The 72,089-nt window shown below is 33.2% G+C and overlaps 1 protein-coding gene, 1 long non-coding RNA gene and 1 pseudogene across 2 annotated transcripts; 1 reads left to right on the forward strand and 2 right to left on the reverse strand.

Moving 5' to 3' along the window:
• The first annotated feature begins 16,013 nt into the window (after positions 1-16,013).
• On the forward strand, positions 16,014-17,171 carry LOC131047952 (pathogen-related protein-like; annotated as a pseudogene).
• Positions 17,172-24,549: 7,378 nt separating this feature from the next.
• LOC131047965 (uncharacterized) lies at positions 24,550-35,403 on the reverse strand. Its single transcript, XR_009106332.2, has 3 exons — positions 35,100-35,403; positions 34,786-34,903; positions 24,550-24,757 (listed from the first exon to the last, which is right to left on the reverse strand). It is a non-coding gene; the product is annotated as an uncharacterized LOC131047965 (long non-coding RNA).
• A 33,886-nt stretch (positions 35,404-69,289) lies between these two features.
• On the reverse strand, positions 69,290-69,913 carry LOC131874124 (uncharacterized). Its single transcript, XM_059217366.1, has one exon. It carries the CDS (start codon positions 69,911-69,913, stop codon positions 69,290-69,292), a length of 624 nt encoding a protein of 207 aa, XP_059073349.1.
• Positions 69,914-72,089: the final 2,176 nt, after the last annotated feature.

Genomic DNA, 72,089 nt, shown 5'->3' on the forward strand with positions numbered 1-72,089 from the left:
GGCTCAAGATTGCCTATTGCTTGTGGCCTAAAACAACTAGAGCCTAACACCTATCATAAGCATCACCCTTGACCCAATTGTCAATCGCCAACAACTCTTCAAGATTAAATCAATTTCATAAAAGCATTTCACTCAGTCAACCCTAAAGGGGGTTTACTATGGTTTAACTCAAGGGATGTAAAATCATTTAAGGATTATCTTATTAGATTATCGATCCAAGGGGGATTACCCGCCCCTTGGATTTTAACTTCCAAGTGTCCCTTATTACTCCCCGGCGATTTATAGGGATGATGCCACAGACGTCGTTGATGCAGCTTTATTAGGCGTTAAGTGCAGTAGTTCAACACGACGGTATTACCCGTAAGCATGACCCAGAGGCACCGTAAATACCGAACGCTGCTAGGTTTTGGTTTTCCGACTTCCTTTATTTAGTTTTTTAACTAAGAAACTATGAAAACATCATGCTTGAAACAATTATGAAATGAATGTACATAATTGAACATTGCAAAGTTTAATTAATTGAAATAACTACTTCGATGGCATTCATGTACCACTTGATAAAAATACTATCCTTCTACAACTAAACTATTTAATATTGAAATATAATTGCATGATAATGACAATTATGAACTCACATATTAAAATGTGTAACTTGCATGAAGATGATGAAAATGTAACTCGCTCATCAATAAATGTAATTAATGTATAAGTAATTCACATGAAGCAAGGATAGTGTAAGTTACATGCAAGGTTAAGCAATGTTTTACTTCTACCATGAGAATAATCACTTATAGAGTCACTGGTTCAAAAATAGCAATTAGTTTAGACATTTGACAATTTTGGTTCAAATCATGAATTAATTGTTTTTGATGAATTTAAAATGCCAACTAAGTGACCCAATGAATCTTAAATAGATTGAAAGATTTTAATTATAAAATTTGATATAATTTAATTTACAATTATAAATTTATTAAAGATAAATTAATTGTAAATTTACTAAAGATAATTTAATTATGAATTTACCTAAATTAAAAAGAAATTTACAAAATCCAATTGCCAAGAAATAAATTTATGTAGTGGCTTTTTAAGGCCAAGTGGGAGTGGGGGCCACGGGTGCCATCACCATTGCGGACCTGTGGGTGTAGGCCCACAATGATGAGGGGACCGCCGTGGTCCTCTCCACTCCCTTGCGACCACTACCGTAACAGTGACCGCAGGTTAGTGGAGGGTACCACTCCCAACGGTAGTAATAACTCTGCCCCCTGCATTGGCGCGTTAATCCATGCAACAACAAAAAAAAAATGAAATTTATTCTTCGGACTTCTTCGTACTATTTTACATATTTTTTTGCATAAGTTTTTAATTATATATATATATACAAAAAGAATGTTATTATAAAAATGAGAATAAGAATTTAATCACAGGGATGAAATAAAATAGAGAAATTTGTTTTCAGCAATATACAGATAACTAAATTATCACAGAGATAGGTAAATGCTTAAATTTTGATTTCACAGTGATCATATCCAACAATTTTGCCCTTATGTTGAGATAATCAAAACTTTCTTTGAGAGATTTTCAGGAAATTAATATTCACACAGAGAGAGATTTCTGGAATAAATAAATAACAGAACAATAATGAGAAGAATTCATGTTTGATATACTATTTCTCATAGCGAGATTTCTCAATACAAGTGATTTTATGCATGGTGAGAGAAATTGTCTACAAAGATAAAAGAATTTGAGTTTTTTCAAAAAAAAGAGATAGAGATGTTGAAAAACATGATTTATTTATTTTTATTTCCAGATTTGAGATTTTCTCTAGATTTAAAAAAAAAACCAGAAAAGTAGAATCTGATTTCTTTCTTTTAAATAGATTAAATAAATAGATTAACAAATAAAAGGCAAATCTGCATTTGTATTTTAAAAAGAAAAGAAACTTTTATCAATGCATTTCTTAAATGAAAAAAATAGATTTCCTTTCTAATTAATCTATCTAACAAATAAAAAAATTGATTTCTTTCAGAAAGCTATATTCAACTAAAGAATCTAAGAGGAGATATTTCCCTTGAAAATATAGAAAATTCTACATAAGGAATTAGCAAATGCAAAGAGGGAACCTGGAGAAGCCTTTTGATGTTGAATCCTCTCCAAATCTTCGAGCCTAGCCTTCCTTGATCCTTCCTTGCAAGCTTGGAAAAATTCCTTCAAAACAACCTTAACTATTCTCAAAATGAAAATATGACTACTAAAAACAAACTATTTGAAAAAAATTTCTTCAAAGAATAACCAACTCCCTCTTTTGAAAACTTGCATACAGTATATAGGAAAAATCCCTTAATTCCATTATCTAGAGAAATTAATTAAGAATGAGATTCTTTTTCCAATATTGGACCCATGCAAAATTGATTAATATCCTAGTGGGGGAGTTACATGCAAGGTATTAAAGAATGAAGATTCCTCTAGAAGCTTCTAATTTCTCCTACAACATGTGCCATAATTCAGTTTGAGTCATGTCCAATAGGTGTTTTGGATGTGGATCACAAATTTTTGACCCAACTCTTAATTTAAGAACATCTCTAACATTAGGCGATACTCTTGTATTATCGTGCCAGAATTTTTTGATCAAAGTTTTGACTTCACCAGTAAGTTTCATATTAGACCTTGGTAGTCTACTACTAAAAGTCCACAAATTGTTTGTCGGATCACTTTCAAAATTAACTCTCCTTTTTACATCTCTTGACAAATTTTTATGATGAATATTAAGATATCCACTTATGTTACTCATCATTTAATTAAAAGTTGTTTGGCTTACTAAAGCTATTGTTATTGCCCATCGTGCCACATTTTTATCTTTAAAACGACTTTTCTTTTTGATTGTATCAAAGGCGTCAGCAATAGTTGATACAACTTGTTTTAAAGACTCGTCCTTCTTCTTGGGTTTGACATAAAAGCCTAACTTCTTCATCACTTTTCACATTTTAGTCATTTTAATTAGTTGTACCATTTATTAAAAAAATGTCTAAACAATCTATTTGCATGTGTCCTAATCTATTTCCATGATCCAAGCCAGGAAGGTTGTCTAGTACATCACTTTTAATTTCAAAATTTCCATTCGTTTGATTATCATTCAAACATGTTTCATTTTCAATTGGTGTTTTCATGTCTACATCCACACTATTGGTTTCAGTTGCAGGTGGATTTTTAATTTAATTTGGAGTTTCAAATCCGGTTTCAATTTCAGTTTCAAGTTGAGATCTAGTTTCATTTGGGGTTTCAATTTGGATTTCAATTTTAGTTTTAACTTGAGTTCTAATTTCATTTGGGGTTTTATTTTCAATTTGCGTTTGATTTAATAAGTAACCTGAGCAGGTTCTATTAAATCACCAATTTCTTCATGAGAAAAAATATAGGGCTGTGAAGACATACATGTATCCAATAATGGATTAGAAGATGCACTTGAATTAAATGGTTCTATTGTGTTTCCTTTGTCAGCATTTATGGTCTCATTGATGTTCTTCTCTTCTGAAACGATTGTGGAAATTGAAGCTCCTTGTCTCATTCTTGATCTTCTCTCTTGTTGACGTATTGCCTCCTTCTCCCTATTTGTTTCAATCTCCTCAGCTGTCAGAACTTTCCTTTGCCTCTTCCTACGTTGATTTGATCCCATTGTCATTTCATCTCATTTGTTTATATATTGCATTCCGTTGCATATCACCCATCCATTCATTCATTCATATGTAGGCTTTACATGCAAAAGTGACCATAAAAGCTGGTCTTGGATACAATCATGACCGAGTACTCTGATACATCATCAATGCATCATGCCAAGTCTTAAAAACCTTGCATTCCTCATGATCATATCATCATCGCATTTAGGTGCATCTTGCATTAAGACCATTCATGTCATTTTTAACTTAATATTGCATATAGTTCATGTTTGGACATTAGTTTTCATTAACCATTTGCATCATTGCATCAATCATAAATAATTAGATTCATTCGTGGGATCAAATTGTCTTTTTGATTGTTTTAAAAACATTTACTAGACATTCATATAGGGTCGATTATCCATCATCATTTTATAATCCTTTATCATTTACATATTACATACCTTTGTTTATAGTGAAAAAGTGCATTTCATTTATTAACTAAGTATCCTATTATACTCATTTTAGGATTTATTTCACATTGCATTTCATTCATTCATTTATCCTATTATGCTCATTTTAGGATTCATTCACATTTCATTCATTTATCCTCTTTTTAATTGCATTAAGGTGCAGTTATTAAAAATATTAGTTATAGTATCATCACATTCTCATATTTAAGCATTTAGATTCATAAGTCCATTTGTTTACAAACCATTGGTTCATACCATTTCATATATCCATTTTACATATGCATTCATTTAGGCATTATCATATAAGCATTTGTACTTTACATTTTGTTTATCCATCTTACATTCATCTACACAAATCTAGATGCATATCCATACATAAAAATCATTCATCTAACCATTGCATTAACATCATCACATAAATCATCGCATCATTATATTACAAAATAGGAAACACCAAAAATCTTGTTCATAAATCATCATAAGCATATATCATCATCATGGCATCACATACATAAAACATTACATCAAAAATCAAATATATCATACACATATAAACCTGCATTCATATGTCAGTATCCAACATCATAAATCATCATAAAAACATGCATAAAAGAAACATCTCATCAAAATGCATACATATACACACATCCATCTAAGCAATCACTCATCATCCTGCATAAACATCCATAAACATCAAATGCATATCACCACAATATCGGATCTCCTCATAAATATCATCTCATATATCAGAGTACAATGAAGTCTACAAAATCGGCTACCAAGAGCCATCCAAGATACAGTCCAAAAAATAAGCAATGATACAAATACATATATGCATAAATGCTCTCTCAAATGTCGCTCTGGCCCGATGTTGTCCCAACACCTCTACCTGCTCCACCACTGGTGCCTGCACCACCTGATCCATCTCTTCGTGGAGGCCTCATCGAACCCCCACTCCCTCCTGCATCTCCTGATCTCTCCTGCCTCAATGGACCCATTACACCCCCACTGCTCAGCGCCCTCTGCGATCGCTCTGATCTAGCCTGCCGCATCTACGAATAGCTAAGAGCTCGCTGGCTAACTGGCACAACCTGCTCATATAAACCCCACCAGTAGTCTATCTCTGCCTGTGCTCATCGCATCTCCCTCATAACCTCCCCTGTAGGACCCTGTGCTCCTACTCCAACCCGCACTCTCTCCTGCAACTCCGACAATCTCTCCACTGCAGTATCTCTCTCCTGCAGCACCACCGTCAGCTCTGACTCTCGTGCAAATAGCTGCACATCCCTAGCTGCTACCTCCTCCTCTAAACTCTCTATCCAAGTCTGCAAATGAGCTATCATGTGATCCCACAGATCTCCAGTGGCTCCCTCCCCAGTGTCCATCGCTGCCTCCCCTGCACCACCCTCTCCAGTAGTCCCCTCTCCTCTATCCATCAGGATCTCTCACTCCATCCCTCTCCCACTCAGCTGAACTCTCCTCTGTACCAATGGTCCCTATGATATCTGTAGAGGTAGTCCACCTCTCCCTCTCCGCTGCCTCTGCAACCCTAACCCACCTCCTCCTCCACCTCCTCCATCTCCTCCTCCACCTCCTCCACCTCCTCCATCTCCTCTGATGCTACCTCCATCTCCTCCTCCTCCTCCTCCATCACCTCGACCTCTTGCCCTCCTTCATCCTCGTCCCCGTCCCCTCTCATCCTCAAATGCTGGGATCGACTCTGCTGGATCCGATATCCGTGGGATCGGGTGCGCCGCTCGGTACTGTGTGTACTCATTTGACACACCTACATCAACGACCCTCGGTCGTAGGTCCCATGGCCTCACCTGCAGTGTCTGAAACTCTGCCAGTGCCTGATCATAAGGTAGCACTGGACCCCATGCATACCTCTCCCGAATCACCCGTGCATACTCCCCTGATCTGCTCGGCAGTCCCTGCTGTCGTCCGAACTACCTCATCACTCGTCCCGACACCTGTCTCTCCACATGATATGCAGTCCTTCCAATGAGGAATCGGGTCATGAAGACATAAGGTAGTGCCTCTGCATCATCATCCCATGGCTCACACTCCAAGTATGGCCGCCATATCACTGCATCCAGGTCATCCAATGCCCGCCGCCACCACTCTAACTTCCCCAAGTGGGGCTGACTCATCATGCCACTGTACATAAACATGTACGGCTGATCCACCGCACGAAATCTAAGGCTCACCGGTCGGGTCACTGGTAGGTGCTCCCATGCCCAAATATGTAGCAGTGTCATACCCACTGCTAAGGAACCCTTCCCTCGGTACACTACCTCATGCAGCTCCTGATACATGTGCGCTAGCACGCACGACCCCCATGCAAATCGAGTCCCCTCGGTCATCATCATCTCAATAACCTGTCCCCATCCCACCACCAAACCATGTGACCGCCTGTCTGGACACAAAAGACCTCCCACAATCCCTGACAAAACTGCTGGAAGAGGCTCATATAGTGCTGCTATATCCTCCCATGCGATCGAGCCATCGTCAATATACACGTCCTCATCAAAAATCCTCTGACATGAAAGAGTCCCCCAGGATCTGTCATATATGACCAGCTCCCCTCGAATCGAAATCTGAAGGATGCGCCACACGTCCTCCAAGGTCACGGTCATCTCCCCCTGTGCCAAATGAAAGGTGCACGTCTCACTGTGCCACCGCTCTGCCAATGCTGTGATCAATCTGTGATTCATACAAATCACGGGCATGTGCATCACCTCATAAAGCCCAGTCGTTGCAATACAATCTATCTCCGCCTGAGTCAATCGGTCCTGCAACCCCTGTGTCGCCGGATGACACTCGCGTAACTGTAACACGCGCAGGTCCTCTGCACATAGACATTCATCAATCACCATCAGTTGTTTTGTTTTCAAACTTTCTTAAGTTTAAACCTAGACTATCATCAAATACTTTGATCAAGTATTTTCGGGTCTCAACAAGTAAGCAATCATGGCCACCTAGACTTCAACGGGCATTTATCCTAGCAAATGACCTAATTCTCATCAGGCTGCTATGGTTCAAAACAACTCCCACTTCACCTCACCATCCATCAATCATTGGCATCGGGAGATTTTTCTTCATCCAAACTGGGGCATCTCTTTATCCTACGACAAAAGCGTTATTTTACCAACAAAAGTGCTAGTTTCAACACAATAGCGCTACAACCATAACAACAGCGCTCAATAAGCTATACCATAGCGGTACAACTACAAAAGTGCTAAACAAACTACCCAATAGCGCTACTTAACAACAATACCACTCAATTCACCCCCCAATAGCGTTAAAACTTGCATACAGTAGCGCTAATTCAAAGCAATAGCGCTCAAACAAGGGCACAATAGCGCTAGTTTATGGAGCAAAAGCACCAAAACCAGAGTTCCAGCGCTCTTGCTCCGACTTGACTTGGACTCAGCTAAAAACCTATCAAAAATGCATGAAAATTAAGTTTTCGAATTTGCATACCGTTGGTCCGTAGTCCTTTGGGCGTTGGAACCGTCGCACTCGCTCGAATCTATGCTCGGTGATCAGAATCAGCATCATAGTTGCTCTCTGTTCCTCTAAACGTCACTATCAGAGCTCTGGTTTTCAAATGGTCGCGGTCACAAATGATCCTATTTTCACCCCTTTCACTCCATTTATACCCTTCACCGTCATCGTAACTTCTCCCCGCTCATCGCCGTGGTCCCCGTGAACTTCCCGAACCCCCCATTTCTCCATTTTTCCTTCGATTTCTTCTATTTTTCACCCGTATGCCTAACTTCTTCTCTTCTAACACCCTGCGAATTTTCATTCTTTTTCGAGAGATCGCCCGGTTTTTCAAAAATTTTCGGCCCATCTCTCGAGGGGGCATCCCACCCATTAAATTTACATTTTATGGGGCATTTCTTCATACCAGTTTTTCTTTCTTTGAAACAATGCGATAAACCGCACCGTCTCAAAGAGGGGCAAATGTAGTCACATAAATCTTTCCATTTTTATTAAATGAATATTTTGTATTTATTTGGTTAAAAATCCACTAGCCATCAGTTAATTAAATTAATATTTAATTAATTCATCTCCAAACATTCTTCTATTAATTAAATAAATTATTCAATTTATTTTAATTAATTCATTAAAATCAAATTCTAATTAATTAAATAAATAAAATCAATTTATTTAATTAAAATCCCTTTTTCCTCTTTTAAATAAATTAAATCAAACATTTATTTAAATCATTATCCCCCCCACTTGCATTTTCCTACAAATGCAACTTGCACACATTTATTGAAATAAATGAATTTTTATTTTAATAAAATCCTATTTTCCCTCACCCACCAAATCCACTTGCAAATCTAATCCTCTTCTAGATTCTTCTAATCGCTTCTAATTAGCCTAAACCATCTTCTAAACTTTGTCACATTCCTAAGCAAATGAGAGGTCACTTCTCAAACCTCAAAGTCTTTGATAACCATTAAAGGCTTTCAACCTTCAACCACTTAATTCCTCAAAGTCTTTGATAACTATTGAAGGCTTCCAACTTTCAACCACTTAATCCCCAAAGTCTCTAATAACCATTAATGGTTAACTCAAACCCTCCTACATGGTTAAAACATTTGTTTTGACTCAACCTTCATCCAACCCAAGGGTCTCATCAAGCCTTTAATGCTTTGACCATGATTATCTCTTAATCATTTGCACAAAGGTTTATCCTTGGATTAACTCTTAATCCAGTGGGTAATCCTAATTTAGGCTTGACCCTTACCTTCTAGATAACCATGAGGTCTCCTTAGGCATTTAATGCCTCCAACCCCTTCTCTCAACCCAACCCTATGTTGACACTTGTCACCATTTCGTTGGTGCAAATTGTGCACATGGATCCCCAACTTTCAAGCTTGGCCCTTGATTAAATCTTTCAATCCTAACCATCCATTGCTCCATTTTTCCTATAAATAGAGTTCATTCTTTCATAATCCAGATCCTGAAAACTTGTATGCATTTAAGCTATAGGAATTTTTAAAGAGCATTTTAGCATAATTATCTAATATCTTATCATTTTAGTTAAAATATATCATTTTAGCATAGTATTAGCTTTTCATTTCACATTTAGAGCTATACTATAATCTCAATCCTCCATAAGCATCCATAGTGCAAAAAGCTGCTGAGAGCTACACTATTTTGGAACTTGGAGAGGAGAGGAACAAGGGAGAAAGGAGCTAATACCATGCTAAGAGGCATTTGGAGATGTCTCATTATCTTTGTCTCTTTAGTTAGATATATTAGCATGTTTTTAGTGTCTCTCTTGGTATGCCTTTTTAGATTAGTTTTTGATTAACTAACACTAATGGTTTTGTGTCTTTTGTGTTATTTTATCATTAACTAACCTTGTGCCATTTAGGAGGGCATCAATAAGAATATAAGGAACCATAATAGGAAAATTGTACACAATTAATTTATGTCTATTATTTCAAAAAGATATAATGTGATGTTTGAAGACATTAAACAATAAAGAAAGGTATAATAAAGAAGCACATAAGGATACACATGTTACTTACATGGAAGAAATATGTAGAATAAATAGGTAGTGATTACTGCATCAAGGAGGTGAGAGCTGCAATAATTCAGAACTATCATAAAGTTGTAAAATCAGAAGTGCAAGAGTTTTAAATTTGACAAGTTTAAATTTAAAAAGGATTCAACTTATTGATGAAGCACAATTAAAAACCACTGACATACATACAAAAAAGTGACCATACAATGTCACAATCATGATTATGTTGTAAGCATAGCAAACTACACAATTAAGCTATCAAAGATAAGTTAATGACAAAGAAATGTTGTAAGTGTACACAAACAAATATTATACTTATCAAAAAAGTGGACTGGAAGGTCTAGCTAAATGTAGTTGATAAAAGCATGCAAACAAATTAAAATATATACTAATATAGAATTATATATGACAAAAGTGCATACCTCCATAATTGTACAACTATGTTTTGTGCAATTGGAGGAAGCTGGTAAAAAGAAAGATTATAAGGAGAAATAAAGAAACAATTAGAAGGAAACTATATTTTAAGCAAGATTAATGAAATGAAAAAATGTAAAATGAAAGAGGTAATAACTTAAGTTACCTTGTAAAGGAGAGAATGAAGAATGATTGTATCTGCATATGGTTGAGAGTTGTTGTACTACTATAGGTAGCTATGAAAAATAGTTATGTAAAAATTTAACAAAAAAAAAAAATTAACTGAAAATGTTAGGTTGAAAAGGCAAGAAGGAAGTAAAATTTGAATAGGGATTGAAATAGCTAAATTTTTTGTTGGAACAAATACCTAATTTCAAGCAACGATGATGAGAGTTAGCAAGTGTTGAGTACATTTGAAGTGTACTATTGTTTTGGTGTAGAAAACGAAGAGAAGGATCTAAAGGTAAAAGTGTAATAACTTGATTGAAAACAAACATGAGAATCTAAAGAATCATAATGGGAAAATTATATACAATTAATTTATGTGTATTATTGCAAAAAGTTATAATGTGAAGTTTGAAGAAATTAAACAATAAAGAAAGGTATAATAAAGAAGCAGAGAGGGAAACATGTTACTTACAAGCGACATAGGTACCACTGTGAGCACCATAATCAATAATAGAGACTATGATTGAGAGATTATTCAAAAGGTCAAAGTTTTGAAGAAAAGATATAGGGATAGTGATAAGACAGAGCTACCAAGACATAGGTATTTATTATGACCAAAATCCAATCTAAGAGAAAGAGAACAACATTAAGTAGAGTCTTCATAAGAAGACGCTAGAGGTTTGTATGTAAAGAGAAACAAAGCATGATATCTGTGGGTATGTTCTTTTGCAAAATATGGACGAAGTTAAATCTCCATTAGAAGAAAGGCCATGTTGGTTGTTATAACCTTTTCCCTCCAAGGTTATAAAAGGATTCTTAAGAACAAGATATAGAGCTTCAACAAGGAAATATCAGAGTTCTTGAACCCCTCCCGAGCAATCAAAACAAATCAAAGGACACAACTCAAACACATCTTGATAGTAGCCAAGATAGTGAAGAGAATCACAAAGGGATAGACACTCACAAAACCCTTCATACATGATGAATATGTTCATCAAATAAACATAGACTATCAAATATGAGCCAGGTCATAATGCAATCCAACAAAAAAAGAGAAGGCAATGTATAGGATATTCTTTACAAACAAATGCCATTCAAGATAGATGTTGCAATCAAAATAGAAGGCTCATGGCAAATCTGGAGAATGTTTAGTGATAGTACTAAGCTATTGTTCAAAGAGATATCTCTTACCAGCAATGCTATAGTCAAAACAAAGGTTATATTGATTAGGAGATCATCTTCAAGGAATGCAGTTCAAGGACAAAGGATTTTGAAAGAAAATTGTTTAAGCATGCATGCAAAATGTCGTTGAGTAAAGAATACATGTGTATTTTGAAAGCAGTCTGTTTAAAATGGCCAATTCATGCGTGAAATGAGAGAAATAATTGTAGTGTATATAATTTTTATTATTATTTTTTTAAATAAAAATTGATAAATAGTGTTATAATCTCTCAACTATGGATTATAGAGTCTTTGTTTTCTTGAGGTTCACATCACAATAGATTATATTTCTGAATAAGAACAATTACATTCTAATTATATACATCATTCCATCCATAACCAAAAATTTTATGGTTAAAATTTTCTTAATATCAATTTAAATATGTTTAACAATCATAAAAAATTTAGTCTCTTGACCATGGAAATTTGGAATTTGGAAGCATTGAACTAATATTTTTCTCCATGCAAGTGATTTTTTTATCTATCCAACTAAAAAGGATAGATTATGCTTTTAAAAAAATCCTTTGACTATGTTCTAGTTCAGCCATGAAACAAACCACATGTAAAAAATTAGATAGTTTACAAAATATTTGACAAAGGATTGAAGAAGCCAACTTGATAGTCCTACAACTTGCGGTAACATTTCATGTGTTGCTAAACCCTAAAATAGAGCATAAAAGCATGTTGATTACAATAACTTCTGTCGTATTATATATAAGTGTAATGATAGCTTTAATCTTCTTTTAAAACTTCTCCCTTTCACTTGATTATCGCCTCTATTTCTCATGCTTCTTGTTTCTCTCTAGTAGTTATTTTAGTTCTTTGTTCAACAAAATTTTCAAGGTATTGTCTTGGTTTTTTTAATCTTAAATTTTCTTTGTAATTCTGTCATGTATTTGTAAGCACTTTTTCTTTTTGTCTTACATTTGCTCTAATCTTTTATAATTTAGATTTTTCAAGCATTGATAGTATGGAACAATACTTATACTAGCTCGCAAATTGTGCTTTCAAAGTGGTATTGTATTTCTTGTAAGTAGAGATTTTAGTTAGAAGAGCTCTTTTTCAGGACACGAGGGCTTTTGTAAGTATCATAAGCTCAATTTTAAACTTTCAAATTGTAATTTGTTATATTTAATGACTATTCATTATTGTATTTATACTAGTATGGCATTTCTAGGGTGGATGGAAAGGGACTTTTGCAGACAAAAAATTGGATTCCAAAAAAAGGTTAAAATAGATTTGGGTTTACTTCCTAGTTTTGCCAGTGTGCCCACAATTTGTATTGGTGCATTTTAATTGTTGGGTTAACATAACCTAAAGAATTTTCAAAGAATTTGAACTATTTTTTTAATTTTTATTATCTCTATTGTGTCATTTATGTCATATTTTAAAACTTTTACATTATTATTTTTTTGTTGTATATTTTGTGAGTACATCTCTCTTATTGAATTGATTTCAATTCTTATAGGTAAAGGCACAAAACTGTGTCACATTTCAGGCTAACTTATCAACACAAGTGAATTTAAGTAATTCTAACTAAAAATTAATTTTAGTCAAACATATGGTCTATATAGATTCATTATAGCTAAGTTATATATGGGCCACAACTTTTCCAATTGGAAGTGTCTACTAAATGTATATTTTATGCTACTTTTGGTCTAATTACAAAAAGAAACAAAAAAAACTCAATGTTTCAACAACTCCTACTCTTATAGTCCAAGGGGTTGAGCTTAACTGGTTAAAACATTGGGTTCTCACTGTGGAGACCCATGTTCAATTCCCAATAGGGACATCTGAAGTGGAATTCTAAGTTGTGACTCTTGGCCTTCCATAGGATGGGGAACTTGGGGTCAATCTAATCAAACATAATAATAATAATAATAATTCAAAGATATGTAATGGAGATGGGGCCCCCTACTGTGTCCCCACTGGTTCATAGCTTCAGTCAAAAGCTATTCAGGCTTCGGCCAATTACCGATCAAAAAAAAAAAACTCCTACTCTTATAAATATATATTTTTTTTAAATGTAAAAATACATTTTTATAGATCTATAAGTGAATTTTCCAAAATATATATCTTTTATTATTTTAATTAGTTTTTATATTTTATATTTAATTTTTATTGAAAGTAGGTCATCAACACTAAAATATAAGGTTGATTATCTTGCCAATGAAAAATACTAAAATTTATATAACAAAATAAAAATAAAATATGATGCAGTAGAGAAAAAAATCTATGTCAAGATGATATAATTCTTTTGTAATTTGGATAAATAATTTTTTAAAAAGGTGGTGGGAATTGGAAAGAGTTATATTTCAACACACACAACTTTTCAAATTTATTGAAAAATATATATTTATAAAAAACAGTAAAAAATATATCCATACGCTAAAGTTTCAAGTTATAAATATAAGAAAAAAAAATCAAGAAAAAAGGTAAAATTTACTAAATAAAGTGTGGTGGCTTATGTAACTTCAATATCAACATTTTTTTAGCAACTAAATTATAGTGTTTACTTTATAAAAAAGTGTGGTGGCTTATGTAACTTCAATGTCAACATTTTTTCAGCAACTAAATTATAGTGTTTACTTTATAAAAAACTATGTTCAAATAATTTTTTAATTTTTTATTAAAATTACAAACATAAATTAGACATAAGAATATAAATTTTATTAGTTTACATCATTTCAAAATTGAAAACATATATTTCACTTTCTATTGATTTAATTCAAAAAGTTGAATCAACATTAACCATTTCTCTTATAAAAGTGTGACACAGCTTTGTACTTTTATCCTTATACATTTGCTTTAAATTTGATTGGAAACACTTTTCATTCCTTAATTTGTATATCTTAAATTTTTTATAGTATGAATAATATAATTGTTTTGTACTTATATTATTTTATTTTATGTTACAAAATGATTTAAACCTCGTCTTATTTTATATTGCTTTATTCTTGGTTAACATATCTTATTTTATATCATTTTTTTATACATTATTTACATCATGTTTTAGTCTATATTTTGGTTTTTATCTTTATATCTCACATTGTAGACTTTGTATGTCTCCGCATTTATTTTATATCTTGTTGAAGTTTTTAGTCTCTTTATAATTCATTGGTAGCACAACGTATCTTTATAATATTTTATATATTATTGTTGTGCATTATAATATTTTGATAAGGTTTTTTACTACTCCCTATTTAGAGCAATAGTTACAATATATTCATTAAGTTATCTTACTTGAAGTAACAAGTATTTATCTTTTTACTCTTATACTAAGAGTCATTTTTATACCCCTCTTCATTCTTTTTTTTCTACTCTTATACTAACAACCATTTCTATCCCCCTCTTTACTCTTTTTTTTCTTTTTTTCTTTTTTTAAATCTAATTTCCAATCCTCTTAATTTGAGCCACATGCCAACTCCCCAAACCCCTCTCCTCTACCTTCTTTTTAAACCAATTCTAGTTTGCAATTAATCATCTTATGTTTCTCTTAGCTCTTTTCTGTCTTGATGATAGATCACAAAGTGTGATCTGAAACGTCGTTACAAAAATCTTTCTCTGTTACCAAGGAACAAGAAGGAACACTATTAATTGCAATCACAGGCAAAGGTTCATGTAACAATTTGGGAATATATACATATTCCTCCCTAAGCGCTCTATATTTTGCATTAGCACTGAAAATCCAAAATTCAAGAGAACAAATTATGTTTGTATCAAAATTACAATTTGTAAGTATGCTCAAAGGTTACATTAGACATTTTTTAATATGAAATGTAAACTTTTACAAAAAAAATGGAAAACTCATAACTACAAACGTAGCCAACTAAAGCTATAGTAAACCTAATCTAGATGTCCCACCATTGAATTGTCATTTCAAAATAGCATAAACTAGATAGGGACAATGGCTTGAACTATATAGATTTTGACTTTCATGCATTTGAAATTATAATTTTTTACACATATGTTACATTATCTTATAGCATTTATTGAAACACATACAAAACTTGTATTAGAAATTATTATCTAAAAATCTATATCCTAATATTTTCAAAGAACTTTAAGTAGAGTAAACATTGATACAATGAAATAACTTTGCTTAATGATTTCTTTAATTTTATTTGTCAACCTTCAATTTTTCAATGTATTTCAATTGTTTTAATATATTGTTAAGCAATAAAATTATACTCCTTCCTAGTGCGTATCTATTTCAATATCATCTTTTCATTTCCCAACCCGATTCATTCAATGAATTACATTTTGTACTTCCAATTTATTCAATGAATTTCATGCTGTAGTGTAAAATGAAGTATGGAGCCTGATGAAAGTATTCAACTAATTGAGCGCATTTCCTTTCCCTCTCAAAAAAAATTGGCTTTATACCTACCAATTCGCATTTCTTTATAAGTTTCTAAATCCTTCTGTATTAACAAATCCACCTTTAGGAAATTTTATGATCATCTCATTCCATGAGACAACATCTCTGTGAGGCATTCTGTCAAACAACTCATGGACCTACTTATCTACCAGAGCATTTCCAACCATAAAATTTGACAAAAATCCACCTTCATATGCATGGAGAGTCTGAGCATAATACAGTATGGAGGCATGGGGCTCCTCCTCCTTACACTCTCGTCAACACCCTCTTTGAAATCACCAAAACCAAGGTGTCTTAGATCAACAAATTCTTTTTCTTTTGTGGTATTCAAGATTTCATAGTCTGTGATGAGATAAAATGTTTACAACTTTGTCCCAACTCAAAATAACTTATATGTTAGATCTAGCAAGTATCATTTTTAGATGCATTTGATCTCTTCTCGAAAGGTTTATTCTGATATGTTTATACCCTCTTAAGACTCTGATAATGGGATTAGTAACATTTACTACCATAAGAATTGAAATCAACTGATGTTTAAGCTAAGGTTATTAGAAATTGAGAATTTTGTTTTTTATACCCAAAAGGCTGGTTTAATAGATCTTCATGTATATGTTTATCAAGGTTTTGAAGATTTGTGCAGATATGGCCAGAGGGTCGCTGGAAGAAACTGTGGAGAACTTGGTGAAAACATGGGAGATGGACCTTCCGCATAAGACTCAACTTCAGGACTTCAAAACAATTGATCCCCATAATTTCTCACTCAGTGTAAACGGGAATACCCATTTTTCTTTTCTCACACACTTGCTGTCACATATGAATCAATGGAATTCTGATGTTTAGTAATGATTATGGTGAGATGATATTAGGTGGGTATGTTTTTCAGGTAGGTCTGCGCTGTCAGGAAAGGAGACACTAGAAGTGGGTAGTTACATGAATGCCTTATTGCAAACTTCTTTACCAGAGGAGTTTCAGTACTACAAGACATCCAAGGAAACATTTGAGTTCTCTCATGAAATATTTCGAGCTGCAATTTTTGTTAATATAAGTTTTATGGCAATTATTAATCTATAAGAGTGTGGTTATTAAAGGTGGATGAGACTCTGAGAATGAAGTTGAAGTATGTTATGACCCTACAGAACTGTGTGGAGGACTGCTTAGAGGATCTCTAGACTAAAATTATGGGGAATATAAGACTGGAATCGGGGGCTGCCCCTTCGCTTAATTTGTTTTCAGGTACTTTTGTTACTATTAAGTTGACGTTTGGTAGGTTGGCAATGGCATGATCAGATATGTCAGTGAGCCGGTGTGCCCAATATTTAATGTGAAGAAATAAATACTTATTTGTGTTGAAGGCTTTATTTTAATTGAGATAGACGACCTACTTTTTCACATCAGTAATTAAGATTTGTATAGTAATATGATACAATCGTCAATTTGTTTCATTTTCGTAATTTTAATTGACTGATTTTTATTTTGGTACATGGCATTTATCGACCCCAACACTCTTGCCTCATCATTTTCGTAATTTTAATTGACTGATTTTTATTTTGGTACATGGCATTTATCGACCCCAACACTGTGGCTTCATCATCTCCACGCCACCAGCACTTGCATACTTTTTTCGCCTGCCTCATCTCTGCTTTCTAACACCTCCATTGCAATTGCTTAAATATTGTTAGATCATTTTATATTTAAGGTTAGGAGAAACGATTTGGTAGTTGAGCATGTTTCAATTATTGTGATTAAAGTTGTTGATTTCATATTCTTATACTTGCTGATTTAATGTTTAATTTTTGTACAACATTGCATGATAGTTGTGACTTTAAAGTTGTTGTTGCTATGATGAGTACTAATAATTAAATGAAATATATCATTTGTTGTAAAAAACAACCAATTATGTGATGCCACCTTAGCTGCACAAGTATTGGGGTTCATTAGTCCCACTTTTTTTTTGGTTTATTTTGGACAGCTTAGTTATAAGCAAAACCTTAGTTATAAGCAGGGGACTTGCTAATTAAGCTGTTGTAAAAAATTGGGAGTGATTTGAAATTTCCACATAAGATTTGAAAAGCGTTAAATTTGGATGCACAACTACTGTATTCTCTCCTAAATTTGTCATTTTCCATCGTCTATCTGTTTTGGTTTCTGATCGATTTTGTATTTACTTTGATAGGATTTTGTAACATTTTTCCTCCAAACTCTGCCCATTTCTCCTTGCCGTTATTCTTGACAGCATAATACAATATGGCTTTTCTGCCGGTTCTTCTAAGTTTGGCGGTGTTGATGACTGAAAATCGAGCGGGTCTTGCTTGTACTGTCGATGTGCGTCGTTCTGTGTTGACTGTGCTTTTCTTTTAACTGTAAGTAGTCTTTCTCGGCATTTCGTTGCATCTTTGGGACGCAGCAAAACTTTGCAGAACTAATTTAGATGTGACTTTCTTGAATTCGACGTTGCTTTTACAGTTTTCTCTAATTGGGGTTTGCATTCTGATTGTCATTATATGTATATTTGGAAGGGAAAATACAGTAATATTTCAATGGAAATTGTTTAGTCATAATAAATAAATTTAATTTTTTTAATATAATTATTATTAAATTATTAAAACTATTGAGTGGATTGTAAGTTTTACATTATTATGTCTAGAGGCATCTACAATGACATCAAAATGTCTCTAAGCAAAAATTCAATTTGAAACAATTTGACATGCAAATGATGAGTAAATACATGAAATATGCCATCTTTTGGCTTTTGTGGAGATGTTATTTTATTACTCCAAATAAAATAGAACCCTTGCCACTTGTCTCCAACTATATGAAACCCTTACATTCAAATGATAGTGGACTTAAACAAAAACAATGGATTAGAGGTAGTGTTAGATCTATAAGAATGAACTTTATGTTGTTTAATTATATTTTAAAATAAATTTAATATATATTTCAACAATAAATACTAAGCATATAATAGATTTAATATTTTAAGGAGTATTATAAACAATGGATTAGAGGTAGTGTTAGATCTATAAGAATGAACTTTATGTTGGTTTAATTATATATTTTTTAAATATATATTTCAACAATAAATACTAAGCATATAATAGATTTAATATTTTAATGAGTATTATATATTCGTTATATATTATTGTTATTGATTAGTTTTAAATATTTATATTTTTCAAAGCCTTTACATTTTTGTTTATAATATTATTTAATACCAAATATGTTTAAAACATAATTTTAATATATATTAGATATAATATAATTTAAAATTTAAAAATAAAAAATTATATTATTTATTTAATAAATTAAAAATATTAAAAAAAAAATTAAATTTCAACTTTCCTAAATATTACACATACTATAAACTAAATTACTAATAATCTTTTGAAACTTGAGTTAGTACACAAATAGTGGAAAAACTTTACATCAAATAAACTTTATGTACATTTGTTGCTTAAGCAACTTAGAAAAATATGGTGCTAACTTATTCCTTGAATAAATTTCTTAAGTGCCATTGTCATAGCCTATGAGTGATCGAAAGGGGAAGACTTGTACTGCTATTTGCCATGGCCCTTTCAATATATAAATTTTATCAATTATTTTCTAAACCTAGGTGTTGTTGAAGCCTCGAGATAACAAAAAATTCAAATATGTAAAACCATGATGATTTTCTGAGAAGATGGGATTTGAAAAATAAACAATATCAACTGAAAATAAACTATACCTCTATAACGCATTTCTGGGCCCCAATCTAGGTTTTAATGTAAGACTATGACAACAAGAAAAACAATTTCACAATCTTTCTCTTGTTTTAGAAAAAACAATTTTTTACTTTTGAAAGGAAATTTCCAATTTCTTTGAAGGAATAAATCGGGTTTTATTCTATGTTGAGAGATTGTTATTATCTTCAAGATGTTATAAATCTTTGTTCTCTTGAAGGCATTATTATTATTATGTTTTGTAAGAGAAATATTGCAACAACTGTGAAGCTTGCAAATGTAATCATTTTTCCTGAGCAATAAGATTACCAATACTTGCCCTGTGGATGTTTCCTTGGCATATTGTCAAGGTTTTATCACGTAAATCTGTGCATTCTCATTTGTTATATTATTCTTCTTTATTTTTCACTACTTTGCATCTAATTTGTATTATAATTTGATTGTTTCTGGGTTAATGCTTCCGCATTCATAACAAGTGGTATCAGAGCAATTTGTTTTGCAACGACTGTGTTAGAATTTGGTGTTGATTATGCAACATCAAATGGAAAAGGTTTCGAATACAAGATTCGAGGTGGAGAAATTTAATAGAAAGAATAATTTTGAGCTTTGGAAACTTAAAATGCATGATTTGTTAGTGCAGGAAGGTTTGCACAAAGCATTGGTAGGAAAATCAAAGAAATCTACATATATGTCTGATGAGGATTGGGAAGATCTTGATATGAGAGCAATTAGCACAATTTGGTTGTGTTTGGTGGATGAGGTTCTTTTCAATATTGTTGAAGAGGAAACAACAACAGGCTTATGGAGAAGAATGGAGTCTTTACATGACAAAATCCTTGACAAATCGGATCTACTTGAAAAGGCAATTGTATAGTCTGTGAATGGAAGGTATAAAAATTCCTGACCATTTAAATGTTTTCAATACTCTAATTTGTCAATTAGGTAGTATGGATGCGAAAATTGAAGATGACGACAAGGCAGCAACACTGTTGTGTTCTTTCCCGGAATCTTGGAATCACTTAGTCACTTCTATTAGCTTTAGCACAATTGACACCCTTGAATTTGATTATGTTGTGGGAGCTTTGGTGTCTGAAGCTCGGCGCGCAACAAGTTTAATACAAAAACTTCCACACTGGAAGCAATGGTGGCTACAGGTCGATCCACAAAAAAAAGGGGAAAATTCGAGAGGTGCGTCCAAATCCAAATCAAGAGGCAAAAAGGGTAAGGGAAAATGTTGGTATTGCGGTAAATCAGAGCATCTCAAGAAAGATTGTTGGAAGAGGAAAGAGGATGATGATGGATCCAAAAAGGAAGAAAAATATGTTGAGACAGGTTCAGGTATGGTTAGTGAAGTATTATTTGTTTATAATATCTTACGACATCAAGATGAAAGCATATTAGATTCTGGTGCTTTTGATCACATGTGTCCACATAGGAATTGGTTTTCTACTTACCAATCTATTGATAGTGGTGTTGTTCTTATGGGAAATAATGCTTCTTGTAAGATTGTTGGGATTGGGAGGATTAGAATTAAGATGTTTGCTAGTGTTGTAAAGACATTAGTAGAGGTAGGACATGTTATAACTAAAAAATAATTTAATTTCCTTGGGTGTTTTGGATTCTCGTGGTTATAAATTCTCTTGTCAAGGTGGAGTACTTAAAGTGTCAAAGGGCATTTTAGTGGTTATGAAGGCTACAAAAGTTGGAAATCTTTACAGGCTGGAAGGAAATACTGAGATAGATGAGGCAACTGTGGTATCTAAGGAAGAAAATGAATCTAGTCGTTTATGGCATCAACGAATGGGTCATATGAGCGAGAAAGGGCTAAAGGTACTGGTAAACAACAAGTTACTTCCATATTTAAAAACTTTGAATTTGAATTTTTGCAAGCATTGTGTCTTTGGAAAGAAATGTAGATAGAAGTCTAAATCAGGTAGTCACATAAGTAAAGGTGTTTTAGACTACATCCATTCAGATGTTTGGGGTCCATCCCCTACTGTTTCTTTTGGAGAGCATTATATTTTGTAACATTTATAGATGACTACTCTAGGAAAGTGTGGGTCTGTTTTCTTAAAAATAAAGCTGATGTGTTTAGTGTAATTAAACAATTTAGAGTTATGGTTGAAAAGAGTACTGACAGATCAATCAAATGTTTAAGAACAAACAAAAGACGTGAGTTCACATCTTTGGATTTTGAAAATTATTACAAAGAAGCTAGTATCGTGAGACATAAAACTACAGTTTACACTCCTTAGCAAAATGGTGTTGTTGAATGCATGAATAGGACTCTTCTAGAGAGAACAAGGAGCATACTTAGTAATGCCAAATTGTAGCAAGTGTTGTGGGCAAAAGCGGTTAATACAACATGCTATTTGGTAAACCGATCACCATCAGTTGCAATTGATTCTAAGATTCTTGAAGAGGTATGGACAGGTCATTCTTGTGATTATTCAAATCTGAATTTTTTTGGTTGTGATGCTTATGCTCTTGTTTCTAAGGATCAATGTTCTAAATTAGACCCCAAATCTAAGAAATGCTCCTTTGTTGGTTATGGTGATGGAGCTAAGGGATATAGATTGTGGTATCCTACTACCCATAAAATCATCATTAGCAAAGATGTAGTATTTGATGAATCTTCTGTAACAAAATCAGATATTGTAGAAGTGGATTTGGAAGACATATAGGAAAGTGTGGAAACACCACAACCATCTTCTAAGGAGATCTACATGAGTAAAAAATCCTCATAAAAGGTATGATGATCTCGTTTCATCTGTTTCTTTGATTTCTAATGATGGGGAACCAAGTTGTTATCAGGAAGCAATGAATGACATTGAAAATGCTAAATGGAAAACAACAATGAAAGAAGAAATGGATGCCTTGGAGATGAATAAGACATGAGACTTAATAGAACTTCCAAAGGGAAGGAAAGTTGTAGGTTGCAAGTGGGTCTACAAATTGAATATGGGTGTTGATGATAAAACTGTAAGGTACAAGGCAAGGCTAGTAGCAAAAGGATATTCTCAGAAAGAAGGTATTGACTTTCATGAAGTTTTTTCACCGGTTTTTAAGATTGTTTCTATTCGGGTTGTGTTAGCATTAGTTGCATTACTTGATCTTGAGTTAGAGCAACTAGATGTTAAAACAACATTTTTACATGGATATTTGGATGAGGAGCTATATGGATCAACCAAAAGGGTTTGTTCAAGATCGCAACACAAAATTTGTTTGCAAGCTCAAGAAGTCATTGTATGGCCTAAAGCAATCACCCAGGTAATGGTATAGGAAGTTTGATTCCTCCATGATGAACCAAGACTTTCTAAGAGGCGGGTATGACCATTGTGTTTACTTTAAAAGTTTGGAAAATCGTTTATTCATTATCTTAATGTTATAAGTTGATGATATGCTTGTAACAAGTAAAAACATGGTTGAAGCATTAAGATATATAGAGACAGGAAACATGGTAAGCTTTGGTTATCACAACAAAAGTATGTGGAGAAGATCCTCGTAAGGTTCAATATGCAAAAGGTGAAACCTATAAATATCCCTTTAGCTTCCCAATTTAAGCTTTCTTCAAGTTTATGTCCTAGTACTATAGAAGAAAAGGATGATATGTCTCATATACCATATGCTAATGCACTAGGAAGTTTAATATATGCGATGGTATACTTACAAGACCAAATATTTCAAATGCAGTTGGTGTTGTCAATAGATACATGGCAAATCCAGGTAAAGAGCATTGGGCAATAGTAATTATTCCATCACCTATATTGAGCTTTGGTATCTTAGAGGCACAAGTAATTATTGTATCACCTATAATGGTTGTAGCAGTTCAGTGTGTGGTTATGTTGATTATGATTTTCTAGATGATTTGGACAAAAAGAGATCTACATCAAGTTATGTCTTTACTCTTGCAGATGGAGCAATTAGTTGGATGTCAAAGCTTCAAGAAACAGTTGCTTTGTCCACAACTAAGGCAGAATATATGGCTGTCTCACATGCATGTAAAGAGGTAATTTGGCTGAAGGGTTTTTTGGGTGAGTTTGGAAAAGTGCAACACAATGTTATTGTATTTTGTGATAGTCAAAGTGCTATCCATTTGGCTAAAAATCCAACTTATCACAACAGAACCAAGCATATTGAAATCAAGTACCATTTTGAAAGACAAGTTATTAATGGAGGTAGAGTAACCCTTGAAAAAGTTCATATACCTAAAAATTGTGCAGATATGCTGAAGTGGAGTGTGGCTTCTCTTGGTTTACAAAAAAGGTGATGCATGGGCTTGGGCAAATATTAAGTAAATTGTTGTCAAGGTGGAAATTGCAAGATTATAACAAGAAGAAAAATAGAAAAAAATAAGATTGTGAAAACAATTTCACAATCTTTCTCTTGTTTTAGAAAAAACAATTTTCTACTTTCGAAAGGAATAAATTGGGTTTTATTCTATGTTGAGATATTGTTGCTATCTTGAAGAGGTTATAAATCTTTGTTCTCTTTAAGGCATTACTATTATTATGTTTTGTAAGGAGCTGTAAAACTTGCAAATGTAATCGTTTTTCCTGAATAATAAGATTACGAATACTTGCCCCGTGGATGTTTCCTTGGCATATTGTCAAGGTTTTATCACGTAAATCTGTGCATTCTCATTTGTTCTGTTATTCTTCTTTATTTTTCACTATTTTGCATCTAATTTGTGCTATAATTTGATTGTTTCTGGGTTAATGCTTTCACATTCATAACATTTAATGTAATGGTCCAATGAAGAACTTTCCTGTAAAGACTCCATATGAAACCATAACACTTTATGACAAATGTAATCTGAACTTTATAAAAATAAAATGAATTTTAAAAACAAGAAAATATTTGATTATAATTGATTGAAAGCTGTTTTTTCAATAACTGTTTAAAGCTAATAAAAAAATAAAAAAATTCATAACAAGAATAAATTGCCCAACGGCAAGTACTAACAAGACTTTAACTTATAAATAAAGGTAAGGGTTTGAATTAAAATAATAGACCATATAGTTTATGATAGCATCCTGGAAAAAAATTATCCATCGAGTGAATAAACGTGCAAGATACAACAGTTTTCTTAACCCCACAACACTGGAATTCATTTCAACAACCGACTAATTATCTTCATAAGATAAGGTATTTTGCCCAACTCCTTCATAAGCTAAGGTAACCTGTAAAATAATGATAAAATCATAACGGTGTTAGGCTCACTTTGACAGTGTCTAAACAAAAGCTTCCTTTCAGAAAATCATTCAATGCAATTCAAGTAAAGCATTCATTCTTGCAGAAATACTAACTCTTCAGAAGAAAAAGCACATAGATCCATAGACATTTACTTTATAGTAAAAAGCTTCCTTCCGGAAAAAAAAATCATTTTGTATGGTTTTTTCAATTAAAAAAAAAAATCAACAGAAAAGGAACCTGATTTTCAATAGATCTCATTAAGTTAGCAAAGTCTCACCCACCAAGGAAATTCACATCTCATCCAGAATATTAGCTACAAATAAAATATGATTTTACTATAAAGAAAATTACATTTAAAAATCATTCAAGAAAGAATTTGTGCATAAATTCTTCTTTATCGAATTTTGTGCATATATATTTACATAATTTGTGGAGATTGAAGCGGCAAATGGCTGATAGAAGTCAGGCAGAAGTCACTTCATATGCTATATATTAAGTGTTATGGTAATGTATTAAAGATTTGAGTGTAAAGTGGTATAAAATAAAGATGAAAACTATAAAATAGGCAAGAAGAACTATTTGTTGTAGAGAGTTCAATTGTTGTTATAGCATTTGTGCTTATATTATTCAGTCTTGTCACATATTTATAAGATATTGTAAAGAAATAGTCCACATGTAAATTAAAAAATAACCAAGTGCTGGTCAATATGGGATCATAAGTGAACAAGTGAGAATCTGTGAATATTATATAAAAGAACATAAATACACTTGTTACCAAGTGATTTTTTTTTTAATTTCAAATTGACTATCATAACTATCCACTATAAATGTGTCATTTGTAAAATAAGATGCTAATTTAAACAAGTATTGTTGTCATAGTGAAAAGATATCAATCTTACATCTACAACTATTGGGTAGCAATGTACATCCATTGGAGTATTTCATTTTAATAATTTGTCCCATCACAAATATAAAAGGTGAACAAAATAAATACCTTATATTTTTCCATAAAATGTTAAGGATTAACAAAAAGTTTGTGTTTAACTATTAGTCTATTTGTGTTAGATATAAAAGTTAGAGAGAACAAAGATCTATGGTTCCCGTCACCAATAGGTATTTGGTCCATTTAGGTTGCATATAAGTTATATTTTAAATAAAAATATAATATTCTACCAACAACAATTGATATTTTTTAGTTCGACTGTTAGAAATTTTTAAATTGAGTACTGTCTGGATCTTTCAAAAGTCATTTTCAGAATACTTTGCATTATACATGCTATTTGATGGGTTGCATAATGAGTCACACCTCTAAACCTTATTTGTAGATAAATAAATGAAAGTTTCACATTTCTTAAAAACCAAAAGTCTTACAATATTCCATATAAAAACTACATGCTGATAAAGTTAATCCACACAACTGATCCCTCTCCCATTTACACTTTTATCTGTTACCCTGTCAATACACTAGATATCGACGAAAATATAATACTCTAGAATATTTTGCAGTCTGCCCAAAATTTCCCTCACATGTGATAATGTTCCAAAAAATTTATTGTATTTTACAAGTTTAACGTGAAAGTCCATTAATACAACAGCCATCAAAATTGGCCCTTGTATCTATACACAATAACTCTTAGACATTTGTATCCATGTTCGTGCATTCGTATGTGCATGCACTCGTGTGCTACAGGTGTAGAACACAAACATGCACATGGATCTACGACGACATCAACATTCATGCAAACCCATGTTAGCAGGTACACAGCTGTGCATGAACTATGTATGGACTTTAGTTTGATAGACATATGTCTATGTATAAAAAAAATTCATTTAATTTTGTGTCTATATGCCAAATTCTTGTACAAAGTTGCATTATTTTTCTAATCTTCACCTGTTGCCATGTATGCATATTCTCACATTTCAAGTACACCTTATTCACATCTGCACTACATTTGTTGCACCTTCTATATCCAAATATTGATCCCTTGCACAGACTTCACTGTTCTGTTATCTTGTGTCATTGCTACTAGTTTGGGAGAATTCCCTTGTCTGTCGATTTAACTCCTGAATTTTCAAGAGTCAAATTCAACTTTGACCGACTTTTGTCTGTTTCATTAGTCCTTATGAACTGATTAAACACGTATATGCATCTGTATTAAAAGACAACATTTAATTTCATCATTAAAAAAAACCTCATATCCTTAGATCCTTAGATAATTTGAGCACTCAAGGAGTACTTATAAGATTTAAATTTTGATTGCTGCACTAAAACAACATCATTTACTTCAACATCATCATCAATGACATCTGTCTGATTGCTTGTTGTCTACCAGTCCTTTGCTTGTACAGGGATTCTTAAATACCATCAATTCTTTCAAGCAGAGCAGATATCTCTAATCCAACGAATTAGAGAGCAGAAGCGCACAGGTTACAAGATCAGATCTATTGCTGTAGAACTGTCCCAAGCCTGTAGACTTGCCCAGCCAGACCTTGTGCATAATCCAAGGTAAAACACAAACAAAGAGTACTAACTTCTAGTCTGAAGAACATCAGATTCTAGTGTTGTTTCATTTTTCTTCATCGAGACCACAGTTAAGCGCATCTATCTATTGTATTTTAGTTTTCTTAAGAATATTAATTTTATATTATTTATATTCAAAGATGTCATTTATTACTTTAAGTTAATTTATGTTTATATTTATGTTTATACACATATATATTGTTATTTTGGAAGGCATTCAATAGTGGCAGCAAGGAATCTCATGTCATGCTTGAGTAAATAAAATCTGTAGACACTTAAAATTGTCTTTCACTTATCCACACCTAATTTTAGCCTACCTTAATCCATTATTTGTTTAATTAATCTCATTCCCTGCCTAATACCCTTAATTAAATAAATATTTATTATTTTACCTATCGTCTACCTTTAATTAAAATAAAAATTATTTATTTAATTTCAGACTTGTTCACTCAATCCTAGCCTCTCATTGTTCACATGGATCATAATCTAAATTTGTAGTCATGTAACAAGTGTCTCACCTTATCCCTTTTGCATGTCTAACTTAAGCCTTGTCATCAATTCATTGAACCTGGGCACCTAACCAAAAGTCAACCCAACTTTATATCCTATCCATCCATCTGAACTTAACCTCTTCATCTTAGCCATTCCCATAAGAATTTTTCCCTAACCTTATCTCAAGCCCAAGACATTATCCCTCATGTGACATTTGTCACACAACTACTTCTATCTAAACCCCTAATCTTCCTTTAATCCTAGCCATCCATTAAACCTCTTAATCCTAGCCTTTGGTTCTCTTATTGAAAATTCTATTTAGGGTGTCCTCTTATCTCATTTAGAGCAAGGACCTTATGCTCTAGTTATGTTGTTCATTTTATCATCTTATCATCTTGATCATGTCATCATGCTGCAAAAATCTTGTGCAACCACATCATCTATATACATCAATACTTCATTTGATCTTTTTGAGGTTTGCATGTATTTAACTAAGGGGAGGGGATTTAGATAAAAAATCAAATAAATAATAAATATTTATTTAGTTAAGGGTATTAGGCTAGGAATGGGATTAAATAAATAAATAATTAATATTTATCAATGTGTCAATCAATCAAACCTTTTATCAATTTATGATAATTATATCAAGATTCAATTGCGTAGTTTTTGAGTCAAACTCATTGATTCATATTTCATGAGTAGTGATTCACACAAACCCATCCCTCATGATAATGAATGATCTACTTAGATTTCATTGCATTTAAGTGATACACACAAAGATATGCATTTGATTAAAGCGAGAGGATAAAGGTAAAATAATCAAATAAATAACAATATATATTTATTAATATTTGTTTAATTAAGGGTATTAGGCTGGGAATAGGATTAATTAAATAGATAATAATATTTATCAATGTGTCAACCAATCAAACCTTTTATAAAATCATGATAGTTATATCAAGATTCAATTGCATAGTTTTTGAGTCAAACTCATTGATCCATATTTCATGAGTAGTGATTCACACAAACCCATCTCTCATGAGAATGAATGATATACTTATAACTCATTGCATTTAGGGGACACACACATACATATGTACATATTTATAGTTGTAGACACATACATGCATATATCCGTATCTGTAATAATGAAAAATGCATGCTTGATGCATTATATTTTCCCAATTAATTATGTGCCTATAATTTGTGACAATGTCTTGATACATTTATTTAGCTACAAATGTGGCTTATTTTTATGCAGTGTTGGGCTTGCATACCTAGGTTTGCTTGTACCTAGCCCATGCCTATAGCTTGCCCATATGCTTATCTATGTGCACATTATTAGAGTTCAATTGGTTTATCCATTTGGTTTTGATCATTAACCTCATCTTGATCCATCAATCTAACTTGGCTATTTGACTCAAGTTGTGTCTGCAATTGTGAGGGCTTTCTCGCAACCACAATCTTAATCCTCCTAAATGCAAAATCAAATTCAGACATTTTGTGCAACTAGCTCCTTTGCAATTTGGTCCCAAGATGACTACACAAGACTTTGCTCCTTGGTGTTATGTTCATGTATACGAAGATATCAATTTGCGTTTATTACACACATGAAAAAGAGGGACATAGAAGACAAGGATCTCTCAATAAAACAACATTCGAAAACAACCATTCACAATTTAAATTTTGGGTTCAAGCAAAGAATCTATCATCAGAGCACATATGAAACACCAAGTCTAGAATTCATACATGCATGTTTGAATCATGTTGTTTATGAGAGTTTCACTGTCTAGTAATTTTATTTTCTAGGAATTAGCAGCAAACTAAAGATAATCAAAGATCAAGTTGAAAGCTACGATCTAGATCCAAGTAGGCAAACTTGACCCCACACAAATTAAAGAAGAATATTACTATGTTTTGCCAAATTTCTAGATTGGGAACAATTGGGGTGCTTTTTTTAAAAAAAAGGGGAAAACAATTAAAAAAAAGGAACTTTTTGATAATATTCATATGATAAAGCATTCACTATATTCATTGTAAAATTATAATAAAAGTAACTAACATGCTTAATCTAAATAAAATGGGTCATTTGCAATATATAAATGTATCAAGATATTGTCTCAAACTAGGCACATAACTAATTAGGAAGCATTTTTTGCCATTACATATATATAACTTTGAAATTTTATTGAATGAATGAATGAAGGAATTTTAATGACGTCCACAAGAGCATGCAATCCAAGGGACGAAGAGACACAACATCACACATTTTCCAAGTTGTCAAGCCATGTGTAATGTTCAAAATTGTTTTATATTGTCTCAACGGATTGTAGTTCAATTGGTTGAGTACAATTGGTGAGGATGATGATATGCTCCTCAAATACATCGTCCACTAAGATCCAAATCTCTAGAAGTGGGATTGAGTCAAGGTTGATCCTTAGGTAACATTGGTGAATAAGATCTCCTTTCATATGACTAATTAAGTGAAGGTTAACTTTTGATTTAGATGTATACTTGCTCATTGAAAATTTTAACTTGCCAAGCCCATATGTTATGTGCAAGCTCTATAAAATTATATGTCAAAATTTTGTTTGCACCATGTGATGAGTGTTTTCTCGTGAAAAAAAGTGGGGAAAATAGGAGGTAGTGAATATTATATTTTCCATCATCAATCTTAAAGCTTTCAAATATTTATTTCGATTATCAATATCAGCTCCTGAATTAATGCAGCTTCATATAATATTATTTTTACCTACACATAATTATAAAATAGAATCTCTCAATTCTGGATTTGTTCTCCAACTCCTCCCAACGAAAAGAGACATGTTATTTAATGCAGTGCGAGACATGTCCTCAAACCGCTCCACGGCAGGTCTGTTTATAAATATGCTACGTGCTATCACATTTATTCTCATAATTAAAACCTCAATAGCGCGTCTTGGGTTAGTAATAAAGATCATTAATATAGATGAAAAGAATGACAGCTACAGCTTGCAGATTTAACGGATTTTACCCTCAACTTCTGATGTTTTGCGTGCAGGTTAAAGTAGCCATATATGTATAAAAGTAAAGATAATAGTAGAATAATATTTATGTTAATATCTTATCTTTTATTTTAGATTTGACAGTCATTTACATTTTAAATTATTAAAATTTAATAATAAATATTAAATATAAATTAAAAAATAAAATTTATTTATTTTTTTACTATATTTATAACTTAAATAAACTAATATCTTTGAACATCTTTCACATAATCTTTTACATAAATTTATCCAAATTAAATTAAATATATTAATTTCATATAAATATATAAAAGAGATTCTATTCTCTTGGATCTACATAAACACATATATATACACAAACAAAAAAATCTATCTCTTATGTATATAGAGTAAAAGATATACTAGTTGAGCACATTTTAATAATTGTGATGACATTTGTTAAATTAATGTCTAATTTCATAATAATATAGCAATCATAATTGTGACTTTAAAATTCTTAGTATTGATAATGAGTACTCATAATTGAATGAAGTGTAATCCTTCCATCTAAAAAGCAACAAATAATGTGATGTCACATCAGCATGCCAATTTGATACCAAATCTTTCTGATTTTTTCGGATAAGCATTTATTTATTTTTCTTCTTTTTCGAAGGGCAAAAGATGAGCTGTGCAGAAGCTGCATTAAATTAAAATTAATGGCTTTGGTCCATGTCCAAAGGCTGCTATTAGGCTGGAGATAATGGCAAGGACAAATTGTATGTGTTGCGTGCAATAAGCAAAGATGGGGACTTTCATTAAAGATCTGAATTCATCATACAGTATTGGAAAAGGAGTCATTGTCTTTCCTGGAATAAGGGAAAAGGATATAAGGTAAGCAATAATAATGTATATATCAACTAGCAATCACACTTTGGTGTGCAATGGGTACATCAAAGAGGTGACGATTGAAACAAAACCTTTAAATCAGTAAGATAATCAAGCTCCATTGCTAATAGGCTCATGTTATGTTTGCAACAGAGAGAGAGAGAGAGGGAGAGAGAACGAGGGATAGGGGTAGAAAGAGGTAGAGACAGAGATAATGAAGAAGATAGAGATAGAGATGGAGTTTTTAGAGCCTTCATTGGAGCAAATATTATTAGGTTGTGGTCCAATGGGAAGGCTTTAAGATCTATTTTGAAGCAGAAGCAAGTCCCATGAAGCAACCAAAAAAATGCTACAGGATTAAAGAAATATTTTCAGCAACATTAGCAACCCCTACTTTTTAGTTCAAAATTTTGAAAATTAAGCAGGTACAATTAGGGTGGGGTAAGAAATTTCCCACCACTTAAGTTATTCTTTTCCACTCGTCAACCGACCATGTGGAGTTTTAAAATTCTCATCAATTATTTTTTTAATAATTTTATATATATTTACTCTCTTAAATTGAATATGCAAAATAATAAAATTCATGAGACCACCAGCTTCCATAAATTTAAGAGCTTAAACTACATGACAAAATTCATTCCTTTCTTACTTTGCACCCACTAATTTTTTTTTAAGAAGCCCCAATCCATGGGACCATGTCATTATCACTTTGCATATTCATTTCAACAAAGCATATAAATATAAAATGGTTAAAAAAATAATTGGTAAGAATTTTAAAACTCCAAACAAAAAAGAATTCCTAAATTGATGGGGTAAATTTCTCGCCTCACTCCAAATACACCTCTTAAAATTACACACTAAAGAGTAAGTGCTCCTATTTATCAAAGAGATATTATAATAATTCACACATGCTATTTTTGGATTCAACTGCATGAAATTTATTTTTGCATCAACGTTTCAAATCACACTCCATGATCCATCATCAAAATGATAAGAGAGCTAGAGAAAATCTAATTAATCCTCTAACATTTTTTTCCCTCATAAAGCTTCCTCCTCCATAAAAATAATTCTTGAAAATCCTCCATAAAACTAGATTATTGTTGACTTAATTCATTAATTAATTTAAAAATCAAAATAAATTAAACCTAACATTTTATATTTTCCAATGGTACTAAAAATAGTCAAGGTCAATGTCTAGACTTTCTATCTAGGGTTGTCATGATTATGTCAATGTGGTTAAGGGTACATTTTTTTCCCTACATAGATGTTGGCAAGCCATAAAATGCACCCTACATATACATAAATAAATAGGGGAGAGGATCCAATAGTTGAGCACCCTAACTTTGCGCTTCTCAAAATATTCTACTTGGAAATTTCAAATCACTCCCAATTTTTTATAGCAGCTTACTTAGCAAGTCCCTTGCTTACAACTAAGGTTTCAGGACTACACCTTCAAATATGATGCCACATCAACATCTTTTTTACCAAGGTGTCCAAGACAGCCAAAAAAAAAAGTTGAAACCAATAGTCGTGCATAAGGGGCCCCCATACCTATGCAGCTGATGTGATATCACATGATCGGTTGCTTTTTACAACTAAGGGTACAATTCATTCAATTATGGGTATTAAAATCAGGACTCGTCTATTCTGGCTCCAAAACGGTAGTACAGATTAACTAACATGCGTGTTAGTCACACGTTTTACACCGTTGATTTTGCAATAAACGGCTGCGATTGACTAACACGTCGCTATCACGCTGTACGAAAGGTCTGTTTTGGAGCCAGAATAGCTTCAGCCTTAAAATCACAACTATTGGTACAATATTGTCAAAAAAAAAAACATTAATCAACAAATATGGGTATTAAATCAACAACTGCTATCACAACAATTGGAATGCACTCAACCACTACAAATAAAAAAAATTGTATATATTTAAGACAATTTTTAAAGAAATTTATTAAACAAACTCAAATTTCCACATGTTAGGTGCAGATTCATTCAAGGAATCCGGGGAATGTCTTAGAGTGCATGGATTGCAAGTACACCATCTAGTACAAAGGGTCTGACGCGTTAGTTGAACCTCGATATAAAATTCTGATTTTATAATTTATCTCAACGCTAACACACACGTGAATGTTTTATTTTTTGGGAGAAAGACTTGTCTTACCTATTAGTTTGATTGTTAGGGGAAAGGACCCAGTAGTTGTGCACCCTAACTTCGCACTTCTCAAAATCCTACGTGGAAATTTTAAATCACTCAGATTTTTTTACAGCAACTTACTTGGCAAGTCCCTTGCTTATAACTAAAGTTTCAGGGCCACATCATCAAATATGATGCCACATCAGCATGCTTTTTGCCAAGGTGTCAAAAACAGCCCAAAAAAAAAGTGAGACCAATAGGTGTGCAAAAGGGCCCAAATACTTGTGCAGCTGATGTGGCATCACATGATTGATTACTTTTCACAACAAATAGTATATTTCATTCAATTATTGGTACTTATCATACAACTATTGGTGCAATTTGTACAAAAGTTGGACATTAAATCAGCAAGTATGGGGGTATTAAATCAACAACTTCTATCACAAGAATTGGAACGCGCTCAATTACTGTGTCTTTTCCCCTACCTAATATTTCTCCCTTTTGCAACACTCGATTGAATTTTTGGAAAAAAAAACTGAGTAACTTTACGTATTAGTATTTAGTTTTTTATAAATTAACAAATTTAATTTGTGAACATTTTAAATTAACTTAAAAAATTGAAAGTGAAAAATAACCCACTCAGGTATCTTGTATATATAACAAAATAGTCTATACACTCGGAACTGTGGATTAAAATAGAAAATAAGATTTTTACTGTCCAAGCAACCAAAGATTATATGATGGAAGGGGGATAACAAATCTCAGTGTACACAAATTACAGGAAATGTAATTTATTCAGGCCTTACTGTGCCTCAACTTGTTCTCAAATGAAATGCATAAACAAAGGCAATCTGTGGTAGTCATAAAATATGCAGAGAATGTAAATAATGATACATGCATGATTTGAATAATGAGCAAAAATTTGGAAAAGAAGAATTTGTATAGACACAGACAAACTTCATAGCCTAAGCAAGAATTTATTAAAATCCTTACCTGTGCCAGCAAAGCCCTTTCAGAGTTCCTGCTCTGAGCCTCACCACCACAACCCTAACAGCACCAAAAGAATGTCGAAATTGTAGCCCTTTCTGTGTTGGGTCCTGTAGGACTGCAACTAGGAAGGGAAAACCCCAAATTTAAAATTATAATTGTGCACAAGTTTAGCCTTATTCCTAAGGAAAAAATAGTTTGAAACTTCAAAATAAACCTGAAACACCTGTATACAAAACCACCAACAAGAAATAAATGTCTGTCACATGCACTACACTTTGAAAAAACAAAAACCTCATAGGGGCTTTTCAAACTTTTACCTAAAACCGCCACTGTAAAAAGCACTGAAACCGTCACATTAAAGTAGCGTTCATAATGAAATAGAAATCTCTTTGACTGTCATCTGATTGCTTGATCTCTTTGTCATTACCAGTCTCGTCTAGAAGGAAGTCCGCTTGAAAAATCAATGGAAATAAGTTAATGGAGGATAAACGCAGAGAGAGTCTGCTGCTTTACCTGGTATGCAAAACCCTGAATGTCGAGGGTAAAATTCAATAAACCTGAAAACAGTTGCTATCCCGCTTTCCAAGGAGATTAATGATCCTGACTATTATTTGTTGCCACCTATTTACGCACTCCCAATGCATTAAATGCTATGTCTCTTGTGCTTTTGGAGGGATTAAGAGCGAATAGACGGATTTATTTTTTAATATTTTCTTACAAAATTAAAGAATAGCTATAGCAAATATAGATTTTAGGATCTATTTTTAATTTACAACTATTAGTTTAATATAAAGGCAAGATTAGTATATTAAATTTTTTTATTAAAAATTAGTTATGTTTGGGCTGAAGCTAAATTGGCTCCTAAACAGTTAAATCGTACATCATGTTATTGACCACTTGGAAAATTGCAGTCACAACTTGCAAAATCAATGGTGTATATCGTACCACTAACTTTCGTGTTATGCATTTTCTGTGCAAACGTACCATGTTTTTGGGTCCGTTATGTTTGTTTTAAGAAGATTTATGGTATATTAGAGAGAATCAAGAAGGAATTAAAAATAGATAATCAATGAGAAAGAAGAAACCATCCAAATCTCATAGAGAAGGCAAAAAAGATTGTGCATGTTTTAGTGGAGAGGATCTAGTTGCCTCAAAAGTCTACGTGTCAATGTTGAACAACTCTAACAATTAAAGTAAGTAGATTTCCACTGTCCATGAGACTATTTGAATGTGCTTATGGATTTGATTGTGCAAGTTTTTTTGCCATCAAATCTAGAAGCACATAACTATAACAATTTTATTATAGCTTCCTCAGTTAGTTGGCTACCTAAACTAAAGGTTTGAATTTGCTATCATTGAAACAAATTTTGTAATCATAATTTGTACAAACATCAAAGCAAAATTTGTATGTGCAAGGATCTCAAATAAAATGATGTCTACTCTTTAACACAAAGTTAACATATATTTAGACAAGGAGTTATTTTAATTAATCCAAAACATATAAAACACATACCTCTGTCTACTTTGAACAAAAACAGGGACAAAATGTTGTGCGAATTTTTTTAAGCAATCTTAAGCAATATAAAGAAAACTAGGCATCACACTGACAACTTAATATTTTTGTCTCACATTTAGAGTCAGATTCATTTAGAGGTCCTTGTATGCAAGAATTTAATAAGGTCATTTTGAAACTTGGTTTTTAATAATTAAATGTTATATTATATATCTATTAATATAATTTATGTATCAAATGGCGAATCTTACATTTTTTTTATTATAGGTACTTTAATATTTGGTGGTGCAAGTCTCCAAAATGGGATTAATTTTATATTACTTAGAAGAGAAATAATTGAGAATTGCATGTATTTGGATTGAAAGTTGGTATTACATCTTATTTCTTTTTGGTTGAGGATGAGAAGTTGTACACTTGTGTGTATGTTAACCATTGAGTATACAATTAATATAACAATAATATTGTGTCTTTGGACAAAAGCATTGCAAGATTGCATAAGACCAAACTATTGCATGTGAAGGCAAGTGTACATAATAATTTAATATGCAATATTTATTAGCAGTAAATTTGAGTGACTTAACTTCTATGTCGATCTAGAATTCAACTACTATTATTTATATTGTTTTATGACATGATGAGTAATTGTACACATTTTGGTGTATTAATAATATATATTAGGATAAATTATGATTGGTACATTTTAAATTATTTTTTTATATTTTTATATTTAAGCAACAATGAGAATATGTTTTATTGGTGAATCAAACTATAATAAGTACCCTCACAACTATTCGTACATGCTCAACTATTGGGTCCTCTTTGCTAAGTACTAGACATAGTATTTTCTATTATGAAAAAAAATTGGTCTCATAATAATTTACTGTTAAAATATAGTAATAATAAAGTTAACCATGGTAGAATAAATAAGAGCAAAAAAAGAATCTACAAACTAGCAAGAAACATAACAAGGATCATGAATCAAAAGAAGCATTATAATTAGTGTTCACTAAATCACTAAAGTGACAATTCAACACTTAGATATTATAGTCTTGGTCATTTCCAATATCAACCTTAATGTCATACCAGTTAGAAGGTGATTTAGCCAAAAAGTAAGAAACTTGATTTCCTTATCTTTTAGTATGGTTCCACTCAATAATATTGAAACCGTGAATCTCGATGTTGATGTCTTTCTTACATTTATTTAGCTGCCACTGCTTGAAGTGAGAAGACTTTATTTTGAAATGATCAACCAAGGTTTTATAGTCGTTCCAAAATACTAATAAAACTCATTTTCTTGGAATGCAAATATCTTGGCCATAAACTTTAAAACATTAATAGTTCTACCAACACCAAGATTATTGGCAAACCAAAAAAATTAACTCTAATATTATAAACACAAAACACCTCACATGCTAACATTTCTAGGTTTGTCTTTTCAAACACCATCAACATTAATATTAAAACTAAGCCTAAAGGAGGGTGTTACCATTGCAAAAGTCAACAACCTTGAGGTTTTTTATTAGTAGAGGCAAAAGAGGGAGAAGTTATAAGAATACCAAGTCTCATTGGAATTTTAAATTCTCACCAAGAAATCAATTGATAATCTTGAATCCAAATATGATAGGCTTTTTTTAGATTGACTATTATGTTACCCAAAACTTGACTTATGTTCCTTTTTTGTGTCATTCAAAATCCTCTTATTTCATTCCCACCAAATATTCTAGCAAATAAAACATGATCAATATCTCATAAAAAGTTAAGGACTTTAGCTTCAAATAAGATCATTGATAATTCACAAGTGAATCTTGGATATACTCAAAATTATTCTGTGAAATTCCTAATAGATCACCCCCATAAATAGTCAAGAAAGATGACAAATAGACAAGCTAAAAAATTGCATATTTGCCTCTCCATCTTCAAGGAAAAGAATACATATATCTAGACCAAGAAGCCCTCTTTTTTGAAGATTATCCTATTGAAGGAGTTTATCTAAAACTGCAAGACACATGAAAGCATAAGCTTTAGACCAACATTTAGAATCCCAAACCCTTTTCCAAATATTAAAGTTCTTAACTTCTGTTAGAATTTACTGCTTGATATTTTCAATAAATAGTTAAATAAATCAATATTGGTATGTTAAAGGAGAACTAGTTTGGGGAGAATTATATTCTTATAATTGATTTTACATGAGAAATAAAAGGTTTATATAACCAGTTCCATTTAATAGTCTTTTGAGTAATGTGAATGATTAGATTTTTGATTTAAGAGAAGCCTCATTTATTTTCTCATTTCCAATATGGTATTAGAGTAGGTTTCTTCTTGGATCTCTCTTTGATTGTCCTCCATTCATTTGTTTCTTCCTCACAATGATGTTCACAATAGTACTATAGTGAAGACCACATGCAACTACCATTCTTGCATATATCAATGGTGAGCAATGTTGACCATGTGTGATACCCTTTTGAATCCATCATCCATCTAAATTCCTTCTCTTTGTCTCCATTTCACATTCATTCATGTCATTATTTGACTAATGTTCACCCTTGTCATTCCAATTTTTTTTTAAATTATATACATACCCCTATCACCTCAATTTGATCATTATTGTCATTTCAATTTTTTTTTTAAATATATACAACCCATATCTGCTACATGTGTGCATTCAAACAAGGCCTTAAGATTGAGTGAAAGTCCATTTTGAGGCAAATGAATCACCATAAATAATAAGTATTTGAAAGAGGTTTAAACATATAATGTATGAAACATATTAATGCAAGGTATTTTGAGGAGTTTGACACAGAGTAAAGACATCTTAGGGTAAGTTCACCAAGATGGGGGACCAAAAAGGTCTGAAGTGGCTACTTTTTTCTAAAATCAGGAAAGTCTAATCTTGGATTAGCAATTAAAGATAGTTACACTCAAAGTTTGAAGATTCAATAAGAACAAGAGTTGTAGTGCTCTAAATATACTTTCTAAATTACTATTTTTTGTTTAAATGGTGGAAATTAAAGGGGTTCAAAAAGGGGTGCCACACAAATTGGTCCTATTTTTATCAAAAAAATATAACATAGAGTCTAGTGTGGCACCGCTAAAATGTTAACTTTTTTTTTTAATATTTAAAAAATCAGTACAATGAGAAATTAGCTAACACCATGTAGTTTATGCTATTTTTTTTAATTAAAACATGTTTTTTTACTAATTTCAAAGTGGACACATAAGAAAAAATAGAAAATTGAGCGTGCTCCCTCCTAATTTTTTTAAAAACTAATAAAAAATTTTAATTTTAATTTTTTTAATACATACAACATTGAGTCTAGTTACTAGAAATGTAATTTGTTTCGAATTTTGATGAATGAGTAAAAAACAATACCCAAAATACTACATGTTGGTTTTTGACAAAAAAGTTGATACACTAACAAAATAAATTAATGATGAAAACCTTAACATACTCAAAATACATGGTCAGATAGATAAAACATCATATTGGTATTTTTTTTTAAATTTGCATTGAAACACATGTAAACACATGATGGAGAGCAAACTCAAAATGTGTGAATTTTTTTTACTTTTTCAAAAACATGTCTTTGGCCATGAAATGGTTGTCCAACCCTTTGGGTTGGATGCCCAAGCCAAATCCAAACCAAAGGGTTGGAATTTTTTGATGTAGACTATAATGTGAGTGCATTATAACGCTAGAAAATATGTCTTTGACCATGAAATGGTTGTCCAACCCTTAGGGTTGGATGCCCAAGCCAAATGCAATCCAAATGGTTGGAAATTTATGGTGTAGACTATAATGTGAGTGCACATTATAATGCTATATACATGTGTATTATAATGCTACCACTAGTGAGCACATTATAATGTTATTGAGCATGCTATAATGTAGTCACATTTTAGAGAAGTAGAAACTTTTCTAATTCCCAATCTTTGTCTTCAACTTAGACTCATTCTCTTCATCATAATATATACATGAAATATAACATTTAAGTATAATCGACATTTCAATATGTGTTTTTTCTAAGTTCTTATAATTTAAGCTATATTTCATGTACATATTGGCAAGATGTTTGAGAGTGGTTTTAGATTTCTAGGAGTTATAATGTAGATTCTAGGTTTTAGAAGATCTTATAAATTTTTAGACAACCAAATTTTAATAATTAATAGGCTCTGAAAATCATTCTCTCTCTCTATATATGTGTGTGTGTGTGTCCTTGTGTTGTGTAACACAACGCTCAGGTTTGCAACATGGCTTAACTGCCTCTTGTGGATTCATTAAGTCTCATGATTGTATCAACCATTAACAAGCTGATATTTTGGTGCAACAACAACCATGTTTCCATTAGGATGGAGACTAAGAGAGGGAGAGAAAGAAAATATTGAAATAATTAAAGAGGGTGCAAGGGTGGGAGGTACAAAGACATGATGCCCAAGAGATATGTATGTATAGAAATATAGGTAGCGAGGGAGAGATAGGTATGCAGAGAGAGATGTATGTAGAGAAATAGAGGTAGAAATCAAGTGAAGGGGATAAGTATGCATATATATGTGTACACAAACACACACACACACACACACATATGCATATACATATATATGTGTATATTTATATATATTTACATGTATATATGTATATGTATATGCATATATGTGTGTGTGTGTGTATACACGTATATATGCATGCTTATCCCCTTCATTCGCTTTCTACCTCTATTTCTCTACATACCTATCTCTCCCTCCCTTCCTGTATTTCTCTACATACATATCTCTCAGGCATCCTCTCTCCCTACCTCCCACCCTCTCACCCTCTTTAATTATTTCAATATTTTCTTTCTCTCCCTGTCTTAGTCTCCATCCTATTGGAAACATGGTTGTTGTTGCACCAAAAGATCAACTTGTTGATGGCTAATACAATCGTGAAACTTAATGAATCCACAAGAAGTGGTGAAGACATGTTGTAAACCTGAGCGTTGCGCTACACAACACAAGGAGACCAAGGGCGCACACCTTGCAACAATCCCCCAAGTACAAGTGAGGGGTTTGAACTCGTGATCCAAGCTCTGATGCCACTTGTTGGAAACATGGTTTTCATTGCACCAAAATATCGATCTGTTAATGCCTAATACAAATGTGAGACTTAATGAATTCACATGAGGCAGTTAAGCCATGTCGCAAACTCAAGCATTGCACTGCACATCACAAGGAGACCAATGGTGCACACCTTGCAACAATACTCCCCATTCTCTCTTCTCTAAATCTCAATCCTAAACCTTATTCCCTTAATCGTAAACTGTACACCCTCAACCCTATACCTCATACCCTCGACTATAAACCCTATACCCACAACCATATACCAAATTACCTCAACCATAAACCTTATATTCTATACCCTCAACTCTAATTACCCTATATATTATAACCTCAACCATAAACCTAATACCCTCAAACCTAAGGTGTATACCTTAAATCCTATACCTTATACCCTCAACCTAGGTAAACCCTACATTGTCAACCCGATACCTTGAACACTATACCCTCAACCATAAAGCTTAAACCTTGTATCACTACCATAAAATCTAAACCCTGTATTTTATACCCTCAACCCTAAACCATATACCAAGTATACCCTTAATCATAAACCTAATACCCTCAACACTAAAACCTACACCCTCAACCCTATACATGATACCCTCAACCCTAAACACTATACCCTCAATCTATAACCCTATACCCACAACCCACAACCCTAAATCTTATACCAATACCCTAAACCCTAAACCCTATATGCTATAACCTGAACCCTAAACCTTATACCCTATACCCTCAATTGTAAACCCAATAACCTCAACCCTAAACCCTAAACCCTAAACCCTATACCTTATATCCTCAACCATAAAACATATACCCTTGACCCTATAGAAGTATAAAGTTGTGTTAAACTTTTATAAAAGAAATGGCCAATGCTGATTCAACTTTTTAAATTTGTAGAGTGGAAAATTCGAGCTTAGAAAATTCACCATATGGAAAGGGCAAATCACTAAGCTGATTTCCTCTTGGATAACTTTACATTCAAAAGAGGGGATGAATCCACTAGATCTAATCCTAAATGATGCAAGGACTGAATACTAAGTATATTAATTGTATTTGAAATGTGTTTGACCCTCTTTTGTAAGTTGACTAATTAAAGTGCTGAAATTGAAGACAAAGTAAGTTGAAACAGTGAGCTACAAATTTAGGATTTAGTTGTGCACTTGGATTTGAGAATTTTGAGATGATTCAAAGCTCCTCTGCAAAATCTGCCAAAAGCTGCAGGGACCATATGTCCAGACTAGGTCGCCCTCCTAACGGTCCTCTGAACTCTGCAAATAAAGCTTAATTCCAGCAGTATAGTTGCACACATACTTCCTAAACACAATCTAAAGAAGGGGAAATGGGTTGGGAATAGGGATTTGGCTAAGTCAAACCCCGGTTTGGAATAAACCTTGAATGAAATACTACAAATACTTGAAATAAATGATGGAAAAGTATACCTTCAGATCTGCAATAGATGATGATGATGCTTTGCTTCCTACACACACATTCTTGTAAATGAACGATGTAATTATGCTCCAATGAATAGATGAAGAATATGCAACCTTCAAGAATGCTTGGTGTTGAATGTCTGAATGTAATCTCCTTGCCTTCTCCACTTTGTCATTCTATTTTTCTATGATTGATGGATGGCAAATGAGAGAGGAAAATCTCCTTATATACTTGTCTGTCATCAATTGTTTAATTTTCTGACCTAGGCCAACATGGGGAAGTAATTTCCCGCTCATATATGAGATAGGGCCTAGGGGCCAAAATAGGGCCCAATTAGGGAGGAATAGGGCATGGCGCCCTGGTCCTACCTCGAATTAGGACAGGACAAGGGGGCTATGCAAGGTACAAGATAGAAAAATAAAGCATGGTTGCATAGGGGAGGCATAAACAAGTCCCGATCAAGCATGGGGATGAGACTGATAAGGTGAGGGCCCAAAATATGGTCAACATTGCAAGGGGTGCAATTTTAGGATGCTACATTTAGTCCCCACTTTAGCGGGAGTATGAGCTTACTTAAATACTCACTGTTAAGTAGAAGAAAAAGAGATGAGGAATGCAGAGCAAAATCACAAGGAGTATAAGATGTCACTAATCTCAAGGAACTAAGCCCCCAATCTTAGGATCTTAACTCACTCAAACATATGCAAGGGCACACAAAACAAGACAAAAACAAAAAGACAAATAAAGACCAAAAGACAAACAAAGGAAAAGACACAAAGGCACACAAGACCCAAAAACTAAACACCAAAACAAGACCACAAGTCAACTAGCCGAAGAGACCTCGAAACTAAAATCTCTCAACAACTAATATCATTCTTGGAAAATTCCATCTCACAAACACAAGTGATCACATAAAAGAGAAAATAAAGCATCATCCATGAACTATCAATAAAAAAACTACGAGTTCATGAGAGGAAGAAGAGAGAGCATGATTACACTCTAGATGTGTTTATCTAGGTGATCTGTGAGAAGAATGATGAGAGAGAGAGCATGAAATACTCACCCCTAGATGTTTTTATCTAGGTGATCCATGAGGAGAGGAGGGTAAGAGTAGTCTAGTTATTTTTAGCTACTTCCACCCATCCTCATGTCTGTGTGCAAGTGATGTCTAGTTTCAAGTGTATATCACCCCGTGTAAGAGTCTTTGCTTTGTTTTTGAGTGTGCTCCAACTTGTTTAAGACATGTCATGTAAATACAAATGCCAAAGGGTGATTGTATGTGCGCAAATGTATAAATGCCAAGTGGTGAAGATACATGCCTGGTTTCGAGTCCATCCCATTTAAGAGTATTTTCTCTAGTTTCAGTGATGTGTAACCCCATCTAAGACATATAAAATGTTGTGTCTAGTTTCGAGAGTGAAGCATCTCTCTCTAAGAGTTTTCACTTTGGTTCCGAGAATGAACACCCCGTTTAAGACATGCAAAAATGATATGCAAGAGCATAGAACAATATGGTACAAAGGGAGCGATGTGGGTGCCCCCCTTAAGATGTCAACATAATTTTATGTTGATGTCTTAAGGAAGCTAGAGACAAGGATAACTTACCTTCAACACCAAGGAGATATCCTTTAGGAAACAATGCCATAAATCCAAGCGAGAAAGGGAATACTCTTCAAGCAAGGATAAGATAGTTGAAAAAGGGATATATTGCAACATGTGTAAAGGGGATCCTCGGAGGAGAAGAGATATTTTCTCAAAAGACATCTACCCCCAAGAGGAGGTATCTTGAACAAACATACATCTTCTACCAAAAGAAAAGAAGGAGAACAAGAATTCATACCTTCCTCTTATTACTAGGTGAAAGGGATTCTTGATAAAGGATGACACACTTTTGACCCAACGTGAGGGGTAAATTTATGATAGATATACATTGCCAAGTGAAGAAGAGGTTGTAGCCGAGGACATACATCTCTTCTATAAGAGATAATCCTTGAGCAAACAATAACTTCACACAAGGAATGACACCAAACATGAACAAACACCAATCCACAAAGGAAAAGTAGATCCTTAGAGGGGAGAGAGAGGAGGAGAAATCAATCATTTCTCCCCACGTGTAAGGACAATGAGAAGTATTACACAATCTTTGAATAAGAGATTAAGCATAAGGAAATGCACAATAAACTCACATGAATGAATATCCAATGCAAGGAAAGCCATTAGTTTATGTAAAATGCATCTCAAAAGAAGTGGTGGTGTAATTATAGTTAGGAGGGACCTCAAGGAGATCATACTGGACCATGCATCAAGAGTAAAACACAACTAAAATAAGAGAAGATGATGGAGGCAATGTAGAACTGATTGAATTATATCATGAAAACCAAACAATATGTTGACAACATGCAGGCTACAAGATTCGGCTCACTAGCCTGAATATATACAAGCTCAATTATAGTATCGGTAAGCTTCAGATCTCTTAATCTCAAGATAGATCTTATATGTTCTAAAAAATAAATTCTACAAGCTTAATTATATTAATTTATATGATCTAGAGGGATCCACGTCAACCCAAGAAGAATCCAATGCCGATGAACAAAATGAAATGTGTAAAACCACCAGGTCGGCCTCCACCAAAGAAAATCCTCTGAAAAATTCAAAGGATGAAGTGCAGACCAAAGGGAAGGTTTGCCACATGCCAAGGAACATTGGAAACAAGGAAGTGAAGCTTCACAAGCTATGAAAAGGATCCGCAAGATTTGCCAATAGTAGAATAGGTCCAAGCGGTTTCGGTGTTCTAAGCCAACAAACTGTCTTGGAATCCGGAAGCGATAAGTTGCTGGAAAAAGATCCAAACATTTTGTGGACTTGGGGGTAAGGAAGATAATCATGTCCACAAGCAAAATCCAGCTCCACAAGATTCGATGAGCAAGTGCAAGAAAATGCAGAAAGAAATGTTGAAATTGTAAAACAAGAAACAAACTGAAAATAAATGTTTTTGGTCAATACAAGACCGCCAAGAACCAAGGATGCTCCCACATCAAGTGGTAATCTTCAAAGAGAGAGAGAGAGAGAGAGATAGAGAGAGAGAGAGAGAGAGAGAGAGAGAGAGAGAGAGAGAGAGAGAGAGAGAGATCACATATTCCCCCAAGGAGGGATTATTCATAAGAGACATACCATTGAAAGAAAGGATATCGACACATGAAAAATGCAGCCCCTAAATGGAATAATGATATATTTGATAGAAAGAGGTAGAAAAAGCCATCCTTGCCCCCCAAGCAAGAGGACAAAGAGGAAAATTGTACATCTTCTATAGAGAGGTTATTCATAAGATACAAACCGTCTCAAACAAAAAATAGATCCTAACAAAGGAACAAACATGTGCTCGCATGAAGGATAACTCTCTGCAAGAAAGGGCATCAAGTGATGAATAACACAACACAAAAGAAGAGGTAATTCTCAAAGAGAAAGAAAGACAAAGAAGAAGGTTGACAAAAGTTCTCTAAGGAGAGATTATTCATAATAGATGCACTGTTTCAAGCAAGGAATAGATCCTGTCTAAGGAACAAATATTTGATCGCATGAAGGATAATTCCATGCAACAAAGGACATCAAGTTATGATTAATGCAATCACAAAGAAAATAGTGGAACCTTAGAAAATAAAGAGAAAGAGGGGAAATCATGTTTCTATGCCACGATATTTGAAATTGAAGAAGAACCACCTCTAATGACAAAGAAGGTCCCTAATTAAGTTCACTACTCATGTCATAGGGTGAGAAGCAACATGAGGGGGAAATGAGTGCTAAGGAACTACCTTTTCACCTAGAAAGAGAGCAAGATCTATTGAAAGACATATACGAGAACAGTCATATTGTTCTTGAAAAAATTCCTTAAATGCTTTACACTTTCCAAGAGAATGAGAATAAGAATTACTGAAAAGACAATGTAAATCACCTTTCTTATGCTTATAATTGTAATTAGGTCTAAAGAAAGGAAAACAATGTTCTTATCATACTTCAATCTCCAAAAGATTCTAGTTTCTAATCTTTCTTGATAATTAATAGTTGTAGGCTTATTCTTTTAAGATTGAGGACAAGAGTTGTTATTAGAAGAAGAAGGATTGTCATCCATGATTTTACCTTTAACACTATCGATAAGTTCCTTTATTGAATTTTGAAAATCAAGACAATCATCGGCATGGTGATCATAGGTTTGATGAAATGAACAAAAAGGAGTTTTTGAAGAAGAAGTTCTTTTGCGAGCACTAATGGCTTGTTGTCTTGCAAGATGATTTTTGAAGTCTTGAATCCTAGGGAGTTCATCCATAGGAGATTTATTATCATTTCCTAGGCCATCTGTGGTTATTTGTGCAGGAGGGTTTATAGGGACTTGAATTCCTTGTTCAAATTTTCCATGTCCTTGTCCTCTAAATTCTTGTTTTGATATTACATTGAAGCCACTCCTATAAGAATCCTTTAATTGAGAAGGCGGGGGAACATGATAATAAATTTCTTTGAAATTTGTAGTGTAAGAATGTTTAGGAGGAATGAAAGTATTAGTAGATGAAGAAGGAATATCTTGCAGAGGAGGAATTTCTTTTCTTTCATCATGCACATCTTGTTTTGTAGATTGGGAAGGAAGATCCTTATCATCTAAGGCCTCATCTTTAATTAATGTTAGATGGGGAGAGAGATCATGAATGAAATGCATGACATCATCTTCTCTACAAATACTTTGATTTTTAAGATAGGCTCTAGGAGAATAAAGAGGATCTAGAGAGATAGAAACATCAATATTTTTTCCTTGTCCCCCTCGCGCAAGGGTATGTGTATGAGAAGAAAATGGGGCCATGTTTCTCTTCAATGCTTACTCTCCATTAGAGAGATCATTGATAGGAGTATTAGCTCTTTCTTCATTCACATTAGATAGCCTAGGAGAGGTACATGTATTAGGTTTCTCATTGTCATCTTTAGGATTAGGATCTACAAAACCTTTGAGGTGATCTACGTATGAAATGTATTTTCCCAAAAATATCACCATAACACAACATATATGAAAAATGAAAGCTTTGAGATGAAATATATGAAAATTAATCAACTTGGAAATCCAAAAAATGCAATATGTCCATGTGCTATGAATGAAAATAAGTAACATGAAGTGAAAGAAGTAATTATCCAACACATAATTATAATAAATGTACGTAAAAAGCAATGTAATCATATGTGAAATAACAAATAGATCAAATCCATTAATTGCCATGATGAATATTTAAATTTAAATCCAAGCAAATTATTTGAAATAAATTAGGATTTTATAAATAAAACCACTTAATTTATTTAAATTGATGAGATTCAAATTTGTTTTTTTTTTTTTAATTTTGAAAAATGTAAAATGAAAATTTGAAAATGAGAATTTGAAAGTTGAGATTTGAAAATTGAAATTTGAATAATTTAAAATTTTTAGAAAAGTGATTATTCAATTTTTAAAAATTTATGCAACCTTCTACAAAATTTAAATTTTTAATTAGGGCCTTGTAAATAACCTCTTGATTTAAGTTTAAAATTACCCACTAGAAGATTTGAATATATCCAATAAAAATTTAATTTTAAATTAGGGCTTTGTTAAATAACCTCTTAATTCTTTAAAATTTAGAATTTGAAATTGTCCACAAGAGAATTAAATTTAAAATTAAGGTCTTGTGGAAAGAACCACTTAATTGAAAATTTAAAGTTGAAAATAGATCTAGGATTTGAATTTGGAATTTGAAAAATTGGAAAATGCACAAGACTAATTTAAATTTAGAAATTAGGGTTTGTTTAATTAACCACTTAATTTTTAAATTTAAATTTAAAATTTAAATTTGAATTAGCAATCAAGTTTGAAGAGGGAAATTCAAAATTTAAACAACCCACAAGCTCAATTTGAAAGATTTAAAATTAGGGTTTTTGAAATTAACCACTTAATTTTAAAAATTAATTATGAAATTTGACTTGTAGATGAAAATTTGAATTTGTAAATTGAATGAATGTTCAAATTTGAAATAATTAATCACAAGCTCAATTTTGAATTTAAAAATTAGGGTTTCAGTGAAATTAACCTCTAAATTTTTAAAATTTGCAAGAAAATCAAACTTGTAAATGAAAATTTGACTTTTAAATTGCATACACTCAGATCTGAAAACAAAAAATATAATTAATGGTGTAAGGAGTCGATTTTACCAAAATGTAAAGTGGAAAATTTGGGCTTAGCAAATTATTCACCATATGGAAGGGGGAAATCACTAAGCTGATTTTCACTTAGAGAACTTTACATTCAAAAGAGGGGATGAATCTACTAGATCCAATCCTAAATGATGCAAGGACTGAATATTAAGTAGATTGATTATGTTTGACCCTCTTTTGTAAGTTAAATAAGTAAAGTGTTGAAATTGAAGACAAAGTAAGCTAAAACAGTGAGCTACAAATTTGGGATTCAGTCATGCACCTAGATCTGATAAGTTTGAGATGATTCGGAGCTGCTCTGTGAAATCTGCCAAAAGTTGTAGGGACTGTGTGTCCGAACCAGGTCACCCTCCTATCGGTCCTCCGAACTTTTCGTGCATTGAAAAGGGTTCTTCTGTCTTTGCAAATAAAGCTTAATTTCATAAGTACAACTGTGCACTTGCTTCCTACACACAGAAATAAGGAGAAAGGGGTTGGGAATAGGGGCTTGCCTAAGTCAAACGCCAATTTGGAATCAACCTTGAATGAAATACTGCAAATACTTGAAATAAATGATGGAAAAGTACACCTTCAAATTTGCAATAGGTGATGATGATGCTTTGCTTCTTAGATGTAATCACATATGTTGTATGAAATGGAATGAACACGACAAAAAAATAACACACACACATGCTTGCAAATGAATGATGTAATTATGCTCCAATGGATAGATTTAGAATATGCAGCCTTCAAGAATGCTTGGTGATGAATTATTGAATGTAATCTCCTTGCCTTCTCCACTTTGTCATGCTATTTTTGTATGATTGATGGATGGAAAATGATAGGTGAAAATCTCCTTATATACTTGCCTGTCGTCAGTTGTTTAATTTTATAGCATAGGTCGACATGGGGAAGTAATTTCCCACTCATACTTGGGATAGGGCCTAGGGGCCAAAATATGGCCCAATTAGGGAGGACCAGGGCATGGTCCTACCCCAAATTGGGACAGGACAAGGGGGCTATGCAAGGTGGAAGATGAAAAAATGAAGCTTGTTTGCATAAGGGAGGCATAAACAGGTCCTGATCAAGCAAGGGAATGAGACCGGTAAGGTGAGGGCCCAAATTGCAGCCAAAATTGCAAGGGGTGCAATTTTAGGATGCTACAAAATTGAATCAATAGAAAGTGAAATATACGTTTTAAATTTTGAAATGACGTAAACTAATAAAATGTATACTCTTTTGTGTATTTTATGTTTGTAATTAAAAAAAATTAAAAATTAAAAATGATTTGTCTAGTTTTTTATAAAGTAAACACTATAATATAATTGTTGAAATCATGTTGAAATTGAAGTTACACAAGGCACCACACTTTATTTAGTAAATTTTACCTTTTATGTTCAATTTTTTTGTGTATAATGATAACTTAAAACTCAAGCGCATGGATATATTTTTTACTATTTTTTATAAATATATATTTTTCAATAAATTTCAAAAGTTGTGTGTACTGAAATATAACTCTTTCTATTTGGTGCCACCTTTTTTCTTTATTATTTATCCAAATTAGAAAATAATTATATCATCTTGACATAAATTCTTTTCTCTAGTGCATCATATTTTTTTCAAAAATTTTAAATAAATTTTAGTGTTTTTTCTTAACAATATAATCAATCTTATATTTTAGTGCCAATGACCTAATTTTAATAAAAATAAAATACAAAATATAAAAAATAATTAAAATATTAAAAGCTACATATTTTGGAATATTCACTTGTAGATCTATAAAAAGGTACATTTTTACATTTCAAAAAAAAAAAATTTATAAGAGTAGGATTTGTTGAAACATCAATTTTTTCAAAAGAATAATATTTTTTTGGTAATAAGATCCAAAGTGATATAAAATTTACATTTAGTAGACACTTCCAATTGGAAAATTGTGGCCCATATATAACTTAGCTATCATGAATCTATATAGACCATATGTTTGACTAAAATTAATTTTTAGTTAGAAATACTTAAATTCACTTGTGTTGATAAGTTGGCCTAAAATGTGATACATTATTGTACTTTCACTCTATTAATATACCCTATGCTCACAACCCTAAACCCTAAACCTTATACCTATACCCTCAACCCTAAACCCTATATACTATAACCTGAACCCTAAACCTTATACCCTATACCCTCAATCGTAAACACAATAACATCAACCCTAAACCCTATACCTTATATCCTCAACCATAAAACCTTGACCCTTGACCCTTGACCCTATAAAAGTACAAAGTTGTGTCACACATTTATAAAGGAAATGGCCAATGTTGATTCAACTTTTTAAATTGAATCAATAGAAAGTGAAATATATGTTTTAAATTTTGAAATGATGCAAACTAATAAAATGTACATATTCTTTTGTGTATTTTATGTTTGTAATTTTTTTTTAAAAATTAAAAATTATTTGAGTCTAGTCTTTTTATAAAGTAAATAATGTTGAAATTGATGTTACACAAGGCGCCACACTTTATTTAGTAAATTTTTCCATTTTTCTTCAAATTTTTGTGTATATTGATAACTTGAAACTTAAGTGCATGGATATATTTTTTAGTATTTTTTATAAATATATAATTTTCAATAAATTTCAAAAGTTGTGTGTACTGAAATATAACTCTTTCCATTTGGCACCACCTTTTTTCTTCACTATTTATCCAAATTAGAAATTAATCATACCATCTTGACATAAATTCTTTTCTCTAGTGCATCATATTTTTTTCAAATTTTTCACATAAATTTTAGTGTTTTTTCTTGAAAATATAATCAATCTTATATTCTAGTGCTAATGACCTACTTTCGATAAAAATAAAATATAAAATATAAATAATAATTAAAATATTAAAAGCTATATATTTTGGACTATTCACTTGTAGATCTATAAAAGGGTATTTTTACATTTCAAAAAACATATTATTTATAAGAGTAGGATTTGTTGAAACATTGAGTTTTTCAAAAACAAAATTTTTGGTAATTATATCCATATAAAATATACATTTAGTAGACACTTCCAATTGGAAAAGTTGTGGCACATAAATAACTTAGTTATCATGAATCTGTATAGACCATATGTTTGACTAAAATTATTTTTTAGTTAGAAATACATAAATTCACTTGTGTTGATAAGTTGGCCTAAAATGTGATATAGTATTGTGCTTTCACTCTATTAGTATACCCTATGCCTATAACCCTAAACCCTAAATCTTATACTAATACCCTCAACCCTAAACCCTATATGCTATACCCTAAACCCTAAACCTTATACCCTATACCCTCAAATGTAAACTCAATAACCTCAACCCTAAACCCTATACCCTCAACCCTAAACCCTATACCTTATATCCTCAACCATTAAACCTATACCCTTGATCCTTGACCCTATACCAGATAACCTCAACCGAATATCAAGCATATTGATCACTCCACCCATGTTTAGATATTTAGAAACATTCCTATCAGAATTTAAAACAATTTATGCTACTAAGAACCATAATCAATTACCCATATTTAGAAATTCTCTTCATTCCATGATTGGTTAAAATCCTTAGTTATTTTGGAGTCTATTTGATTACCGATCATAATATTTTCATCATGTTGAAAATAAAGTATGTGACATACTATGCTAAAGCAATAAACTACTACCAAAGAGGTTTCAAGCCTGATGGTTATTAAAGAATCTTTCAAGGAGAATGATCTTCCTTGATTATCTCATACCCATCATCCAGACTATTTTAGGCTCATTCTACATTCACTCCTCATGTCTTCATTGTGCCTTAATAAGCAAATTCCTTATAAAATTTATTGGTTCCCTATTCCCTTGTAGACATAACTAATATTTTAATGATGTTTCGATTTCCCTATTGGAACATTGAAGATGTCTTAATGAATAAAAAAGATAATGACAATTAATGATGCATTGTCTTTTGTTCCCTGATTCTTGAAATGATGTGCCTAATTATTTTATTATTATTATATAGCAAGAAAACAAATCACATTTTAGTGTTTCTTTTGTACACTTTATAAATATTTTCTTTTCTTTTTGGAGAAGCATATCCATTTTTAAAAAAAAATTATTGATAAACAAAGGAGTAAGTTCCTCATAAAAATTAAGTTGACCATATCTCAAATATCATAAATAGTTCCATAGGTTAAGTTTTATATCTTGAAGACTGATTCAATTTTCATTGATGGATTCCAACTCTTTTTTAATTGATGGAAACACTGATGTGTAAAGAACCTATTTGATTGCACTTTTGATTTCCCTAACCCCTTACATACAATATTATTATGCCTCATCCATTATAATTATGGCAACATTAAATCCTTGGACCATCATTTATGGTGTTTTTCAGATCTTACTTTTTCTTAGAAATATCCTTTGTCGCCTTCTTATGTGAAACTAAAAAATAAAATGGGGGAAAATCCATCCATGATTACTAATGACACCTCTCACTCCTCCTCACTATTCCACATGTGATTTGAAAGTGTGGTTTCCTATTATAAGAGAGGGTCTTTAGATAATTTATTTTCTTTTAGGAATCCTCCCTCAAGCCCTCTCTTTGTTACCCATGGCTATGTGACAGTCTCCCCCATTGGAATACGCCAAATCAACTTATTAGGAAGTTGCATTATTATTTTCATTGCTATTAATAATACTTGAATTGCTTTATGTCCTATTATTTTCACATTTTTACCTCTTTAGGCCCCTCAAATTATGAATTTTATAGACCATTTTCTTTATTTTTATAGACCATGGTCAATGCATCTCAAGTAGTACCCTCTTCCCTAATTTAACCAATTTTGGGTAATTTTATAAGATAAAAGGGTAAATATTAAAAATATACTCTTGAATAAGTATTCTTCCTTGATGCAATCTTTAATTTTTCAACTTAAGTGTTGATTTTTTTATTAGATAGGTCCATATTTGTGCCATCAGGTACACATTTACTAGTTAATCCTTACAATTTATTGAAGTACCATTCTTTATATACCAATCTTCATAGTCATGTACACCTTACTTATTGAAATTGATTTAACTATGACTTAAATTCCATGGCCACAACAAGTCACCCATTATGTAGGTTTACAATAGATATCACCAATGTCCCATTAAACTAACATTAACGATAAAATAATAGAATCATCAAATAAGACAAATATAACTATACTTTACTTGTTATTATTTAATATGGTACCAATAATAGTGCAAACTCATTTCTAAATGTATAACATGTTCATTTTCCAATGTCATGCACATGAGTTGATGAAGAGTGATTTTCACCCACCTATCATTCCTTCAATGTGTATCTACACACATTTAGGTATAAAAATAACATGCTTTATAATCATTGATAAGAATTCTTGACAATGTAGCTTTAACCTATATGACACTCATTCAAACTAGTGTTGAAGTAGTTACAACCTACCCATTTGTAATGAAAGTTGTGTTACAAAATATATCGCTAATAAATAAATAAATATAAAAAATAAAATAAAAAATGATAGAAATAATTCTTATATTTTTAAATTTACAACTTCAATTTATATAAAAAATACCATAACACATTAGTTTACATCATCCTTAAATTCTTGATCAATTTGTTTTTTTTTTATAATTGAAAGGAATTAATTTTTTCAAAAAAATATTGATTTGAAGTGTCCACTTGATCCTAAAAGTACATTTTTTCAAATTAAAACTATTGTCTTGATATCTATTGATAAGTACATTGTTGCATTTGATTGGATGATATGAAATGTACTTACATTTTCTTGGCTAATGTAAGGAAGTTAGGTTCTTGATGCATTTTAAAATATGGAATTAGGGAATGGATTTGAATTAATGGATTAATTTAAATTTATTTTATGTTCATGATTATAAAATTATTAAATGGATTTGATTGGGTGAATTTTAATTATTTATATTTTACATAATGTATAAATTTGAATATTACTCATTGTATTGTTTCATTTTTTTGTTAATTAGTAGCCTTATAATATATTTTGAAATATTATAGACATTGCATGGACTAAAATTAGACATGGCTATACTACAAGTTATTGTAGAAATATTGGTATTTGGAAGAATGCTCGTTGTTTCATTGAAATGGTTGATATAGAGGATATGTGTTGAAAGAGTTATATCTTGTTATGTGAAATGTATGTGACTATTAAAAGGATACACATTAGTCACAATTAATATGATTTCTTTCATATATATACTTAAATTAAAAAAACATAATTTCAAACATGTACAAATGAAGCTAGTTTATGTCATATCATTAATTTAACAAAAGCGAATGTGTATTTGATATCTCTTTGTCTAATTTCATTCATATGTACTATTTTTTATAAATATTTTATTCTCAAACTCTAATCTTCCTTCTACCAATTTAGTACAATATTTACAAATTAAAAAAATAAAATTATAAATTATAAATATTTTTTTTACAACAAAGCCCGAAAGGGTGGTGGAGTTGGCTTCAACCGTGGGTTTGCTCCCCATTGGTCTCTGGTTTGACTTAGAGGCCTAGATTCAATCTATGGGTCTGGCTTGTGCTCTAGGGATTAGTCTTGCGTTAGTTCGCCCCAAATGGGTTCTCGGTCGCAAGGATACCCTCGACTAACAAAAATAAATTAAAAAATGAACTTTTTTTACAACAAATATTTGCTCACATTATCATTTTTAAATAAATTTTTTTATAACAAAAACCTAGCCACAATATGACCCTCTCCCAGATTGAAAGAGTTTAAACAGTTGACATGTTATTTATTATTTAGAACCTCCAAAACCTTAAATGGTAATAAACAACATAATAGTTCTTTACATATAATAGTTTAGCTATCATTGCAATATTTCAAAGCTTCTCTTCATTTATTTATCTTAATTTTGGACGAATAGTTTGGCACACGCTAAATGGATAACAATGAAGAACACACATTAAATTTCAGATGGTATAGAATAATGAATACCATTTTCTTATTGAGCTTTGCCTATAGGATGAGCATTGTCACATTCAATGATGGTTGCAATGAATATTTTGTTACAAAACTTTTATTCATTAAAGTCACTAATAAATAATGGAGAGAAAAGCCCTTGAGCACACAATACTACATAGGGGGGTGTTTTAAGACGTTAATTAAAGACAAAACTTTAATTTCGTCTTAAACACATATTTTACATTTAATTTATATTTTTAATTATTTAAATGTCTCACATTCCTAATATTAAAACTCTTTTTTCCCTCTTCACCCACTGATTGTCTCCCTCTTCTCTGTCGTCGGGTTTTTTTCCCTCGTCACTCACTTGTCTCCCTCTTCTATGCTCCCGCGGCAGCATCGACATTAATGTTTATAAGAGTTCATCCTTGAATATATTTGTTTTATAAATTTTATATTGTTATGTTTTAAATGTTTATCTAATATAAATTTGTCAGTAATTCATCTATTATTACATTAAATAGTTTACTTTTCTAAGTGTATTAAATATTACGTAAAAATATTATAGTAAATGATAAATTAATTACCTTACTTTTAAAACTATTTACATTGGATGAAAAGGTGAATTGCAATAGGTATCAAAGCCAAATCGATCTAGAAAGCCTTCATAAGATCCAATTTTATTTGAATTTATAGTACACATTATACAATGAATCACGATGAAAATAAAATAGTAATTACTCTTTATTTTAGGTTTTAATTTATGCTTATTATTTTCCCTATAAATTATTTGCCAAAGTATTTACCCCATTCATAAATTGATAGAATAATTATGCAGAGCCAAAATAATGAAAATAAACAAATGCTAGGGTTTAGTTATAAGCCAAACATTTCAAACAAATTATACATTGAAACTTTAGATAAATAAAATTTATCCTATCTTCTTGAAACATTTTAAGATTAATTTAGTCTACCATAATTTTACTAATTTAAAAAAGAAAAGAAAATAAATTACATAAGTTTTTGATTAAGATAAACAAGTTTTACAAGGACCTGAAACCCAAATTCATCAAAAAATAAACAAAGTTAACAAGAGTCTAACCAACTGCTAAACAACAACAGAAACATGGGATGCACCCCAGAGAGTCAAACCACCAAAAACACACTAGAAACAAAAAACACCAGCTAAAAACAACTAAGTAAGAGCTTTTATAAGCTCAACATTCTTCTGGACCGCTCTGTTATTGATCTCTTGGAGTTCTTCCATGATGAACCTCGAACTGCCTCTTTCTTATTTTTTGCTCCTGGTCCTGGTAGAAGGTCTCGTAGATGCCTGCACATCCCAGGTTTTCTTGTTCAGGTTAATGTCTGGGGATAGGTTGGATCTAGTCATATGAGCTTTCTGCAAGGTGATTCCCTCGTTCACTCTTTTGAGGCCTTTAGCACTATTATACATTGCCTCCTTACTAACCTCCACCAAGCCCTTGAGTTTACCCTTTAAATCTTGGATTTCACTCTCCATCATGTCAATCCTAGCCTCATGCTCTATCTTGATGACCTTAATATCTTCCACAATTTTTTGGGACAACTTCAGGAGTTTATCAGTTTTATCAGGTGCCAAATTCTTAGTGAAAGAGAACAATATCCTTGATCCCCTATTTCAGGAAATTAATTTCACTAAAAACCCAATGGAAACATTTCTCCTGATTAGCAAACGAATTGCCCATGAGCTTGTCAACATCCATTTCATCACATTTAATCTCATTGGGGTCCAAGGGGAATATCAAATTTAATTTCCTTTTTCCCTTTTCCTTGAATCTCCACCTTTTTTCCAATCTTTCGCTTTTTAAGATTTTGCGGGCCCAAATTTTGGGGATGAGAGATAGGGGGTTTCAACTTTTTCATAGCCCATCTAGGTGGATTTTTCCTACTACTATTTGTGCCAAGTGTGGGCTTCTGTGGGGGACCCTCATCCTCTGAGGGCTTATATTCTGAATCATCCGAAACATGGATGTCATTCAAGTCCATAACAATCCCGCCCTTCGCCTCACCAAACTTGTGTTTGAAACATCATGCACCTCCTGGCTTGCTAAGGATTTAGGGTTTCTCAAAACAAGTGAGGGTTTCACCTCATGACCCTTAGTGTACTCCATAATCAAGAGGATTAACCCCTCATGTAGAACCAAGTTTTCCTCATTCTCAAAATGTTTATGAATGGAATGCTTGAGAGATGATAACAAATAAAATGAAATCGAAATTCTTTTATCATGCCTAAAGTGATTCAAAATAGTGAAATGGTAGGAAAAAATACTAGCATAGTGGCCATCGAGGGTTATGTACCTCATAATAAACTCCGCCATGTCTGCCTGGAGGTTCAGAAGATCTTTTCGATTGTAGCCTCCATCCGGGTTCTTCTTGACTCTACTTCTTTCACTCTTTTTGTCGTAGAAAGTTGAGAGGGCTTCTTTCAAATTTTTCCTCTCCATGTAGAATTTTCTACCCTCCATGCTAAGCCCAGTAATCTCAGCAATGAAGGTTTCATCGACCCTGAACTCTGCCCCATACACGCTTAGAACCCTATTATTCCAGTTTCTAAAAAACAAATCCGTGAGCTTGTGGTTCTGGCCATGTAGTTTTCTAACAAATGGTTCCATGGTACCCCATCCATGACTTCCCTCCAGACCTCTTCATTTTTCTCCCAAAGCTCACATGATGATGGCTCCACTCTATTCTTGTCTCCCCCCATAAGATTGATACCTCTATAAATTTTTCCAGTAACACTAAAACCAGGCTTCAAATAGATGATAACAAACCAGACCCACAAAAAAAATCTGGAAGGTCGCCGCCACTTCTTTCTATGAATAGCTTTACACATGTGAAAAAATGTCATAATTAATTCTCTATCAGAGAGAGATTTTCAACGTCTTCCCTCGCCAGTTCACACAAATGAAATGGAAAGGATTTCCCTTCCCACAACCATATTTCATCATCTCTAGCTACGCTGAGATTTGACACATGGTGTACAGGCCTGTTACCCTCCCTCAAAATGTGCAAAATTTGAAGTGCCTCAGATTTGGAAATCATAGATCGAAGCACTCCTGCATTAAATGATTAATTGTCCAACTAAGGGTAGTCTTTTTAACCAAACAGTTGATTAAATTTAGCGAATCACTTTCCAGCCAGACTTTCTTGAATCCTCCATGAATAGCCATTTTAAGCCCAATGTAGGCCGCATTTGCCTCAGCATAATGGTTTGTCTGAGTGCCTAGTGGGAGTGCCACTGTTGAGACAATCCTACCATTGTAATCACGAGAAACTCCCCCACAACCTAAAATATTACATAAGTTAGTTTTGCCTGCTAAATCTTTTTTGGTAAAATAAAAAAATGCAACTAAAAAGCCTCCAATTTGCACAACAAACCCATCGATTACTCAAGTATAACGAATTGTATCATGGATAAGAATTTTTTTTTTAGCATCCATTGAAACTATTTCATCATCCATTGTGCTTATGAAGCTACAGTTTGAAAAATTCCTAAAGGAACATGAGATTCTTGTGCAGCCCTTCCTAAACACATAAGCTCCCTTGTACAACCCTTCCTAAACACATAAGCTACCAATTTGGACCTCTACACTAGTTTCTCCATTTTTACCTATCCAGATCTATCTTTCATAGAAGATAAGATTGGTTATATCGGTTATCTCTTTCTAATAGTAGGGGCATGACACATTAGATATAGAAATGAGTTGAATCTCCTTGCAGAACATTATAAACAAATGACAAAATAGAAAAATAGGGATGACAACACAACATTGTCCCAATGCTTTTAACAATATACTAACACTTGAAATGTAAGGTAAACTTGTACACAAAAGTGCCACTTCTATATCATGTTCTTCTTTGTTTGCACGGAAAACCATAAAAAATAATTGTGAAAGGATGAATTAAGATTGTGTATGATGACCATCTCTATCTTACACCAATTGCAAGATTAATTTTCTTGAAATAAGAAGCTATAAGGAGATAAAATTAGCACATAGTTGTTTATAATTTATTACTAAGACATGAACCACAAGGGTTATTATAGAAAAATTGGAAGAGAGTGTGTGTTAGCAATCTTTTTTTAATCCTTTTGAATGAATATTTTGTACCACAAATAAATTTGATGAAGGAACTTTGCAAAAGGTTCAAGAGAAGCACTTTTTTGAAATATGATAAATACAATTCATTATTCACGACCTCAAAACATGATTTGAGTCCCTTATTGTTTACAATAAACTTTCATCATATTCATCCATGGGGACTTCCTTAAAAAGAAAAAAACCAAACTAGTCAATGTATAATTTGCATGAAGCATCATATCTTGTAGAGAAACTAAATCTTCAAAATAAAATGCAAATAGAACCATGCACATTCATTTTCTATTTTTTTTTTGGATATTTCACTTGAAGTTTTATTAGTGACCATGAGCATGAAGCTCAACATAGTGCAATAAATTCGTAGAGGCATGTCTACCTCATACCATGATGGAATACGATATAAAACTACAAGAAACTCCAAATCCCATTCATAAAATGTAATCTACAAAGAAAGTTAATCACATTTAGTAATCCTTCAAGTGAGAATATTTCTTTATGGAATGTTACACTGCCCATTCGTCATCAATTCAATTAAGCCCTTTTAAGACATTGTCTCAGCTTTATTTGTAATTTCAGAAGATACGGTGTTTAAATGCATATTATATCATTAAAAAATAGGGCATTGAGTATCAATAAATGAAAACGAAGAAACTAGCATAAAGGGCAAAATATAATATTTGTTTCATATGATAATTTTGTAATTTAATTTGGAAGTTCTTGTCACAAGACATTAAGACATTCAAAAGTGGATATTTATTGTGCATTGGAAATAAAAGCTTATAATTATTGTAATTTTTAGTAAATTATATAACATTACTCACTAAAAAACAAAAACTTTATAAAGATAAATTAATTACAGATATTTGGAAATATTTGAAAAAGGCATTTAAGGCCTAAAAAAACAATCAAAAGTGAGATTGGGCATTCGAGAGAAAATACAATCGTAAGTGAGATTGTTAGGAATTTTTTAAACAAAAAAGGAAATTTTTAGAATATTGAAGTATAGAGGGATAATTTATTAGACAAACATATTTAGCCGATAGGCTTTGTTTTATTGTGGACTTGTGTGTCCACATTTTGTGCCAAACCTGTCTCACGCCTGAAAACAGGCATAATCCTCCATCCAGCAGTTTCACGATAGCCGGAATTACTGAAAAACAGTTTTCTTGGCTTTACATGCATCGAATTTTGAGGAAAACAGTAACTCCACACTCACGGAGCCCGTGCGAAGCAGAAATGAAAATTTTCTTCGAAATTCACGGCTTGAATTTACAAAAACACTAAGTAATTACATTGTACCTGAAAAATCATTTTCAGGAAGTCCAGTCGGTCTAAATACCGACATTCCTTACACTTAAAATAACAGGTCTGATGGATTTACCAGACTCTGCAGCACACCTCAATTTAGGGCTAATTCACTACTTCTAGGATTAACTTTATCATTTCAGATCTATATAAATGCTTCTCGCTAAGTTATCCAGCTTAAAACCATGGCCTCTTCTATGCAATGCATACAATTTGATCATATCCTTCAGATTGTGATGAGATATAATCAATTCAGTTAACAAACAGAAGACGCGTCGAATCCTTCTCGAATAGCATGACCTCTGATGAGCAATGGCGCCAATCCTTGTTGGCATATAATATACGCAGTAACTCCTCTAAATTTAGATGCTTTACAATAGACAGATCATTTCGACTAAATAGGCAGAGAATTTTCTCGAACAACAGCTCATCGCAAGGAATTGCGATGCCTCCTGCATAATTGAAGCCAAATTCTCTAAATTTAGATGCTTTACAATAGACAGATCATTTCGACTAAATAGGCAGAGAATTTTCTCGAACAACAGCTCATCGCAAGGAATTGCGATGCCTCCTGCATAATTGAAGCCAAATTCTTGCTTTGCCAAGTCCATATGTACCGTAACTACACTTCCATCGACTGTAAAGCCTCTCTTTGATATTGACAACCGAATAAGGGACAAACCGCTTTGGTGAATGAAATAATTCTTGGATAGATTTGATTCTTTGCATTGGAGCAGCCTTGAAATAAAATGATGCATAGGCTCAAGTATCCTAAAAAATGGTTATTTAGGATATTTAGGTTCAATTAATAAGTCTTTTGAAATGAAAAGCTTCTTATAGTTTGCAGGTATTTGGCGAAGATGATTTGGTAGTTGACCATCTTAATTTTGGCCTGTAGTTATTTTGGTTCTAAAAATTCATTGTCATACATCAATAACTTTATACGACAGTAGGGGATAAAGGTCGCAATGCTTCTTGCCAAACTCTGCAACCATTTTGTGCTTATTATGCAGTTATTCTATCCGTATAACATAGAATTTATCAGTCACACAACAATGCATTTTTAGAAGCAGATTAGGCACGTCCTTAACTTCGCACTTCTCAAAATTTTATGTGAAAATTTTAAATCATTCTTTTTTTTTACAACTTATTTGACAAGACCGTTATGAGTAAGGTTTCAAGGCTATATCAACATGTTCTTTATTGAGGTGCCCAAAAAGGTCCAAAGAAAAAGTTAGATTGATAGTTATGTACTAAGTCATGTTTTATTAGTATGTTGATGTGGCATCACATAATTCATTTCTTTTTAGAACTAAAGAATACATTGCATTCAATTATGGATACTCGTCAACAACACTAACAACTTTAAAGTCACAACTATTGGTGCAATAGATAAATGGTTTTTATGGTTTATTTTAATATATTTAGATATTAGTTGATTTGATCATTTCATGTCTTTTGGGCTAAAAAAATCATCAAAATATTTGACATGTTTAATTGTTCATTGTAGTAGTCCAAATGAACAAACACGTATTAATGTACACCTTAACACCCAATTCATATTATGTCAATTGAATCAGATCTCTTAAATAAGACATCTATTTCCTTCAGTGCAAAACATAAATATCCAAACCTTTAAGTTTTCTTAGCTCTTTATATGAAATACCCAAACATTTGTATGTGTCGATGACAATTTGAATGATTAGGCTATACCCAAATAGAATCCAACTTCCATCCATTATCTCCTCAAGAAGTTTCACCAATCTTGGATATTTCTCATACTGATCAGAAACAACCTCCACAATATGGCCTATTGAATGATTAGCCTTCAAATTTGGTGAACTGATGATCACCTTGTATGGATTATGTAAAAATTGCCTTGCTTGTTGTTCGACTTCCCGGTCATGATCATCCAGCTGAAACAAATTATCACCCTCACCCACAAAAGCCTAATTAACAGCGGAAATTCTAACAGAAGTTGGGCATTCGGAGTCGGACACATCGGAACTGTTAATGCATGACTGGTGATCCGCACTCTCTGATCGGTGATCCTCGTTTCTTGTAGAAGCAACCATGGAGGGCATCGTCCTCTGTATTACCACATCTGTAATCCCACATCTGTCTCTATCTTTGGCGATCAAAGCATCATATGCTGCTTTCGTCCCTTTCTTGGCAAATAATTCAATAACCTCCACATCATTTCCGAGATCATCCTCACAGGCGACGAAGTATTCAGTAACTTTTTTGGCCACTTTGGCCCCATCGTGCAGTTAGCAATAACAAACTGGTGCACCTTCTCTTCACTGTGTGACGGCAAATACGTATGTAGAGCACAGACCTCATCACTCCCAATTCAAGCAAGTTCATTTTCTTTGAAGACCCCAAAACAACGGGGCATGCTCTTCTACCCCTGAGTATTTCTTCTGCTCTATGCCTTCCAAACCGACCACGTAATTCACAGGAGACTTTGCATTTACAAACGCCAGCCTAGTCCACGGATAGATAAGCGCCAACATGCCTCCTACTGCATCAATACACGGAGCCTTATAAACGTCTATGCGCTGATCTTGCTCCAGATCAGGCGAGGGTTTGAGAAGAGTGCGGTAGGATACGAACCAAGACCGATCTTCAGATGCCTCCCGGTCCAGTGCGAGTTTATCTTCAACGAGGGCGTCATTCACAAAGGCCTTGTTAAATCCATTTAGAATCTGCTCGTCTTCCCACTTGTCATGGCACTTCATGACGTTGTCACTTCGACTCCGCTCTATCTTCGCCAAAGCCAGGCTATGTACAAAGCCCTTATAGCCTTACCAAAGCCAACATCATGTACAGAAACAACTTTCGCTTCTGATTGTGTGCAACTAAAAACTCCCAACACCTCGGGAAACATGGCGACCGTGAGATTCTGACCACCTTGCTTCTCCACGACAACGTCGTTTGGACTACCCTCCTGGTCCTCCTTCAACCAAGGAAACATCAACATGTCATCAGTGGTGTGTGTAGCAAATTCTGCTTGCTTTGGGCCATCCGTGGGTATCCTGTCATCATTGTTAAGGCTCCCAGGACCATAACTCTGCTCCTCCTTGGCAGCATTCCAGATTGCATCCTCCTTGTCTCGGGAGGTAAACTTAACAGTGAATTGAATCTGGGTCTCGACAGGCCATCTCTCTTCAGCAGTTCGGGGACAATCACCATTCTCTTGAAATTTTTCGACTTCACTATTAATCTTATCGTCTTTCAAGTCCAAATTCTCCTCATCTTTCCAACCATCCCACCAATGTACACGACGTTTCGTTTTAGCCTTCACTTGCACAATTTTACTCTCCACCGAGTCTAAATTTGCAAGAAATTCCTCAATGACTGAATCGGTATCTTCATCTTTTAGTTGCCTTTCAGCCTTCTTGAAAGACCAACAATTTCTTTTGATGTGGCCTCGCTTGCCACAATACCAGCAACTAGTTTTTCTAACTTCAGACTTCTGCATCTTCTCAAGAATTTTCAATTCTCTATCTATCTACCTTTCCATCTCCGCTCAAGCCAACCGTGGCTCTGATATCAATTGTAAAGATTTAAAACAAGCAGAAAAATGATAACAAAACAGAATGAAGAAAAACAAGAGACAACACACGATTTATCTTGGTTCAGCAAATAAGCCTACATCCACACTCAAAACATGGAATACTCTTATTAATCGTTATCAATCCTACTACATACATGACTGCACTCAGTCATTTATATAGACAATTCAAATATGAAATGAAGAGTCTTCTGAGGAAGACAAACATCCATGTGACTGTTGGCCTTCACATCCCAACACAAACCACCTATATTAAATTATATTTGATATCCTATCGGCGTATCCCAGCTTGAACCACTTATAGGTGCAAGTGCTAGTTGTAATCTTCATAAAACTGATAGAACCTTCGAGGCTTGGATCATAGATTGTCTTAGGTTAATTTTTATCTGATGTTAAGTATAAAATTGACCCAGTTAGAAACTTCACAAAGTTTTACTGTATCATAAAAAATAAAAAATAAAACTTATAATTGGGATGATGATCTAATGAAAGTCTGAAAGGGGCTATCTGTTACTTGAAACTATATCTCCTCCAAGTCCAATTCAAGGGAGCAGAGAAAGAAGCCTAAATGGTCCCTCCTTCCGAAAGGTAGACTGAAGCTTAATTTCGATGGCACGAGAAAACCCAGGACACTTAGGTATAGGATGCATTCTAAGAAATCATGAAGGAAACTTGATATAGGCTCTTTTAAAAATATCAAAAGATGACGATCAATGTTGGGCAGGATTTATGCCTTAAAAAAGGTATTATGGTTAGTAGATATTGAAGGGGACTCTCTTATCTGCATTAATGCAATCAAGACAAAGGGAGTAAATTCCTGGTCTTTAAACGGATAGATTGAGGTAATATGGTACAAGCTAAACCGTTTGGAGGAAATCACGCTTTCTCATGTCTACAGAGAATAAATCAAGCAGCGGATCTGCTTGCAAACACTGGTACCTCAGGTCTGGAAGCAGTTGCAGCTAATGTTGAGGTATGGCAGGGTATTGAACATGTCCTTAGATAGGACAAGGCAAATGTAGAGATGCCAAACAGCCTTTTGAGTGTGTGACTAGCCCTCTAGGATTTCTCTGATCGAGAAGTGTAGTGAAGCATAATGGTGCGCTTTCTGCAAGAAAAGACTTGGCTGGGATTGAAACTGGGCAACTTTTTCATTAGGATCGCCCAAGCTTAAGGAAGGATATGGAGAACTATATAATAGCAACAAAGGAGTCAACCTACAGTATGCATAGCTTTGGTGCTGAGGAGATCTATTGGATGCTATGGTACGATGGTCTGTCAAAGTTGCCATAAGATCAGCAAGTGGGTTGGAGATCCGTTGGTGCTTCAGTCAATTCAATTAAATGAAGAATCATCGAATACTTCTTTGTTGCCCCTTTGTATTTGTCACGATTCCAAATATATATAAGGCGGGGATAGAAAGTTAATGGCATCTTTACAATGATGTTTCATTGCCTCTGCAGGGATGTCTTCCTCAGTTTGGGGTCTGGGAGAAGGTATGAAACCAGTAAAACCAAAAATATTGTATCTAGATTTCCCTGATTAATAATAGGGTAGTGCCCCCTCGACAGTGCTTACCACTCCAAAAAAAAATAAAATTCTTACCTCACTTTATCAATAAAAAATATTATAGCAAGAACCTGCACCACAATATGGACCTCTGTCTTATTAAAAGAATTTAAATAGCCTAGTTGACATATTATTCATTATTTAGAACCTCCAAAATCTTAAACAATGTCACATAGTGGTCAGTACTTGTCTTTTAATTTGAGATAATATATTCTTGCAATAGTATAATAGAAAGTGCACATAATTATAACATAGTTATACTAGCAGTTGCATGTTTTTGAATGCGTGCAACGGAAAGCCGATAGGACGGGTGTGTGCAGCAGAGGAAGACAAAATGCATAATAGTTTGTAATAGTTGACAGAAGGAGGAAAGCGAACATGAATGGCATGTCTGTAAAAGGAAGATATATAAACCCAACTAAGTTTAAACATAGAATAAGATAACTCAATATAGAAGAAATTAGCATTGGTGTTGCATTTATGCAATGTGATGTGTACAACCATCAATGGTGAAATTGCAAAAGTTGTTTAGTTGTTCACAATAAAGGACAGATATTGTCCAAATCAATCGTATTTTTCGAGGAACGAGAGAAAAGGAAAATGTGAAGCATGTTAATCTGTGCATAAGATTGTTGGTAACCTAAAAGATGACAGAAAATATGTAATTAGTAGAAAGGTCAACAAATATGGAAATGCACTGAAAGAGAACATGAAGCATAGGATTATAGAAATATATGATTATGCAATAATGTCCAAAAATATGATTGGATATAATTGTAGTTTGAAAATGGTTGCACTGTACATTAAATAATGGTCACTAAGATTTTGTGTTGAGTGTCTGATTATTTAAAGTTTTTTTAATGCAAACAAGCCAAACTGTAATGATGTAAGAGGTAAGTAGAAGAACACCAAAAGGTGGTTGCAGGGTAGTACCTGAAAGATGCAGTGCCGAGGAACTGGAGGAAGAGGCTGCAGTCTATAATCTTGCACTGGTAAAAACTTGAGTGAGAAGAAGACATCTGTAATGATACCTAAAAGAAATAAAATCAATTCCTTGAAAATTCTATAGCTATTTTAGATATGTAAAATAAGATACCTTGAGGAAAACCATAGAGACGTAGAGAAGAAAGAGGAAGCATGAACACTATAAAAACCTAAACATACCTGAGAATCTGCAGGAGTGGGTGTGATAGTTTGTCTGCATGGCTGTGTTGTATTTGTGGCGGTGCAGTGATTCTTCAGAAACAATGAGAAGAGCGAAAATCTGGAGGAACACATTTAGTGTTGGAATACCTAAAAGAAATAAAATCAATTCCTTGAAAATTCTATAGCAGTTTTAGATATGTAAAATAAGATACCTTGAGGAAAACCATAGAGACGTAGACAAGAAAGAGGAAGCATGAACACTATAAAAACCTAAACATACCTGTGAATTTGCAGGAGTGGGTGTGATAGTTTGTTTGCATGGCTGTGTTGTATTTGTGGCGGTGTAGTGATTCTTCAGAAACAATAAGAAGAGCAAAAATTTGGAGGAACACATTTAGTGCTGGAAAATTTGATGTCTTAGCTGGTTATGAGTGCTTTTTGGTGGTAAACCATGGTAGCCTTTGTTAGAAGATGGTGATTTTTTAAAATAAAAGATAGAGTGCAGTTCAATTAATTTTGACAGTTATTGAATAACAAATTTGGGGAAGGAGACATTACTTTGGATGGGTGACAGTTTGCTGGTAAATGAAACTGCATAGTAAAAGCCAAATACAAGAAGGTTAAGTATAGTGTATGTTATGATGTTCTAGACGAAGCTGCAATGTGGAAATGATAACTAGTAGTTAGTAATTAAATGGAATGCTATTGGCAAGCAGAGAGTATACGTGTTTAGAGGCATGCTTGTTTGGAAAAAAAAGAAAGTCAAGATGTTAATTTGCGAGTATGAATTACCTGTCTGAAGGGGGCAGACTTTGGTGGAGGTCATAGTGTTTGCATGATGGGTAAAGTTTGGTTGGTGGGAGGGTTGCTTCCGTAATCTACAATAGATGTAACAAAGAGATGAGAAGTTAGTTAAGTGGAAATGCAATCAATATGGGAGATACTATGATTATGTATTGATTTTGTTTAATATCAATGATGTGTGAGGAGGTAGAGAAAGGTATTCAAAGAGAACTGCGAGAAGCAAAACTGCGTTTTGATTTTTTGTTGTGTCCGTAACGTGTATGGCTTTTTAGAATCTAGAAAGAGTAGAGAAGAATTAAAAGATAGATAGAGTTAGGGGTTGTGCAAGAGGAAATCCGGTAAATAAATTACATTTTAGTTATTTAGATCATGAAAGTTTGGAGAACTTACATTGGAGGTGCAGCGTGGGTAGTTGTGGAACAACATTGGAGAATGCAGAATGGTATGTGATGAATGTGAAGCACCTGATGGGAAAACAATTTACTTTGCGGTAATTTAGAATTGAAATGTGTTTATGTCGAAGGTAACCTGCAGAGGGAAGGGAATTTCAAAAATACTGAATTTGTTAGTATGTGAAACGAAATTTCAATTTAAACAGCATAGCAAAAAATGGGAAAACTATAAAGTGGGAATTGCAATACATTAGTTTTGGAATATCTTTACCTGTGCAATAGAAGCGGAGAAGATAAATTGGTTGTTGCCGAATATTAACCATTTGTTTGGTGAAGGTGAAAAGGCGAAAGCATGGCTGAAAGCATTTCATAGCTGTAGATTGGAATCCAGTGATGTGCTTGTGATGGCTGAGAGTTGCTGCAAGCGAGTCTCTTCCTTCTTTCTTATAATGGTAAAAGTACTTTTCTGCATTTTTGCATACCTTTCAAATGAGAAAGGTGGGTGAATGCGTATTCCATCAATTGATTTGACCCTTGAGATAGCTGTAAATGTCAGGCCTTGCTTTTCAGTGCTGCCTATGTCTATTGTAGCTTTATCTAATGTTAGGCCTTGAGATTTGTGAATAGTTATCGCCCAAGCAGTTGTCAATGGAATTTGTGTATGCGTACCTCGGGCAATAGGAGCAATGGATATGTCATTTGGATGCAATGTATTCCATGGAGGGCCTTCGTAATTCTGAAAGAAGACAATAACAAAGTTTGGCAAGTCTGGTGGTTTGGTATTTGGTTCATAGATAATGTTTTTAAAAAGGCCAATGGATCCATTCACAAGGCCAACTTCAATCCATAAGTTAGCTAGCAACATTACCTGCTGATTTTCACATAATAGTAGCTCCAATGGCAACTGTTCATTGTTATCATATTCATTGTTAGTTTGTTGTGCAATATGTGCAATACTGAGAGCAATGGGCAAATTCAATGCCTTCAACATTCTTTTGTTGTGCAGCATTGTTGAGCTATTTGTTGCAAATAAATGGATTGATGAGTTGAATTCATTTTGCTACAAAAGGGTGAAATTTGTATTTGTTTGGTTCATTAGCATTTGCCAGTCATGCTTGTTAGGTTGGGCATCTCTAATGTTTTGGAGCATGCTTCTGAATTGTTGTTGTTTAACAAAGGAACCTTGTTGGCGGAAAATTGTACGCAATGTGACAACTATTGTAAATGATTGCCACAAGTTGAGAGCTATAGAGTGCAAAGCATAAGCTGGTTTGTCCATCACAGGCGGGAGCTGTCCAAGGTCACCCATAAGGATTATGGAGAGTCCACCAAAGGGTTCATGTTGTTTATCAGGGAATGCTTGGCGGAGGTGGCTGTCAATCTTCAATAGCAATTTAGGACCTAAGAAGCTCATTTCATCTATTAGAAGATATTTAACATGCCTAAAACATTCTTGGAAGGTGAATAATGCTTGCCCTATCAAGGGATGCATTTCTTTTATAGGAATTCAGAGACTAGCATGAATAGTTGTTCCTTGAATATTGTAAGCAGCAACACCTGTAGGTGCAAGGACAAATAATGTGTTTCTTGTATTGGTTCCAAATATATTCAACTTTTGTATGATGCAATCTATCAAGAATGATTTGCCTGTTCCTGCTGTTCCTTGATAAATCATTCGGAGAGGTTGGGCTGTAGTTTTTTGAGAGTGGTGATGTAGAATTATGTGGAGTGCAAGGTTTTGCTTAGATGAGAGATTGGTTTTGGTGGGGATTGCGGGCAAGGGTTGGTTCAAAGGAGGTTGAAATTGTAATTTTGCTATAGATATGAACTGGACAACAATAGACTGTAATTGTTGATTTGGAATATCGGTGGGCCAAGAGTAGCTCAAATCATAGTCATGTCGACCTAACATTTGTAGTTCATCTGTGGCACATTTATTTGTTGGGCCCATCTGAGATAGGAATTCCCATTCAAATAGATTTGAGTGTTCTTCATGTTGAGATTCATTAGTGTCACTATCATCTGTATCTTGAAGTGCAGGAGCCTGTAGAATGTTGCAACCACTTAACCGAACATAGCCAACAAAACTGAAGAGTTTCCAATTTTGTATAATTTGATCTTTGGAAGTGCCTATATCTGTTGGTATGTCACGGAATGGTTTGTAGAGCAAGAGTTCAAACCGACAAAAAATCTCAAACTCATCACTGTCTTCAATGGGGGGGGGGCAGTGAAGTTTGGATATATATTTACTATTGCTTTTTTCTGGCGAAGTAGCCATTTTGTTTTTTTTCGCTGCAGCATGTATGAGAATTCCTGGGTGGATTGCAAGAGAGTTGTTGTATTCAATTGAGAAGGGTGTTGCATGTAAGCATGGATATAGCTTGTTGATAGATCTATTTCATGATCTGATTTTGTGATACGATGTAGTGCCTTTCTACTAACATTAAGAGATATAAACTATCGGCTACAAGCAATGAGTGGCAATTTCTGCAACAAATGACAAGTCTCTTGTGCATTGATATCACGGTCTGCTATTATCTCCATCATAAATTTTTGGTATGTTGACAAGACAGTATCTTCAGAAGTAGTTGCATTCACAATAGTTTTTAGCATTTCAGTATAAGATTCTGATCTTTTTTCAGATTTTGAAGCGTACTTTGAAATGGATTGTAAGACTACTTTTCTTGAAGTAACAGGCTGGCAATCAATGTTAGCCCACCATATTGAAAGCATGCAAGGGCTATGAATATTCAAGCGGTCATCATTCCTTGCAGGTGTATAACATGGTTTATTGTCAGTATCAATTGTCAATGTAGATGTTTGTTGTTCAGGCCATGGAGCCTTGTAATGACATTCGAATAAATTGCCTTTTTTCCTGAGACATGTATTTTGTGTGCATTTTGTGTGTCTCTCCAAAGTATTTACCAGTGCTTCATAATCGGTTGTTGGGGACATTGAGAATATCTTTGTTGTATCAACCAAGCATGGATCATCTATTGCAGCATAGGAAACTGTATTATTTCGGTCAGCTTTGGTACGAGGGTTCCAAGCAGAAACGTATGTGTCAAAGAATATTTTAGCCATATGGACTTCATTGTCATTGTGCCAATCAATGATGTCCATGTTTGGTGCACCAGGGAGCCATAGGAATCCATGAATATGCGCTG

The sequence above is a fragment of the Cryptomeria japonica genome, chromosome 3, assembly GCF_030272615.1.
Source record: "Cryptomeria japonica chromosome 3, Sugi_1.0, whole genome shotgun sequence".
Classification (NCBI taxonomy): Eukaryota; Viridiplantae; Streptophyta; class Pinopsida; order Cupressales; family Cupressaceae; genus Cryptomeria; species Cryptomeria japonica.

What these genes read in the sequence shown, in the direction of transcription:
- LOC131874124 (XM_059217366.1), bottom strand. Translation starts at nt 69,913, where the DNA reads ATGTTGAAGGCATTGAATTTGCCCATTGCTCTCAGTATTGCACATATT.